Here is a 72,089-nt window from a genome sequence, read left to right on the forward strand (position 1 = left end):
TGGGACCCCAGTGGGACTCCCCTCAACATAGCATAAGCACCAGGGACAGACATGGCTTTTAATCTTCTTCCCATTAAGCTTTTCCATTTTAAAAAATCTTATCTTGTTGAGCCTGGCAGCCACATAATATTAACAATCAACCATTTCCAATGAGCCGAGCTAATTTCACTTCACCTGCCTCTTTCTCTACGACATTAGTTAGTCTGATAGGGTGTAAGTGAGGCCCTGTGGTCTCATGAAACACTATCACCACTTCCCACTCCAATACATTATTACTCTTGCTTCCTACCTTGGCTCTCTTCATGATTTCTTTACTAGACGCTCCACTGCTTTCTGTACCATGATCTCTCTTCTTCCTGTGTCTTGTCACTACCGACCATTCCGGTCCTTGATCAGAACTAACATCCGTATTGTTTGCATTCCAGCACAGCTGTTTCTTCAAACGCTTTCTCCATTTCCTCCACACTACACGCCGCCATTTCCTCTACAATGCCCTGCTTCCGTGCTACCGTCTTTGCCATTGAGCAATCATATCTACCCTCTCTCCCACACACACTCTCAGGACATTTGAGTGTATCCTATCCCGGAGTTTTGGCTGCCGATCCATATACAAAGCACCCATAATCCAAAACTGACCTGATCAATACGTGGTACATATACAACAGTGTTTGTCTATCTGACCCCCAATCACCTTACTACACTTAATATGCTCAACATGTCTCTTCGATGTAATCCTCTCATCAAACCACATACCTAAATAATTCAACTCAGACACCCTACCTATATCCTGACTGTATATTTTCAGCATAACATCTTTAACCGTCCTTCTAGAATGCACCATAAAGCAGGACTTGGCCACAGACATCCTAAACCCCCATGTTAGAGACCAATCTTCCACAACTCCTTCAGCTTCTTCCTCATCACATATTTCACATTCCCACTTCTCTTCTACCCCATTGACAATTCCGACCCCAACATGACTCGATCGAACAGGAAGTCCATGATCCAGTTATGCAGACGTCCCCCAATGCCTAATGCACTCAACTTGATCAACAACCCTTCCCTCCAAATGGTATCGTAAACTTTCTCAATGTCAAAATACACGACACTCATCACCTCTTTGGCTATCTCTGTACTATCTCTGTACTAACTGTCACCAGGGCCTTCATGGCAGACCTTCCTCTACTGAACCCACTCTGTGCCACGCTCATCACACCCCTAGCTTCCAAGAGATACATCCTCCTATTCACCACTGGCAACTTCCTGGTTGATCGTCATGTGCACCAGGTAGTGGTGCTTCTGCATCAGCTACAGGATTTATGCATTACATTTTCAGTAGCAAGGCCACTTGAATAAGCAGGCCTAATTAGTCAGAATATCCTAATGGGTTTGACTAAATATGCACATTTTCATGGAACATGAGGTCATGTGGAGGGGGAGAGAGTCAGAGGACACTTATGATCCTAGCGAGGTCATTTAGTAAGTTTGTTCATGACTGTAATGTAGTCCTACACTATCATTTGTAGCCTAACGTATGTATCCACACATGTTTATAGCTTCAACAAGAGAGACTCAGGGGAACAAAGATGGTATTCTCATTATGATCTTGTAAAGCAGAACCATTGGCAAATAAAACAGTTTATCCATTATCCACTAGGTGACAGTGTCCTCTAATGCATGTTATCATCACTGATATTCAATTCATTGACCATCAATAATTATACTCCTGGTCTCCTTTTTTAAACAAACACATCTTTATTAAAATTAAACATGTTACATGGTCTCAAAACTTGCAAAATAAATTATGGAAAGATCTCAATTGCATACTCATGTCCTCTCTCCGCATCTCTTCTCAAAACCTATTGGAGGAGAAAACCAGAGGGGAAGGACCTCTGGCTTTCTTATCCAATGGGTTTGGGTTTTGAGAAGGAAACAAGAAGCGAGGACGTGAGGCGTATGCAATTGAGATCTTTCCCACGGCTCAAACCCATTTATGATGGGGGGGAGCAATAAAAATATCCATTGACTGGCAGAGTTGTCTCAAGGCACATAACACAGAAATACTGTTAAAAGTCATAATGTCCCAAAACATAGATAAATCACAAAGGCATCCTTCAGCTTATCTCATGATACTTTAAATACAATAATGCAGGAATATCAATTATCTTACCATGCCATTTCTCCTGTGAGAATTTTCGTTGCCGGCTAAAAGGTTCAATGAAAATAAACAAGAGAAAGAAATCTCAAATGTATTTAAAATGTATGAATGAGTGCAATAACATAAGATTCAAGCACCCCATGTAAAAGAAAAAGTTGAGTGGTTCTGAATCTGACTGTCTTTAATGATATCACATTTAATAAACTTCAAACAAATATTCCCCTCAGTGCTAGGTCACTACAGTTTCCCATCATCGTTAAAGGTCTGATGCATCTCTCTGTGTCAGAGCCCAACTAGAAGAGCTGTATTTGGAGAAGTCCCTAAACATCTGAGAAACCTGTAATAAAACATTAAACATTTGGTCATGAGTTACTGCAGAGCCTTGATGAGCAGCAACTTGTAACACTGTACATGTTAAATCATTTATCAAACAATATTGCACTGATTCCTCTCAAGAAGATCATAGGCACTTTGGACGTGTTTAACTAGTAATATGAATATCATGGATAAGGCACTTAATTTAAAATGGACACATTATCATTAGTCAGTCATTTAGTCCTTCTACTTTGTAGAATGATACACGGTACGATCCACCAGACATTGGTTCTTTGAGCAGCAAAGATACCTTGATAATACAGCAGATACTGGTTGTTGCACTATTCCCTCATAGGACGGCCATTCAGTCAATGCCACACCCGGTGGCCAATTAAGATGGGAATACTGTATATACTTTAGAAGGGTAGCTCAATACAGAGATGACAGACGCTCCCACCAGCAGCAATCTGGAGACCTTTGTCTCGGCCAGGGCCGCAGTGAGGCAACGAGCTAGAGACCGCTCTCATCCTCATGATCATTGGACCTGACTTCCCAGACAGGTGTCTGTGGTCTCAAGGAGGTGGTGGGGTGAGGGTGGGAGGGGCAAGGGGAGAAGTCAAGTTTTGGTTTTGGATCAACACATTACAGAAGGTCACTTCATTGGAAAAACACACTTCTGTTTTCTGGGTTTACTTCTATATATAAATCATGAGGTGGCTAAATGTGAATATTGTGAAATGTGAATGTGAAAATGGTTTTGTTTCAGTCATCTGTATGAGTCAACCAGCATCAGCTCTGTATCAAAACCATACCCACATCACAAAATGTAAATGTGGAAAATTGGGTAATATATGGTTGAGATGTTGCTCAATGAGATTACAACCTAAATTCACTCTCAAAAATACAGCAGAAACGTTGTTGAATTCCCAATGTGTTATCACTATGCTTTCAACCATCTAAAAGCACAGCCAAATTCCAATGGAAAAACAATGTCTGGTTTTTGGTTGAGTGGTCACCTACAGTGCTTTCAGAAAGTATTCAAACCCCTTGACTATTTCCACATTTTGTTGTGTTACGAAGTGGGATTAAAATTGATTTAATTGTCATTTTTTTGTAAACGACCTATACGTAATACTCTGTAATGTCAAAGTGGAAGAAAATTTCCAATTTTTAATTTTTATTATTGGAAAATAAATCACTAATATATTTTCATTTACATAAATATTCAACCCAGCTGTGAGTCTTTCTGGGTAAGTCTCTTAAATTGCTGCAAATCTGGAGCGTACAATATTTGCCCATTATTCTTAAAACAATTCTTCAAGCTCTGTCAAGTTGGTTGTTGATCATTGCTGGATAGCCATTTAAGTGTTGCCATGGATTTTCAAGACGATTTAGATCAAAACTAACTAGGCCACTCAGGAACATTCAATGTTGTCTTGGTAAGTAACTCCAGTGTATATTTGGTCTTGTGTTTTAGGTCATTGTCCTGCTGAATGGTAGATTTGTCTCCCAGTGACTGGGAGCAGACTGAACCAGGTTTTCCTCTAGGACATTGCCTGCGCATAGCTCTATTTCTTTGATTTTTATCCTAAAAAACTCTGAAGTCCTTGCCGATGAAAACATACCCATAACATGATGCGGGCACCATCCTGCCTGAAAATATGAGTGGTACTCAGTGATGTACTGTGTTAGATTTTCCCAAACATAATGCTTTGTATTGAGGACAGAAAAATGTATTTCCTTGCCACATTTTTTTCAGTATTATTTTTATGCTTTATTGCTAACAGGATGCCTGTGTTTGAGTATGTGTATTCTGTACAGCAGGGATCATCGATTACATTCAGCTGCAGGCCAATTTTTCTTGAGCACACGGTCAGGGGGCCTGAACATAATTACAAATAATTTGGAGATTGCAAATTGGCCGTAAGAAGACCCAAACGGATATATTTGACTAAAACATAATCAATTCAAACCTTGCTTCCATTTGTAGACGATCACATCTCTCTGCTGTGTGTGTAAACACTTTCAAACAGATTTCCAAAATTAAAATCACTTGGAGCTGATTAGCTTATTTATTTTTTATTTACTTGGTGGGGGTGGGGGGCAAATAAAATCAGCTGCGGGCCAAAACATTCATATTAAACACCATTATTGCACACAGTGATAATCCATGCAACGTATGCGACTTGTTAAGCACATTTTTAGTCCTGAAGTTATTTAGCCTTGTCACAACAAAAGAGTTGATCACTTATTGACTCAAGACATTTCAGCTTTTCATTTTTTTTTATACATTTCTAAAAACATAATTCCACTTTGTCATTATGGGGTATTGTGTGTAGATCAGTGACACAAAATAGAAATCATTTAAAATTCAGGCTGTAACAACAAAATGTGGAAACAATCATGGGTGAATACGTTCTGAAAGGCACTGTAAATGTGTATCACTGCACCGAAGACCATTTAATAGCACAACAAATGGGAATACAATGTCAGATATTTTGTTTATTTATACAACTTAATGTGTTATCCCTGTTCTTCTTCTAATAGCACAACCAAATAACATGGATTGCAGTTGAGAATATATTACATTAATTGTACATGGTGCAAGGGATCAATGCCGTTTATTATAGACATTCATTATAAAAATTGTGAAGATCTCCACAGACCTGTGATCTTGAACATGCACTCTTTAATTGCTAAGACATTTATAGTTACATTAGCTTCAAAATGTGGCTATGGATGTGTTACCCATTTGAATAAATACTGCTACGTTAGTCTGTAAGTTAGCCTTACCTTTAGGCTACTGTATTACAAAAGTAACAGTGAATTGTGTTTGGTTGATAACACAACAAATAACCAGCATTTAAAGGAGATTAATCTACTGCTTGAATAGTTTAATATGTCCCACTGACTTAGTCGAGCTTTAATTCCATTAATAATTGTTATGCTGTCTGAGGCACTGCATCGCAGTGCTAGAGGCTTCACTACAGACCTGGGTTCGATCCCAGGCTGTATCACAACCGACCATGATTGGGAGTCCCATAGGGCGGCACATAATTGGCCCAGTGTCGTCCGGGTTAAGGGAGGGTTTGGCCGGGGGGGCTTTACTTGGCTCATCTGGCTCTAGCGACTCCTTGTGGTGGGCCGGGCGCTTGCAGGCTGACCTCGGGCGTCAGTTGAACAGTGTTTCCTCCAACACATGGATGCGGCTGGCTTCCGGGTTAAGCGGCCGGGTGTTATGAAGTGCTGTTTGGCGGGTCATGTTTCAGAGGACGCATGACTCGAACTTCGCCTCCTGAGTCTATTGGGGAGTTGCAGCGATGAGACAAGATCGAATGAGAAAGAGGTGGCAAAATACCCCCCCCAAAAAGTTTTTAAAAATCTAATAGTATGTTTGATTCACTTCTCCAACTCGACCAAAAATCGAACTTAAAGAATAGGACAAAATCAAATCAAACTGTAAATGGAATTTAAATGAAGTTGGATTCCTATTCTTTAACTTCGATTTTTGGTTAAGATGGAGACATGAATCCAACATATACAGTACATTATTAACTTATAGATTACATTTAAAATCAACCAAAGCTTTAAACCCTATGCCTATATGTATCGTCTATTTTTAGTTGAATCCTGGGTTGAATTTAAACAATAGGCCTAAATAACATCATTGATGGTATATGATTGATAAAGGATGGTTCCATTTAATTAGCTTTGTTAAACCTACCCCTTGGAATGACTTCCGATAGCAACAGTGAATCTATTTAGCTTGTACATTTTTACATTTTAGTCATTTAGTAGACGCTGTTATCCAGAGCGACTTCGTTAGTGCACTCATCTTAAGATAGCTAGTTGGAACAACCACATATCACAGGCATAGTCAGTACATTTATCCTCAATGAAGTAGCTATCAGCAAAGTCAGAGCTAGTAAGGGGGAACAAAGTAAAGTGTGAGTGTTAGTTCACAAAACACTCTTTGTTTGGGGGTTGTCAGTGACATATCAAATCTTAGCAGGGTTGGGCTGGGTTAAAACCCAGGATGGGAGACCAAAGGAATAGCTATAGATAGCTGTAGAATTGTCCAGAAGGATTTGCTGCCCAGCTATAGTTTTTTTCTTCTTGATAATGGATATAACATTGAATATCTGACATTGTTTCAAAAGGTACAAATTCAACATATTTTATACAAGCTTTGTCTATGTTGAACATTGGTTACAATGATGACAAAATCCTGTGGTTGAAATTTCACCCTCAAAACAACAGTTGATAACTTTTTGCAAATCCAATGAATTTCACACAGATTCCACGTCACAATACGTTGACAAATTACATTGAAACAATGTTGATTCAACCAGTTTATGCCCAGTGGTTAACCTCTGAGTCGACAGAATTTCATTCAAGAGGCTTGATGGTCTCAGGCCAGTAACATCTCCAGACATCAGAAGCCTTTGAAAATCTTGATCTTGTGTTTGTCAGCCAGAAGCAGGGTAACGTTGTACTCATAGTCAGCATCATGCACCCCGGTGTGGCGGAATGCTCCTCCCTGGTGATTCTCTTCCCAGTAGTGGTGCCAGTTCCCGTACTGATCCGCTCCGAACCCGTACACACTCACCTAAATGATACAACACACCATTATACAGAGGTACTCGTCCGCCCCGGAATTGGCCATCATGGTGCCAGACTCTTCTATGTGACTTATATGCTTTGGCCTAATGCCATGTGCCACAGAACTGATGAGGTGGAATGTTGCTTTACTGATTGATGCGTTGATTTGATGTTCTGGTACTCTGACACATACAGTTGACTTTGTAGAGCTAATTTCTCCAGTGGCAGGTTTTTTTCGAGAAACTTAAAAAACATGCCTATTGATGATGCTTTAACTCTAGATGACAGTATGCAGTTACTAGAAAAACGTCCTTATCCAGTTACTAGGATTTATTTTTCTTCTCTTCTAAATGACTCAGTTGACCTCTATGTAACAACTATAGGACACTGGGATGCCGTCTGCATCACTTGGGGCAACTGTGGAGTTTTTCTAGAGTCAACCTCTTTCAGGTTCTAGAGAACACCTTTTTTTCCTAAGAGTGTAGCACATGGTAATTGCCTGCATTTCACACCTCCCGTGTAGATGCAGATAATAAGCAGAACACTCGGCGCTCTGCCCCTCTTTCCCACCCAAAATGTGTTTTTTTGTAGAGCAGTGGGGGGGTAGATAACATAGTGCTGCACAGCGTGTGGCCATCATTTCGCAGACGCAAGGGGTTACTTCATTTCCATCAGCGGTTACATTTTTGGGGCACTTGGGACACTTTCTCCGGCTTTAAACTCTGTAAAACCTCAGTGTGAACCCAACGCATGCTTCACAGTCACAGAACACTCTCATAATGTACAGAACTTTGTCAGACAGACACAAAAGGAAGTGGGTGGGCTCACCTTATCACAGATATGAATGGAAAACAATAGGCTGAGGAAGCCAGTGGAGGGATACCGGCCATGACTCTCCAGCCATGCGTCATAGACATATTTAAAGAATGTCGGGCTGTATATCAACACCTGCAAAACATAACAACAGCTTTGACCTTGTGACAAGTGAAAAGAATTTAAATCTTGAACGTTATCAATCAATGAACCAACCAACCAATCACTAGCTCTTCAAAATCTGCATTATATTGTCTCCAGGTAAGGTAAACTAAAGCAGATTAACCCATAGGGCTTTGGTCAAAAGTAATACTCTACTTTAGGGCGCCATTTTGGAAGCAGCCAAGGGTTCACTCACCCTGTTCTTGTTTGCCTTAATCCTGGACTGGACAGGAATGTACGTGCTGCAAGAAACAAAAGACGACATAATATAAGAAATATCAAAGTATTATCACAGATAAAAGGGGAAACCAAAGAACCTTTGGTACTGTCAGTTTAAACCACCATCGTTGATCAAATTCACCTTATTTCTGATAGAGGCGCCGCCATCTTTGTTTACTTTGTGGTGGCCATCCGGTTGGCTATCAGCATTGGCTAACATTAGCCATACTGACTATGAGCTCCTCACGACAAACTAGTAGCCTATACCGGTAATACGTTCAGTAAAAGGCTGTCACGTCTGGAAAAGAAACCCGATTTCAGGTTAGAAAATATATGTTACAGTTCACAGTGTATTTGTGATACTGATACTGTTTTTGTTACTGTTTTGATACTTGTTTTTTTTATGTTTGTGTTGGTATAGTAACAGTTTGCAAACAAAGTAATTCTCACATTATTTATGTTTTTACAGATGATCACAGTGACAGATACAGATGCAAACAGCAGAGGCTTGTTTCCCATCAAGGTCAAGGGTCATACGCTATTGTGATGTGTGAGGTCATATAACCAATATTGATTTGGGAATGATTTGATTTGTACTACAGGTATGCTATTCATACAGTTTACCCACCGGTAGGGTAGACTGTATGAAAAGAAAAGCTGCACAGTCTAGGTCAGATTAAATAAGTGCAATAGATATCAAAGTTTCGATAGCTATGCTGCCTTCATAAGGATTCAAGCTGTGCTGTGATATAACTATAGCGCTAAGAATTATTGACCATCTGACCCATAACATTATTAGGCTACAGTTCAACCCTGATCCTCAGGGCTGGACTGGGACCAGAAATCGGCCCTGGCATTTCTAACACACTGGCCCATTTTATTCTTTGAGGCTCCCAAACCAGTCAATTTTTCCCTCTCGATGGCCCACACTGGCCCAGTTCTTACTTGAGGCCCCCATTATTGCAGAGATAAGGATCATTTTGTGCAGAAAACACAAGTTAGACAGGCCCACTGGGCAAAGAATGGGCCAGGCCACCCCTGCTGATACTCAAGGTGCCAGTAAAGATTCCTACAGGCAGCGAAGCACTTCCACAACCTCCTCACTCTCCTCCTCCTCTTCCTCCTAACATCCCACTCATCCTCAGCAGTCATTAGATCATTAACACAAGAACGTCACCATAAGGATGTAACTGTCAAAAGCGTTCCAGCTGAAGCCATATGTATGACCCAGTTGAAGGAATCCACATTCTTAGAATCTTAACTTGTGGTAATAATGAGGTGATTAATTGAGATGATTCATGTAATGTGTAATAATTGTCTAACACAGAGCTTGAGAACATCGACCTTGTGGCGCTGGAAGAGGTCTATATCAGTACGTGCCAACATGTGGATACTTGTGGTTATGACAAACAGCCCTGAAGGAGGCATCGGGTGCACTTCTACAAAGACTGTTTACACAGCATAAAGGATACCAGACCTCACGGGGATGAGAACGTTGTTTGCGGTTTCATCTTTCCATTCATTACAAACAATTCCACAGGCATCCACTACAGTTCGCATTGAAGGTTTCGCTAAGGTGCACTTACTACACTTTCTCAGGTGAACTTGATGAACGTGTAGTGACTGTGTGGCGCGTGGTCATTGATCACTCACTGTTTGATGGAGCCTGTAGTCAAGGCACTGGTGATCCACTGAAGGTCCAGAGTCTTGAAGGGGATGAGCAGAAGACTGGTGGTGTTGTCCAGATCTATGGCGCTCTCTGGGTACATGACGTGATGGGTGGTCCGGCTCCCAACATCCTCCTCATAGCCAGAGGTAGGAGCCATGTTCATTCTGCAGGAGCAGGGTTACGGTTAGAGTCAAAGTGGGTTGTCCTGCATTATAAAAACTGGGTGGTTTTGAGCCCTGAATGCTGATTGGCTGACAGCCGTGGTTTATCGTATCGCATACCACGGGTATGACAAAACATGTATTTTTTATTGCTCTAATTACATTGGTAACCAGATTATAATAGCAATAAGGCAATATACCATGGCTAAGGGCTGTAAGCCCTCAGCCATGTACCCCACACCCCTCTGTGCCTTATAACTTAAATATAACAAATGGATGACAATGCTTTCACATACTAATCAACATATCTGCTTTGTTGAAGGTGGGATGCCTGGAGGTACAAAACTGGAATTTGTATTTAAATGACATTTCTGTCATTTGGAACTTGAATGTGGTGATGAACCAGAGGCTTACTGTATATCCTCAACATCAGGCTCTGGGATTAACCGTCTTCATGACATTCCTGTAAATATCTACTGAATACCCACATCCTAGTAGTGCCATGGCATGTGACAGTTTGTGGAATTCCTGCTTCTCCACATCATACAGTTAATATTTGTGTCCCATTTACAGTGAGTGCATTGAGGGGAAAGCTATAGCTGTGATTCTGCCTGTTTAATTAATATAGTTAGTTCGTTCTTCCAAGGGGAGATCTTTGTGTGTGTGTGTGTGTGTGAGTTAAGTGAGTGTTGGGTGAGCAGTATAATCAATTTCAGCCAAGGACTTCCCTCCTAATTTACACACTGATAGTTGGTCTGGCTCCTCATTGAAAAACATAGCGCAGAAATCCAATCTAAAACTGGGCTTTTCACTCACAGATGTGAGGTGCATAGCTATCACTACATCTGTTGGGCTCTAGGATCCAACCTAATGAAGTTACTTGCTGAGGCTTTACCCCATCATACACGGATCAGAAGTCGATTGATGTTTAATCCACCGCTGATCCAACGCTGTAAATTGTCTTATACTCCAGACAAGCTAATTATGTTTAAATAAAAGAACCCGGTGCATCTTTGACACCTGTGATATAGCAGCTCTCGTAGAACCAGAATAAATAGGCTCTTTTTTTTAAGTGTGAGGGGTTTTGCCAGTAAATATTTATCATTACATGAAAGGGGATGGGTTCTATAAATTTACATTACCTTGGGCTATGCGCTTGGTAGTGGGTCAATGCTGTCAGTGTCTTATTATCCAGACAAGCTAATCATGTTTTAATAAAATATCCCGGTGCTTCCTTGACACCTGTGATATACCAGCTCTCATAGAACCAGAATAAATAGATTTTTAACAAAAAAAAACAAAAAAAAAGAGTTATGGATTTTTCTGGTAAATATTTATTTTCATTACATGGAACAGGATGGGTACTATAATTTTGAAGCAGAGCACATACAACATGTTTTTCATTTGCATAGTCGGGTCTGGCAATCGAGCGTTCATCTAAGTCACTGGAGTAGCAGCACACGGGCTCCGTCCTAAATGGCACGGTATTACCTTTATAGGGCACTACTTTTAACCAGGGCCCACAGGGGATGCAGGATGATATGAACTGTACATAATTCCTGTGCTTGTAAGCCTGTACTGCAGAGAAGGATTGTATTAAAAGAAAAGCAATAAGTCTCGCGTCTCTTGTCCCAGTCTCTGCGTAATTAAATCAGCAAGCATGCTGCTCCACAGCATGGGATGTTGTAGAAGATAAGTGCAGTCATACAGCTTTACATTGAGGAACATTTGTACAGAACTGCTGTTGAGTGGAGAAAAACCATACATTTACATTTGAGTTCATATCCAGTGTGACTTACAGGAGCAATTAGGGTTAAGTGCATTGCTCATCAACATATTTTTCACCTAGTCAGCACAGAGATTCGTACCAGCAACCTTTTGGTTACTGGCCCAACTTTCTTAACCGCTAGGCTACCTGCCGCCCGGAGATGTACCAGAGAGCTCATCTCCTGTTTTTCCATGCTTCTGTGACAGCATGGCCAGCACCATTGAGGGCTATCTCCATTTTAAAGTAGTCAATGGGTACCTTCGAGCAGATACAGTGTGTTGCATTATGGGGATAAAAACTGCGCCTACACATCAACTGCATGAACTTTACAAATACCTTGTAAGCAAAGGTAATGCAGTTTTTTATTTAGTCGCCTTCAAGTCGCTGTAGTTGCTTCTCACAAACTGTACCATGCAGCCATTACCTGCATTGTGGGATGCACTATTTGTCAACCAATCATTAGGCTGCTTTTGGTTGACCCAAGCGAAAATGGCCAAAGAAGTGACAAACAGGAACCAACATTGCCGTGATTCTAAAGCTACAGGGGACACAAATGAAAGTGATATTTGCGTCCTCTGTCTAACCAAATTAATTGTAGCCTACACATGTTATGTTTTCAGTTCGTGAGTGTGTGTGATATAGTATTGAGGGCTTGCAGTTGATGTATGACACCGCCGGGCGGCCATGTTGGAAGACCACTTCATTACTTCTTCTGACAACAACAGCCGAGTTTCTGCCTCAAACTGCATGATAGCAGTGCCTAAAACTAGTTGATTCATCACCAAGGTCATTTTCTGTGGATATATTTACAGATTCCCCGCAATCATGAAACAACATTGATGACACCAATGAGAGAAGACTCGAGAACTGTCAGAAAAGCAAGTAAACCTTTTTGCCTGTCAAGACCTGAACCCAGACAGCTGTCAGTACAGGGTCTGCTATGATCATTTCATAACTGGTAAGTGAAGTCTGATTGATTTTGAGTTTAGTTTATCTGTTATGCGAAACAGGTGTTAACACTAAATTAGCTAGCTAGATTGTAGTCTAGCTATTAGCATATGTCAAGCTATTTTTTTCACCATAAAATGGAACCTTTATAACAAATGACTGCATGCCCTCGATCATCGCATCTGCAGACTAATGTAAGCCTACTGTTCCTAATGTGATGAGCAGATTGGAAAGTGATAATTTTGGCTATTAATAAGCGCGTAGTGACAGAGGTTTATAGGCTATATCAACGAGATTTCTTTCCTTTACACAGGAAAAATGTGGCCTTCGATAAACATTTGATGTAATTCTACTACACTTTATATGAATGGAGACATTAGCAGAATATTGTTTTAATACGATGGTAGCCTGGTCCTACTCTACTGACACTGATAACAGATCAATAAAACACGACCTTGTCTTGAATGCAACCATGTAATCTAGAATATGACATTAATTTGACAAAAACTGGATCCCTTCTAGCCATGACCATGAAAAAAGTTGAGGCGCAAATTATACAATATAACATCCATATAGTCTGGGGGACAAAACTCATATGATAACTCATTGATCATTTGTTGAGAGCTTTATTCATAAAGAGGGAAAATGTATGGACATGACAGCATAGGACAAAGGCCTCCATAGGATAGGTCAACCTGCTGTGTTGACTATTGGTTGTTCCAGCCCAACAATAGATTTAATCTCTATATGACACTAAAACACCTGAATGAATTAAACAACCAAACGATGAAGAGCCCTGATGGTATAAGTGACCTAAAGAAGTGCTATTCTAACATCAGGGGTGCTTTTCAGTGGTTTATGTAAGGTTCAACCAGCTGACCTCTGTCAAGACTCCGACTGGATTCCCAACGTGAAGATGAGCAATGCTGCAACAGCATCAGTTTCTACAATCTAGCTATTCTTTGTCCCTTTTCAGGTATGAAAGGAGACATTCCTTAGTCATACGAGATGGTTGTCATATGCTGTGCTTTGGTCAATCAATGATTCTGTTGTGCAATTTGAGCAGAGAGCACCTTGCCGTCCTGACAAAAGTCCCCTTAAACCATATGAATATATTAAACGTAATTTGGAACATGTAAAATACTACTGTTTATGATATTGTAAACATACTGTAGATGATATGCTATATTGTTGTCTGGGTGAAATTAAAAGTATTGTCATCTCTGCTTTGCCTAGCCCCATTGAATAAAAACTGTTTCTTATAGGCCAACTATTATTCTTTCTTTTACAATTTAAACACATTTGGCATAGACAAACGTAATTGTTGTGGTAGTCTTAGGCAAACCATCTTCATTGTCACAGTAGCCTGACTAAGTGACACTCAGACCTTCTGGGATAAAAGTATCTGGCATTGAACTTGGTGGTAGTAGTTGTTTGTATGTTTGAAGAGAAGGACCCCATCATCTCCTGTTTCCAGACATTTCATCACCTAGATTACAAGGGTTCGATTTGCACTAAACAATTTCATGTCAGCACAAGGCATGTACAAAAGTCTGGTATTTAAAAAATATACAGTGCCTTGCGAAAGTATTCGGCCCCCTTGAACTTTGCGACCTTTTGCCACATTTCAGGCTTCAAACATAAAGATATAAAACTGTATTTTTTTGTGAAGAATCAACAACAAGTGGGACACAATAATGAAGTGGAACGACATTTATTGGATATTTCAAACTTTTTTAACAAATCAAAACTGAACAATTGGGCGTGCAAAATTATTCAGCCCCCTTAAGTTAATACTTTGTAGCGCCACCTTTTTGCTGTAATTACAGCTGTAAGTCGCTTGGGGTATGTCTCTATCAGTTTTGTACATCGAGAGACTGAAATGTTTTCCCATTCCTCCTTGCAAAACAGCTCGAGCTCAGTGAGGTTGGATGGAGAGCATTTGTGAACAGCAGTTTTCAGTACTTTCCACAGATTCTCGATTGGATTCAGGTCTGGACTTTGACTTGGCCATTCTAACACCTGGATATATTTATTTTTGAACCATTCCATTGTAGATTTTGCTTTATGTTTTGGATCATTGTCTTGTTGGAAGACAAATCTCCGTCCCAGTCTCAGGTCTTTTGCAGACTCCATCAGGTTTTCTTCCAGAATGGTCCTGTATTTGGCTCCATCCATCTTCCCATCAATTTTAACCATCTTCCCTGTCACTGCTGAAGAAAAGCAGGCCCAAACCATGATACTGCCACCACCATGTTTGACAGTGGGGATGGTGTGTTCAGGGTGATGAGCTGTGTTGCTTTTACGCCAAACATAACGTTTTGCATTGTTGCCAAAAAGTTCAATTTTGGTTTCATCTGACCAGAGCACCTTCTTCTTGCCACTCTTCCATAAAGGCCAGATTTGTGCAATATACAACTGATTGTTGTCCTATGGACAGAGTCTCCCACCTCAGTTGTAGATCTCTGCAGTTCATCCAGAGTGATCATGGGCCTCTTGGCTGCATCTCTGATCAGTCTTCTCCTTGTATGAGCTGAAAGTTTAGAGGGACGGCCAGGTCTTGGTAGATTTGCAGTGGTCTGATACTCCTTCCATTTCAATATTATCGCTTGCACAGTGCTACTTGGGATGTTTAAGTTGGGGATAGGGCTGTTTACTGCCCCCTCTGGAGTAATTGCGTGCCCATAGTAAACATAATTTTTTTGTCAAAAGTTGCTAATATATGCAAATAAAACATATTATTGAATAGAAAACACTCTAAAGCTTCTAAAACCGTTTAAATTATGTCTGTATGTAAAGCAGAACTCTCAAGGCCATTCTCCCAAACTCTCTCTTTTCATCAGAAAAGTTGGAACGGCACGTCATCGCCCCCACCCTTCCCAAGCACTTACAGGTCTGGGAACAGTCTCTTTGTCTTCAGTGCGATGTCTGCTTCCAATGGGGCTTCTCATTGTGAGAATCGCTCGCTCACGAGAGTTTTGGCGGGCCGAAAGGTCACGCGAAAAACAGGTTACTCTCATGCGCACTCTGCTCCGGTCCTGTCTTTTTCCAGGATCGATTAAACAATGCGTGTGTTTCTGTTCGTCCTCACGATTGCTGTACACCTTTATAACATGTTAAAGCTTGATTATGAACTTAGTTTGACAAGTTTAGTCGACATATAATATGTAATTTCGAGACACGTTTTGATGCGCATCCACTTGACTTTTGGCTGCATTTCAACCAAAATGTGTCGTGTTTGAGAAGAAAGACACAGACTGCAAAACTAAACGCTGTTTTTGGTAAGTATAATTCCTTCCAGGTCTTCTGATGGAAGAACAGCAAAGGTAAGGGAATATTTATGTGGTAAATTTGGGTTTCTGTGGACTCCAAGATAGAGGAGCCATAATGCTACTTTTTGAGCGCCGACTCATAGTATAGCCTAGTGAACGAAACCTGTAACGTTAAAAATAAATGTAACACAGCGATTGCATTCAGAAGAAGTGTATCTTCCTATATATATGTAGAACATGCATATTTAGTCAAAGTTTATGATGTGTATTCCTTGTTAGCTGACGTTATCTGCCGGAGCTATCGTCATTTCTCAGGACATTTGAGTAGCATTTTTTGAATGATGCATCATTGTAAACAGAGATTTATGGATATATATAGCATATTATTGAAAAAAACATAAATGTACTGTGTAACATGTTATATTACTGTCATCTGATGAAGATTTCAAAAGGTTAGTGAAATTATTTTTCTTTTAATCCTGCGTTTGTTGATTGCATATTTTTTTCAACTTGGCTATGCAAATTAGCTGTGTCTTCGGTGGTGGTTTGACATAAATATGTGCTATGTTTTCGCCGTAAAACATTTTAGAAATCTGACTTGCTGGGTAGATAAACAAGGAGTTTAACTTTCATTTGAGCCATTGGACTTGTTAAGGTGTGGAGGTTAAATATTTTTAGGAATGTTTTTGCGTTCCATGCGCCGCCTTCCAGCTGAACGTGGGGGGGGGAACCATAACCCCTTCTGGTTAAAGCTTGGGAAATCTTTTTGTATCCAAATCCGGCTTTAAACTTCTTCACAACAGTATCTCGGACTTGCCTGGTGTGTTCCTTGTTCTTCATGATGCTCTCTGCGCTTTTAACGGACCTCTGAGACTATCACAGTGCAGGTGCATTTATACGGAGACTTGATTACACACAGGTGGATTGTATTTATCATCATTAGTCATTTAGGTCAACATTGGATCATTCCGAGATCCTCACTGAACTTCTGGAGAGAGTTTGCTGCACTGAAAGTAAAGGGGCTGAATAATTTTGCACGCCCAATTTTTCAGTTTTTGATTTGTTAAAAAGTTTGAAATATCCAATAAATGTCGTTCCACTTCATGATTGTGTCCCACTTGTTGTTGATTCTTCACAAACAAATACAGTTTTATATCTTTATGTTTGAAGCCTGAAATGTGGCAAAAGGTCGCAAAGTTCAAGGGGAACGAATACTTTCGCAAGGCACTGTGTATATATATATATATATATATATATATATATATATATATATATATATATATATATATATATCACCTTTATTTAACCAGGTAGGCTAGTTGAGAACAAGTTCTCATTTGCAACTACGACCTGGCCAAGATAAAGCATAGCAGTGTGAACAGACAACAACACAGAGTCACACATGGAGTAAACAATAAACAAGTCAATAACATAGTAGGGGGAAAAAATAATCTATATACATTGTGTGCAAAGGGCATGAGGAGGTAGGCAATAAATAGGCCATATGAGTGAATAATTAGAATTGATCAGATTAACACTGGAGTGATAAATGATCAGATGAACATGTGCAGGTAGAGATACTGGTGTGCAAAAGAGCAGAAAAGTAAATAAAATAAAAACAGTATGGGGATGAGATAGGTAAATTGGGTGGGCAATATACCGATGGACTATGTACAGCTGCAGCGATCGGTTAGCTGCTCAGATAGCAGATGTTTAAAGTTTGAGAGGGAGATACCAACTTCAGAGATTTTTGTCATTCGTTCCAGTCGCAGGCAGCAGAGAACTGGAAGGAAAGGCGGCCAAATGAGGTTTTGGCTTTAGGGATGATCAGTGAGATACACCTGCTGGAGCGCGTGCTACAGGTGGGTGTTGCCATGGTGACCAGTGAACTGAGATAAGGCGGAGCTTTTACCTAGCATAGACTTGTAGATGACCTGGATAATGATTAGCCTCATACATTGTCTACTGTTATTGTTTTTAAATTGAGAACCTAGAGCTTAACAATGTGTAAACAATGTGTGAGTTAATATTCTCTGCTTCAGATGCACATTGTCAAGGAGTCATTTGCAAATGCCCATAAGGCTAATGCGATCATACTGTAGGCCAGTTTACCATTAAAACAAGTTTAAACACTAAACTTCAACACTATCTCATATTATTTCAAAGTGTACAAGTAAGCTAACTCATATGTAAAGGTTAGACATTTTTGCAATAAGTAGGCTATTATTACTAAAGCATAATTTCAGGTGAACAAAAGAAAGTCCATATCAGATCTGGCCAATCTCGCTCCACTGATCCGTGATCTACTGGGGAGCAGACTTCTGTTCCAGCCAAGCAATAGCACACTTGATTATTAACTCATTCATTTTGATACATTAAAATCAGGTGTGTTAGTGCTGGTGATGAATCACCCTTTGACGGATGCCAGGCGAACCCCAATGCATAGTGCCAACCTTAAAGTTTGGTGGAGGAGGAATAATGGTCTGGGGCTGTTTTTCATGGTTCGGGCTAGGCCCCTTAGTTCCAGTGAAGGAAAATCCTAACGCTACAGCATACAATGACATTCTAGACAAACTTTGTGATAACAGTTTGGGGAAGGCCCTTTCCTGTTTCAGCATGACAATGCCCCCATGCACAAAGTGAGGTCCATATAGAAAAGATTTGTTGTGATCAGTGTGGAAGAATTTGACTGGCCTCAACCCCATCAAACAACTTTGGGATGAATTGGAATGCCGACCGCGAGCCACACCTAAATCGCCTAACATCAGTGCCCAACCTCACTAATGCTCTTGTGGCTGAATGGAAGCAAGTCCCCGCAGCATCGTTCCAACATCTAGTGCAAAGCCTTCCCAGAAGAGTGAAGGCTGTTATGGCAGCCAAGGAGGGGACCAACTCCATATTAATACCCATGATTTTGGAATAAGGAGGAGCAGGTGTACACATACCTTTGGTCATGTAGTGTATGTTGACACTGCCAAGTTGATCTGAGCTTTGCTGTTGGAAAATCACCAGTGTTCAACTTTCGGCTGTCGCAGATGCACCTCCCCCGGTTTCACTCTCCGACCTTCGTCTACAGTCGGCTTCATTACCCTTCCTGCTCTAACCCTAACCCTATTTCTTCTTCTCAGAGTGTATTGGCAGGTCCCAATCACTGCACTATTGTCAGCATAAAACAGTCAAATCATCTCAGGTATCGCATTAAACTGACCCGTCAACGTCGTACAAAAAGAGGGCTTGCAATTTAAACCAATCGCTGCACATTTTCCACATAATATGGTTCAATCAAGCCACACAAACAAACGTTTTCCCTCATCAGCGCATTTCCGCAACAAATTGGCCAAAATCATTGCATATTGCCATGGAAAAATCAAGCATTTTTGCCCTCAAATAGAAAAAAAAATCCTGGAGGGACGAATTGGCACTAACCCTACCCCCATCTATGTGCCGGAGTGTGTATCGTCTGAACACATAAAACCAAGGGGGATTAACTGCCACCTGCAGTTAAGGAAAGTTTTCTCAGGAGTCAATTTCATTAGCTGACCAGGATGGAATTCTGTGTTTCTTCCTTAACCTATATCAAGTCCCACCCAGTTGACTACTACAAAATAGCGAAAGCCCTAAATCGCATGGCACATCATGCTAAAACAGGTTTTGGGGCCAAGTGGCTTTGACTTCTATGAGACAAACTGACATGGGAACAACAGCTAGGACAGCTGAAAGGTGTGACATGTTTGGAGGAACGGTCTATGTTAGGGTGAAATCATATTGACATCAAACCAAATGGGGCGTCTACACCTACATGTCACAATGATCACAGACTTGTGTTTGTTCCAATATAACCTTTCATGAGCTATTGTGATGATAATTGTAGGCTATACACACCTTGATAGAACAAAACCGTTTGTATCCCTGCTCAGGTGTAATCTTATCAACGGTGGGGGTGGGAATCAAGAAACTGGACTACAATGATTACACCTGTAATTAACACCAAAGCCTAGATATTGGTCAGGCATGAATGCTATACAGAACAAAATCACTCTTATGTGGCTTTGCAGTTCAATTCCTGACATAATGCTTTATGTAACTCATAAACAAAAAACAAGCTTGATGAGTCACCTGATGACGACATCACTGGAGTCGATGAGGGCTCCGTAGCGGGAGCCCTTAAGGTTCCCAGAGTTCCCCACCACAGCACAGGTCCTACAGCGCTCAGGGCCCGCATCCATGTAAAGGTCAGCATCAGGGATGACCTGGAACAACTTCTCCACCACCTCGCTGAAGTTGGCCGGCTCTTGCTCTGCCTGCAACCACTGGAGAGAGAGGGAGACCTTCAAGCCTTTGAGCTCAGCCTTTAACCATTCGGGCCAGAACAGAGACAGTTGAGGTAGGGACACAGAGACAGGCCAGCCAGCACATAATTATCTGAGGACCATATGTTTCTTAGAGCTTGGTGAGAGAATGATTGTCATATGGTTATTTTGCATACAACCTTCCCATAACGTTTCGTACAGGTTACCTCATGGTTCTATTTAAAGGTTTTCAAAACATTAGTAACGTTTAAAGAACATTCTAAGGATGTTATTTAAAAACATACTTTCAGTTCTCAGCATAAAAAAAACTCTTGTTAAAAGGACAAATTTGGATTTCGGCAATGAGGCCCTTTATCTACTTCCCCAGAGTCAGATGAACTTAAAGATACCATTTTTATGTCTGAGTGCAGTTTGAAGTAAGTTGCTAAGTAGCATTAGCGCAATTGATATCTAGCGTTAACACAATGACTGGAAGTCGGCTAACATGCTAGCGATACCCATAGACTTCCAGTCATTGCGCTAATGCGAGTTAGTATTGGCTTTCAAAACAGTTATTTATCCCGGAAAAAGGGAGTGGTTTTGGGAGTAAATCCCAGTAAATCTCAGTAACCGGGTTACCACCATTCAACTCTAGCACACACCAAGACACTTTTTTTTTTAACAGAGCCAGTAGATGGACCAAGACAGTACTCATCAATCCTCACGTCTTATGAAACAAGTTATGAGTAACAGGATGTTGCCTTCTAGTTAATATTCCATCTACTCTTACATCTAATTGGTCAAGGTGAATGTGACCTCATCTCCATAGAACCCCCTCAGGGCATGTGATCCTTCCACCTCCAACGTGTATCTCCGTATTTCATTTAATGGAGTCACGATGGTGGCAGCCACTGGTAATAGCCCCAGGATCAATTCTAATTTACAAGAAAGTGTTCCTAACTGACTTCTAAGAAGGGTGAATGGACTTTTGATATTTGAATTAAACCGAACAACGGCGTACCATTTGACTGTTGTAACCGGGCTGTTCCTAAGTGATCGGCAGCTCATTCTTCATTGTACGTGACCTTGCTATAGAAAAACCAAGAATAAACTGACAAATTGTGATGCAGGGTTGAGGCCAGAATAATTTAGAGCTCAACATACCATCGGCCTACGCTTTGAACTCAATATGGCCACGGATAAGGTTCAAAAGTAGAATATCTCTCGTCTCTGAAATACTGACGTGTAACGTTTTTTCCCCTCAGTTTATTGGATCTAGACTTCTCTAGTAGTGTTGAATGGTATTCATTAAGTAGTCATTCAGTTATATCTGGTGGAATCTTAGAAATTAACCACCTCAAAGTATAGCTGACTAGGAGATGGTATCGTTCATGGGCATTGGTACGTACAGTATCATTAATAACGTCGTCATGGAAACAATGTTTTCTTCCTTGTCCTGATTATCATTAGGACGGTTAACCTGATGTGACTGAACCAAACTCACCTGTGTGGTTATTAACCTGTAAGTCTCAGAACCTGACATCACCTGTACGTGTCATCATCCAGCAGACTGTTCCTCCAGGTCATCAGAGGGTGGACTAATCCAAACTCTCTAACCCTAGCTTCATGTCCACATCCCGGTTTAACCCTAACCTCATGCCTAGCTTCATGTCCACATCCCGGTTTAACCCTAACCTCATGCCTAACTTCATGTCCACATCCCGGTTTAACCCTAACCTCATGCCGAGCTTCATGTCCACATCCCGGTTTAACCCTAACCTCATGCCTAGCTTCATGTCCACATCCCGGTTTAACCCTAACCTCATGCCTAACTTCATGTCCACATCCCGGTTTAACCCTAACCTCATGCCTAGCTTCATGTCCACATCCCGGTTTAACCCTAACCTCATGCCTAGCTTCATGTCCACATCCCGGTTTAACCCTAACCTCATGCCTAGCTTCATGTCCACATCCCGGTTTAACCCTAACCTCATGCCTAGCTTCATGTCCACATCCCGGTTTAACCCTAACCTCATGCCTAGCTTCATGTCCACATCCCGGTTTAACCCTAACCTCATGCCTAGCTTCATGTCCACATCCCGGTTTAACCCTAACCTCATGCCTAGCTTCATGTCCACATCCCGGTTTAACCCTAACCTCATGCCTAGCTTCATGTCCACATCCCGGTTTAACCCTAACCTCATGCCTAACTTCATGTCCACATCCCGGTTTAACCTCCCTAACCTCATGCCTAGCTTCATGTCCACATCCCGGTTTAACCCTAAACTCATGCCTAGCTTCATGTCCACATCCCGATTTAACCCTAACCTCATGCCTAGCTTCATGTCCACATCCCGGTTTAACCCTAAACTCATGCCTAGCTTCATGTCCACATCCCGGTTTAACCCTAACCTCATGCCTAGCTTCATGTCCACATCCCGGTTTAACCCTAAACTCATGCCTAGCTTCATGTCCACATCCCGGTTTAACCCTAACCTCAACCCTAGCTTCATGTTCACATCCCGGTTTAACCCTAACCTCAACCCTAGCTTCATGTCCACATGCTAGTTCGGCCCTAACCCTAACCCTAGCTTCATGTCCACATCCTGCTTCAACCCTAACCCTAACGTCATGTCCATATCCTGGTTCAGCACTAACCCTAAGTTCATGTCCACATCCTGGTTCAAACTAAACCTAACTTCATGTCCACACTCTGGTTCAGCCCTAACCCTAACCCTAACTTCATGTCCACATCCTGGTTCAACCCTAACCCTAGCTTCATGTCCACATCCTGGTTCAAACTAACCCTAGCTTCATGTCCACATCCTGGTTCAACCCTAACCCTAGCTTCATGCCCACATCCTGGTTCAAACCTAACCCTAGCTTCATGTCCACATCCTGGGTCAGCCCTAACCCTAGCTTCAAGTCCACATCCTGGTTCAACCCTAACCCTAGCTTCATGTCCACATCCTGGTTCAAACTAACCCTAGCTTCATGTCCACATCCTGGTTCAACCCTAACACTAGCTTCATGTCTACATCCTGGTTCAGCCCTAACCCTAACCCTAGCTTCATGTCTACATCTTGGTTCAACCCTAACCCTAGCTTCATGTCCACATCCTGGTTCAAACTAACCCTAGCTTTATGTCCACATCCTGATTCAGCCCTAACCCTAGCTTCATGTCTACATCCTGTTTCAGCCCTAACCCTAACCCTAGCTTCATGTCTACATCTTGGTTCAACCCTAACCCTAGCTTCATGTCCACATCCTGGTTCAACCCTAACCCTAGCTTCATGTCCACATCCTGCTTCAACCCTAAACCTAGCTTCATGTCCACATCCTGGTTCAAACTAACCCTAGCTTTATGTCCACATCCTGATTCAGCCCTAACCCTAGCTTCATGTCTACATCCTGTTTCAGCCCTAACCCTAACCCTAGCTTCATGTCTACATCTTGGTTCAACCCTAACCCTAGCTTCATGTCCACATCCTGGTTCAACCCTAACCCTAGCTTCATGTCCACATCCTGCTTCAACCCTAACCCTAGCTTCATGTCCACATCCTGGTTCAAACTAACCCTAGCTTTATGCCCACATCCTGGTTCAAACTAACCCTAGCTTATGGGTCCACATCCCAATTCAACCCTAACCCTAGCACAACCCCAACCCTAGCTTCATGTCCACATCCTGGTTCAAACTAATCCTAGCTTCATGTCCACATCCCAGTTCAGTCCTAACCCTAGCTTCATGTCCACATCCTGGTTCAAAATAACCCTAGCTTCATGTCCACATCCTGGTTCAAACTAACCCTAGCTTCAAGTCCACATCCCAATTCAACCCTAACCCTAGCACAACCCCAACCCAAGCTTCATGTCCACATCCTGGTTCAAACTAACCCTAGCTTCATGTCCACATCCTGGTTTAACCCTAACCCTAGCTTCATGTCCACATCCCAGTTCAATCCTAACCCTAGCTTCATGTCCACATCCCAGTTCAATCCTAACCCTAGCTTCATGTCCACATCCCAGTTCAAACTAACCCTAGCTTCATGTCCACATCCTGGTTCAAACTAACCCTAGCTTCATGTCCACATCCCAGTTCAATCCTAACCCTAGCTTCATGTCCACATCCCAGTTCAATCCTAACCCTAGCTTCATGTCCACATCCCAGTTCAATCCTAACCCTAGCTTCATGTCCACATCCCAGTTCAATCCTAACCCTAGCTTCATGTCCACATCCCAGTTCAATCCTAACCCTAGCTTCATGTCCACATCCTGGTTCAAACTAACCCTAGCTTCATGTCCACATCCCAGTTCAATCCTAACCCTAGCTTCATGTCCACATCCCAGTTCAATCCTAACCCTAGCTTCATGTCCACATCCCAGTTCAATCCTAACCCTAGCTTCATGTCCACATCCTGGTTCAAACTAACCCTAGCTTCATGTCCACATCCCAGTTCAATCCTAACCCTAGCTTCATGTCCACATCCCAGTTCAATCCTAACCCTAGCTTCATGTCCACATCCCAGTTCAATCCTAACCCTAGCTTCATGTCCACATCCCAGTTCAAACTAACCCTAGCTTCATGTCCACATCCTGGTTCAAACTAACCCTAGCTTCATGTCCACATCCCAGTTCAATCCTAACCCTAGCTTCATGTCCACATCCCAGTTCAATCCTAACCCTAGCTTCATGTCCACATCCCAGTTCAATCCTAACCCTAGCTTCATGTCCACATCCCAGTTCAATCCTAACCCTAGCTTCATGTCCACATCCCAGTTCAATCCTAACCCTAGCTTCATGTCCACATCCCAGTTCAATCCTAACCCTAGCTTCATGTCCACATCCCAGTTCAAACTAACCCTAGCTTCATGTCCACATCCCAGTTCAATCCTAACCCTAGCTTCATGTCCACATCCTGGTTCAAACTAACCCTAGCTTCATGTCCACATCCCAGTTCAATCCTAACCCTAGCTTCATGTCCACATCCTGGTTCAAACTAACCCTAGCTTCATGTCCACATCCCAGTTCAATCCTAACCCTAGCTTCATGTCCACATCCCAGTTCAATCCTAACCCTAGCTTCATGTCCACATCCTGGTTCAAACTAACCCTAGCTTCATGTCCACATCCCAGTTCAATCCTAACCCTAGCTTCATGTCCACATCCCAGTTCAATCCTAACCCTAGCTTCATGTCCACATCCCAGTTCAAACTAACCCTAGCTTCATGTCCACATCCCAGTTCAAACTAACCCTAGCTTCATGTCCACATCCCAGTTCAATCCTAACCCTAGCTTCATGTCCACATCCCAGTTCAAACTAACCCTAGCTTCATGTCCACATCCCAGTTCAAACTAACCCTAGCTTCATGTCCACATCCCAGTTCAATCCTAACCCTAGCTTCATGTCCACATCCCAGTTCAATCCTAACCCTAGCTTCATGTCCACATCCTGGTTCAAACTAACCCTAGCTTCATGTCCACATCCCAGTTCAATCCTAACCCTAGCTTCATGTCCACATCCCAGTTCAATCCTAACCCTAGCAGTGGTAACATCTCACCTGCCACCAGCGGTATGTGTCGTCAGTCAGCAGGCTGTTCCTCCTAGACATCAGAGGTTGGACAGACAGGTTGAACCTCTCAGTGAACCAGGGGTCGTCCTCCAGCTCGGTCATACACTGTCGACAGCCACACTGGCCCTTAGAGAAGAAGCTGTCCGATTTGCGGATGGCGTATTTGAAGAAGTACAGAGAGGGATCTCTCAACGTGTAACTGAAGAGGAACGTGGTGAAAGTTACAATGCATGAAAACACAGTAAATGCCCTGATCTTCCTCCACTTCGATAGAGACATGGTGTAGTGGTAGATTATACACTTAGTTGTCTGGGAGGTGGAAGGAAGGGAAGGGAAAAACAGAGAAAAACTTATTGAAAATTCCAATTTCCAAGTGATGTCTGAGAATATTTCCTCCTCTGGAGATTTCGTTGCTCTAACAGGCTGAATGCCGGGTTCCTCTGATGAACAGAAACAGTCCCTGTCTTCCTCATCACAATTACAGGCTCCTCTTCACTCTGTTGGAAAACAACAACATCTCAGAGGAAAACGCTGACCAGAATACTAGTTCCTTATATTTTAAAGGGAAAGCCTTGGCATTCTGTAGAAAAAATGTTCAGTCAGACAAAGATCACATAGATGAGGAATCCTTGTGTATGTCCATGACACGTCTGCTGAACAATAACACCGTAGTTAAACGGTGGTCCACAATCCAGGATGGTCCTGTCAACTTAACGATGGCCGAGTAACTGCATCCAGCTGCTCTTCTGCGGTTGACAGTGTGAGGTCAGTGACTTGTGCGTCTAGCATTCACTGCCTGTCCAGTCAATCATTTCCCTAGACAGCAAACAAACAAGAGACATGAATGCAAATACAAACACCGCCGAGTAAATGACTGATCATATGTGATAAAAACATTTCCCTTCAACAGCTTTCAACTTTCAGTATTCCCAGAACCAACTCTAGCTTTATACTAAAAACAGAAAAGCAGGAAGACCCCCTGGGATCTATTTCTACATGAAAGGACATCAGAGCTCCACCATCCAGCAGAAAGGTCTGGGTTTACTGTTAAATGCACAGAAACACAGAACATTTCACAGTATTGTTCACATTCAGCCAAGGCAAGTCTATGGCCATTCTCCACACCGAAAATGCTCTTGTCAAATTATAGGCCAAGGTGATAAAATTAGGATTTAGCACACAAACATACTAACTTCACCTTTTTTCTCTTTACAATCTGTGGCATGTCAATCTAGCATAGATCTCAAAAAGGACACAAGACACCAGAGGTTGGGGGTGTTTTTTTGATGGTGTCAAGAATGAACAAAAATGCAAGAGAAAGGAACAGACTTGAATGTAACACTTAACTAGTTGTCTTGAATGCAGCTTCCTAGCAATTTAACAAGCAGTAGCTGCTAACTATTGCCAATCAGCCTCAAAGACCGTTTGCAACACTAAACTAGTTGTCTTGAACGTAACTCCTCAAACAAGTTCCAGCTGCTACTAACTGCTAATCTGCCTCAATACCTATTCTCACTTTCCTTAAGCCCCTAGAGTCGATTGTCGCACTGGTGCAATCTTCTACTCCCAAACTATAAGACTGCAGAACAATTTATCAAATGGCCACCCGGACTATATCATTGACCCCCCCCCCATTGGTTAAGAGCTTGAAAGTAAGCATTTCACGGTAAGGTGAAACACCTGTTGTATTCGGCGCATGTGACAAATACATTTTGATTTGAATCTAAGTAACATAATAACAAAATCCGTCAATTTAAGATAGAGATGTCTAGCAGAGCTAGACTGGTGTTTGTCAGACTATGAGACGTCCCCAAAATCAGTCTTCTCACAAAAAAAGTCTGTGACGTCCGTACAGGTTGACCTACAAACTATTACTCTATGGACACGGAGATGCTCTACAACCCCCACAAGTGTCACGGGACTCTGAAAGGAACTGGTACAGAAGTATGAAGGTAGTTTTGTGCCAACCCCAAAAAGGGGTTAAATATGTGTATATAAAAAAAGGAAACTATTTTCCTGAGATTTCTTATATCTCCTAGATAGTAGTAAAGTAGTAGTAGTAAAGCCCCCCCAACGGCTTAGACCTTTAAGAATGAATCACCACTACCATCCTACTTTAATCTGACGAGTTATTCCTCCTGTTTTGTGTCACATCCCTCCTCCCCCCTTTCCCCACCTCCTTTCTCATTTTACTTATGTTGCGTTTACCACACCAGCCTAACTACCACGGCCTGACAGTGATGTCAACCTGAGACTCCAAGCAGCCCCTCTGGATCCTTCATCTGCAGCCCTCGACTTCATCCAGTTCATTTTCATTTCCCCACTGAATCCTCATTCTCACATCCATTCCATTTCCTTAATAAATATTCTAAACCCATTTCAAATCTGGTCCTTAAACTCGTGAAATGAGGAATCGACCAGGAAACCCTGGGTCTGCCCTGCAGGGAGAGACGGGGGGCCAGTGGTGGTGAAGGGTGTCTGGGTGTCAGGCTGTGTGCGCAACTGGTCAACTGGAGTCAGGTGCAGGAGAGCAGAGATGAGTGAACAGGCACACTGTAATTGGCAGAAGCAAAACAGTCGGACGCAACAGCGTGCCACAACACTCCAGCCAAAGGCAAAAGCGAATAGCGCACTTAGTCACACAAAAGAATGTACAACAATACAATACCACGTGTTCAAAACAATACCCGGATAAAAACAGTCTGACACATCACACAAATAAACGTAACGAACAATTACACACACAGACATGGGGGGAACAGAGGATAATATACACGTAGAGTGATGAGGGGATGCAAACCAGGTGTGCGGGAAAACAAATGGAAAATGAAAGGTGGAGCGGCGATGGCTAGAAGACCGGTGACGTCGACCACCGAGCGCCGCCCGAACAAGGAGAGGAGCCGACTTCGGCGGGAGTCGTGACAGTACCCCCTCCCTGCGATCCAGCCGGAGACGGTGGAACTCCCGCAGCATTGAAAGGTCCAACATGTCCTCCACCGGAACCCAGCACCTCTCCTCCGGACCGTACCCCTCCCACTCCACAAGGTACTGAAGGCCCCTCGCCCGACGCCTCGAATCCAGTATGGAGCGAACGGAGTACGCTGGGGTCCCCTCGTTGTCCAGAGGAGGCGGAGGAACCTCCCGCACCTCAGACTCCTGGAACGGGCCAGCCACCACCGGCCCGAGGAGAGACACATGGAACGAGGGGTTAATATAGTAATTGGGGGGAAGCTGTAACCTGTAACCAACCTCGTTCACTCACTTCCGGCCTTTAAATGGCCCCACAAACCGTGGGCTCAGCATCCGGCAGGGCAGGCGGAGGGGCAGGTTTCGGGTCTAGAGCCAGACCTGGTCCGCACAGGGGCCTCACTACGGTGTGAGTCTACGCTGATTTTCTGGGTGGCATCCCATGTCTCCTCCACGCGCCTGAACCAGTCGTCCACTGCAGGAGCCTCGGTCTGACTCTGATGCCAAGGCGCCAGAACCGGCTGGTACCCCAGTACGCACTGGAGTGGGGAGAGGTTAGTGGAGGAGTGGCGGAGTGAATTCTGAGCCATCTCGGCCCAGGGCACAAACTCTGCCCACTCCCCGGCCGGTCCTGGCAATAAGACCGCAGAAACCTGCCCACATCCTGGTTCACTCTCTCCACCTGCCCATTACTCTTGGGATTAAACTCCAAGGTAAGGCTGATCGAGACCTCCAGACGTTTCATGAACGCCCTCCAGATCCTCGAAGTGAACTAGGGACCTTGATCAGGCACTATATCCTCAGGTATCCTTGGGGCTGTGTGGGAGGGATCGTGATTGCTCTGTGGATGGGTTAGTCTGAGAAAAACATCACACTCTCATAAAGTAACTGAACTAAATGACTATCGCGACTTAGCACTCACTTCTGTCATCATGAAGTGCTTTGAGAGGCTAGTCACCTCCACCTTACCCGACACCCTAGACCCACTGCAATTTGCATACAGCCCCAATAGATCCACGGATTATGCATATGCCATCGCAATGCACGCTGCCCTATCCCATCTGGACAAGAGGAATACCTATGTAAAAATGATGTTCATTGACTACAGTTCAGCCTTCAACACCATAGTACCCTCCAAGCTCATCATTAAGCTCGGGGCCATGGGTCTGAACCCATCCCTGTGCAACTGTGTCCTGGACTTCCTGATGTGCCGCCCCCCCAGGTGTTGAAGGTAGGAAACCACACCTACACTACGCTGATCCTCAACACAGGGGCTCCACAAGAGTGCATGCTCAGCCCCCTCCTGTACTCCCTGTTCACCCATAACTGTGTGGCCACGCATGCCTCCATCGCAATCATCAAGTTTGCAGACGATACAACAGTAGTAGGCCTTATTACCAACAACGACGAGACAGCATACATGGAAGAGGTGATAGCCCTGGTGGAGTGGTGCCAGGAAAATAACCTCTTCCTCAACATCAACAAAACAGGAGCTGACTTCAGGAGACAGCAGGGGAAGAACGCCCCCATCCACATTGACAGGGCTGCAGTGGAGAAGGTGAAAAGCTTCAAGTCCCTCGGCGTACAAATCACTGACAATCTGAAATTGTCCACCCACACAGACAGTGTGGTGAAGAAGACGCAACAGTGCCTCTTCAACCTCAGGAGGCTGAAGAAATTTGGCTTGGGCCCTAAGACCCTCACACATTTTTACACCATTGAGAGCATCCTGTCAGGCTGTATCACCACCTGGTACGGCTACAACGCATCACCGGGAGCACCCTGCCTGCCCTGAAGGACATCTACAGTATCCGGTGTCACAGGAAGATCATCACCTCAACCACCCGAGCCATGGCCTGTTCACCTCGCTATCATGAGGTCAGTACAGGTGCATCAAAGTTGGGAGCGAGAAACTGAAAAACAGCTTCTATCTCAAGGCCATCAGAATATTAAATAGCCATTACCAGGCGGCCTCCACCCAGTACCCTGCCCTGAACTTAGTCACTGTCACTAGCCAGCTTCCACCCGGTCACTCAACCCTGAACTTTAGAGGCTGCTGTCCTATGTACTGTCCTATGCTGTCCTATAGATATGGAACACTGGTCACTTGAATAATGTTTACATACTGTTTTACTAATTTCGTAGGTTTATACTGTATTCTAGTCAATGCCATCCTATTCAACTGTTGCTGTTCATATACTATTCCAAACTATGTATTCTTCAGGTATAGTATATATTCTATCTACATTTGGTCCATAATGTCTATACATCCCATCACATATATACTGTTAACTGTGTGTATATACTATATATTTATAATTCGGACTCTGAAATTGCTCGCCCTTAATATTTCTGTATTTCTTAATTCCATTATTTTACTTTTAGATTTGTTGTGAATTGTTAGATAGTACTGCACTGTTGGAGATAGGACACAACCATTTCGCTACACCCGCAATAACATCTGCTAAACATGTGTATGCGACCAATAACATTTGATTTGACAATCACAGCTGAACTGCAGGCCTCAGCGCATATCCACCTAAGGATTAAACGAGACTTTGTAGGAAATATGTGTGTGTGTGTGTGTGTGTGTGTGTGTGTGTGTGTGTGTGTGTGTGTGTGTGTGTGTGTGTGTGTGTGTGTGTGTGTGTGTGTGTGTGTGTGTGTGTGTGTGTGGTGGGGTTAATGGACACATTAATGTGAGAGGTGGTGTATTAAACTCAGGGAGTCCTTGGAGGCATAAGGCCAGGTACCGTAGATGACAGACTGAACAGACTGTATGCTATAACAGATGGTGGCTGGCTGTGTTTGACAATGGTGTGTGTCGTCTAGTTTCCTGACCTTGTCCTGCTGGAGGTCGGCAGTTTTGGATTGATCAAAGTTCCCAAAGCTGAAACAACAGAGCATCTGTGGCCTAAACTTCAGAGCATGAAGGAGGAAGGAACGGAGGGGAGAGGGAGGAAGAAAGGGAGAGCGGGGGGAGATGGAGGGAGGGAGGGAGAGAGAGGGAGAGCTGGAGGGAGAGAGAGGGGGAGGGAGAGCTGGAAGAGAGACAGAGGGGGGAGGGGGAGGGAGGGAGGGGGAGGGGAGGGAGGGAGGGAGGGAGGGAGGGAGGGAGGGAGGGAGGGAGGGAGGGAGGGAGAGGGAGGGAGGGAGGAAGGGAGAGGGAGGGGGAGGGGGAGGAGGGAGAGAGCGGGAGGGAGCAAGCGAGAGGGAGCGAGCGAGAGAGCGAGAGAGCGAGAGAGCGAGAGAGAGAGAGCGCGGGAGGGAGCGAGCGAGGGAGGGAGGGAGCGAGAGAGAGGGAAAGCTGTGAAGGCTGAGGAGTTCTAGAGGTTCTTTCTCTAATCTCAGGCTTATACAAGTCATCAACTTTACAGGATGGAGCAACAGAAAAGTGCTCTGGATTGTGTTTTGAGAGATAGTTTTTTCTCTCATGCTTCCTGTGAGCAATTTCATGTCTCAAACTTTTGCAGAGATGAGCCCTTGAATCTCTTTTTTATTACTTGTCTGACAGCACATCGGTAGTGTACAAAAAATAACCCCCACCAAAACATAAAGCTATTAAACACATTACATACTATGTAGTGAGTTTCCTCACTCATGGAAATTACATTCAGATTTATGAGTTTCTCTTACAGTCATTTACAAGACTTTGATCAGGTTGTTTTTACATCCCATCAAAATGTTACTTTGATAGAAAATTCAAATTTGGTCAGTTTGAGGAATGATAAGCATTTCCCAAAGTTAAAGCTTTTAGACCAAGCAAGATGGCTGCCTCCCAAACATGTTATCTAGGCTTGCATTCCAAATGGCACCCTATTCCTTATTGTACACCACTATGGGCCCTGGTCAAAAGTAGAGCACTATATCGGGAATATGGTGCCATTTGAGACGCAGCTTAGACACAGGATAAGATGGATGTTTCCGATTAATCTTTGGGAGGGAGGGGAATAGAGAACACCTCTCATTTTCGAGAGTGGTAGTCAACAGTCTTTTCCGACAGGGAAAAAAATAAATGTTATTTTCATCAGACTGACGATAACCTCGAATATACACAGTTTATTTGTCACTTTAACCAGATTAAAACCCCAGGTCAACATCATTTAAAAGGTTAGTTTAAATCATGTTGAAATTACATTTGCTGACATCAACATCAAAATTCGATGTGGATTTGCCCGGAAAGTATGCTTGGTGTTGGCAGAACTTGGCATAGCTGGGATGTTGAACCACATCACACACACACACCACCGTGTGTGTGCGTGTGCGTGTGCGTGTGCGTGTGTGTGTGTGTGTGTGTGTGTGTGTGTTTGTGTGTGTGTGTGTGTGAGAGAGAGAGACCAGTACGACCATACATAATCTGGGCCGACAGTCAAAGGCACTTGCTTGTCCATCCTTGGGGGAACTGTTGATCTACTGTTAGGGGAAGTATGTCTTGAGTGACTTCCGGTTATTCTGGCCCCTATTGTCCTCACTCAGTTGTAACAGACTGAGGCCATCTTTTCACCTTTTCAAACATACAGATACATAGTGTCACATGTTTTGCATATGCTTGCATTGTGTAGCTTGACTATATAAATTATCCTGTTCTCTCTGTACAGGACGCTCTCACTCCATCTCACCTGCGTGGGTGGGGTGACCAGCCTCCTTATTACGATACGTTTTTAATAAAAGTAATACATTGATTGATTATTGATTTTAACTCTCCTCGTTATTAGTTAAAGGTAGAATTTGTTCACAAATGTATAGGTGTATTTTACTCCAATAATGGTTGAATTGAAGAAGCGTAGGCTAAATTGCCAATCAATCATTGTTTTTACGACCCGTGGACACCCAGTGAAAAATGAGCTCTTGCAAAAGCTGCATAGTGCAGATCCCAGCCTATGGAGTAAAAGTTTGAGGAAGTTCCTCTCAGGTAATAAATAAATAAATAAAGATTGCTTTTTTGTTAACCTTAACCAACACTAGCACTTGTAATGTAATGTAAATGTTGTAAACTCCTCTTTGGTACTGTGCTCCATACATACGCACTTTTGATAGACTTCCACATCTGCATATTATTGAGATATCAAAGTATCAACCATAGAGATCCTATTATATTAGGCATTCTAATTCCTAATTCTATGGTGTCACCAACAAAAACATAAATAATAGGCCTAAATGCAGCATATGCATTCATTTTTCAGGTCATGCAAATAGCACTTTTCAGTAGTGCTCAGAAAATGCCAATCCAAGAGAGCAGCATTTCTTTTTCAACCATGTTTTGAAGCAATGAGCCCAATCATTCTTCCATGACAAAAACATAAGCTAATAAATCCTTAGATTTGGGGTTATTTTCAGGTATTAACAATTAGAATAATCTACATTTCCATATTTCAAAGTCATATTCTTGATGATGAAGGGGCATTTAATTAATTGGAATGACTGGAAATCGGACAGACTGGTTTTAAATGTAAATATACAGCCTACTTGTTTTATTATCTGTATTGAAGTAGAAAGTAATGGGTGAGAAGCCTACATGACCTATTAATGCAATCAATATGCAACTTTGCAGGGTAGTCAGGAATCAATATACACAGTCAGTTAGGAAAGCTAAGGCTAGCTTTTTGAAACAGAAATTTGCATCCTGTGGCACTAATTCCAAAATGTTTTGGGACACTGTAAAGTCCATGGAGAACAAGAGCACCTCTTCCCAGCTGCCAACTGCACTGAGGCTAGGAAACACTGTCACCACTGATAAATCTATGATAATCGAGAATTTCAAGAAGCATTTATCTACGGCTGGCCATGCTTTCCACCTGGCTACCCCAACCTCGGCCAACAGCTCTGCACCACCCGCAGCAACTTGCCCCCCGCTTCTCCTTCACCCAAATCCAGACAGCTGATGTTCTGAAAGAGCTGCAAAATCTGGATCCCTACAAATCAGCTGGGCTAGACAATCTGGACCCTCTCTTTCCAAAAGTATCCACCGAAATTGTTGCAACCCTCATTACTAGCCTGTTCAACCTCTCTTTCGTATCATCTGAGATCCCTAAAGATTGGAAAGCTGCGTGGTCATCCCCAAACTGTTACAGACCACGCTCAAGGTCCTAAACAATATCATAACCGCCATAGATAAAAGACAGTACTGTGCAGCCGTTTTCATCGACTTGGCCAAGGCTTTCGACTCTGTCAACCACCACATTCATATCGGCAGACTCAATAGCCTTGATTTCTCAAATGACTTCCTCGCCTGGTTCACCAACGACTTCTCAGATAGAGTTCAATGTGTCAAATCGGAGGGTCTGTTGTCTGGACGTTTTGCAGTCTCTATGGGGATTAAATTCTCTGGCCGACTCTTTTCTCTGTATATATCAATGATGGCGCTCTTGCTGCTGGTGATTCTCTGATCCACCTCTACGCAGACGACACCATTCTGTATACATCTGGCCCTTTCTTGGACACTGTTAACAAACCTCCAAACGATATTCAATGCCATACAACACTCCTTCTGTGGCTTCAAACGGCTCTTAAATGAAATAAAAACTAAGTACACGCTCTTCAACCGATTGCTGCCCACACCTGCCCAACCGCCTAGCATCACTACTCTGGACGGTTCTGACTTAGAATATGTGTACAACTACAAATACATAGGTGTCTGGTTAGACTGTAAACTCTCCTTCCAGACTCACATTAAGCATCTCCAATCCAAAATTAAATCTAGTATCGGCTTCCTATTTCGCAACAAAGCCTCCTTCACTCATGCTGCCAAACATACCCTCGTTAAAACTGACTATCCTACCGATCCTTGACTTCGGCGATGTCATTTACAAAATAGCCTCCAACACTCCACTCAGCAAATTGGATGTAGTCTATCACATTACCATCCGTTTTATCATCAAAGCCCCATATACTACCCACCACTGCGACCTGTATGCTCTCGTTGGCTGGCCCTCGCTTCATATTCATCGCCAAACCCACTGGCTACAGGTAATCTATAAAACTTTGCTAGGTAAAGCCCTGCCTTATCTCAGCTCACTGTTAACCATAGCAACACCCACCCGTAGCACGTGCTCCAGCAGGTATATTTCACTGGTCACCCCCAAAGCCAACAATTCCTTTGGCCGCCTTTCCTTCCAGTTCTCTGCTGCCAATAGCTGGAACAAATTGCAAAAATTACTGAAGCCGGAGACTCGTATCACCCTCACTAACTTTAAGCACCAGCTGACAGAGCAGCTTACTGATCACTGTACCTGTACACAGCCCATCTGTAAATAGCACACCTAACTACCTCATCCTCATACTGTTCTTTTTTTGTTGTTGCTCTTTTGCACCCAAGTATCTCTACTTGCACATCATCATCTGCACATCTATCACTCCAGTGTTAATGCTAAATTGTAATTAGTTCACCACTATGGTCTACTATGGCAGACTCCCTCTGCCTACCCAATGACGTCAGAGGACAAAAATCAGTTAACCACCTAACTGAGGAACTCAATTTAACCTTGCGCAATACCCTAGATGCAGTTGAACCCCTAAAAACAAAAAACATTTGTCATAAGAAACTAGCTCCCTGGTATACAGAAAATATCCAAGCTCTGAAGCAAGCTTCCAGAAAATTGGAACGGAAATGGCCAAACTGGAAGTCCTCCGACTAGCTTGGAAATACAGTATCGTGCAGTATCGAAGAGCCCTCACTGCTGCTCGATCATCCTATTTTTCCAACTTATTGCGGGAAATAAGAACAATCCAACATTTCTTTGGTGCTCTTTCATGCTGTCCCTAGGAGGGGTGCGTCACTTGAGTGGGTTGAGTCACTGATGTGATCTTCCTGTCTGGGTTGGCGCCCCCCATTGGTTTGTCTCAGGATGGTAAGTTGGTGGTTGAAGATATCCCTCTAGCTGTGTGGGGGCTGTGCTTTGGCAAAGTGGATCGGGTTATATCCTTCCTATTTGGCCCTGTACGGGGATATCATCGGATGGGGCCACAGTGTCTCCTGACCCTTCCTGTCTCAGCCTCCAGTTTTTATGCCGCAGTAGTTTATGTGTCAGGGGGCTAGGGTCAGTCTGGTATATCTGGAGTACTTCTCCTGTCTTATCCGGTGTCCTGTGAATTTAAGTACGCTCTCTCTAATTATCTCTTTCTTTCTCTCTCTCGGAGGACCTGAGCCCTAGGACCATGCCTCAGGACTACCTGGCATGATGACTCCTTGCTGTCCCCAGTCAACCTGGCCGTGCTGCTGCTCCAATTTCAACTGTTCGGCCTGCGGCTATGGAACCCTGACCTGTTTACCGGAGGTGCTACCTGTCCCAGACCTGCTGTTTTCAACTGTCTTGAGACAGCAGGAGCTCTAGAGATACTCTTAATGATCGGCAATGAAAAGCCAACTGACATTTACTCCTGAGCTGCTGACTTGCTGCACCGTCGACAACTACTGTGATTATTATTATTTGACCATGCTGGTCATTTATGAACATTTGAACATCTTGGTAATGTTCTGTTATAATCTACACCCGGCGCAGCCAGAAGAGGACTGGCCACCCCTCATAGCCTGGTTCCTCTCTAGGTTTCATCCTAGGTTTTGGCCTTTCTAGGGAGTTTTTCCTAGCCACCGTGCTTCTACACCTGCATCGCTTGCTGTTTGGGGTTTTAGGCTGGGTTTCTGTACAGCACTTTGAGATTTCAGCTGATGTAAGAAGGGCTATATAAATCAATTTGATATGATATTTATTGCCTTACCTCCCTAACCTTACTACATTTGCACACACTGTACATATATTTTTCTATTGTGTTATTGACTGTACGTTTGTTTACTCCATGTGTAAATCTGTGTTGTTGTTTTTGTCACACTGCTTTGCTTTATCTTGGCCAGGTCGCAGTTGTAAATGAGAACTTGTTCTCAACTGGCCTACCTGGTTAAATAAAAGGTAAAATAAAACATTTAAAATTTAAATGCAACATCCATTTAAGGCCAGCTATGTAAACTCTGACATACAGTGCCTTGCGAAAGTATTCGGCCCCCTTGAACTTTGCGACCTTTTGCCACATTTCAGGCTTCAAACATAAAGATATAAAACTGTATTTTTTTGTGAAGAATCAACAACAAGTTTGAAATATCCAATAAATGTCGTTCCACTTCATGATTGTGTCCCACTTGTTGTTGATTCTTCACAAAAAAATACAGTTTTATATCTTTATGTTTGAAGCCTGAAATGTGGCAAAAGGTCGCAAAGTTCAAGGGGGCCGAATACTTTCGCAAGGCACTGTAGATTTATCTTGCAATGGATGTTGACAATTGGTAATATTGTATTTTCTAATCCCTCTTAAGGGGAAAGTAAAAAGTAACAAAGTAATCTGATTACGCTACTGAGTTTGGGTAATCCAAAAGATATGCTACTGGTTACAATTTAGGACAGGTAACTAGTAACTGCCCAAAGCATCACTGGGTGCACACTGCCTGCCTTCCAGGACACATACATCACCCGATGTCACAGGAAGGCCAAAAAGATCATCAAGGACATAAACCACCCGAGCCGCGGCCTGTTCACCCCGCTACCATCCAGAAGGCAAGGTCAGAACAGGTGCATCAAAGCTGGGACCGAGAGACTGAAAAATAGCAGCTTCTATCTCAAGGCCATAAGAATTTTAAATAGCCATCACTAGCTGGCTACCACCCAGTTACTCAACCCTGCACCTTAGAGGCTGCTGCCCTGTATACATAGAATCACTTGTCACTTTAATAATGGAACACTAGTCACTTTAATAATGTTTACATACTTTACTCATCTCATGTGTATATACTCTATTCTATTCTACTGTATTTTAGTCAATGCCACTCCGACATTGCTCATCCTAATATTTATATATTTCTTAATTCCATTTCTTTACTTTTAGATGTGTGTATTGTTGTGAATTGTTACATACTACTGCACTGTTGGAGCTAGGAACACATGCATCTGCTACACCCGCAGTAACATCTGCTAAATATGTGTATGCGACCAATCAAATTTGATATGATTTGATTATAACAGATTACATTTACTCACTCACTCACTCACTCACTCACTCACTCACTCACTCACTCACTCACTCACTCACTCACTCACTCACTCACTCACTCACTCACTCACCCCTCATAGCTAATACAGCTATGACAGATACTCAAATTACTCACCCAGGTTCAGGTGCAGCTTGTTTGAGTCCAACAGCACACAGCAGGAGGTGTTTAGAGCAAGTTCACATAGAACAAGTAATCGATGTGAAAGAGCAGAATTACAGAGTTTAGGAGTGACATCTACTCAGGCACCTATTGGCCGCCTAGCTAGTTTTTCCAGTGACCATTTTAAAAACAGTAATGTGATGACTAACGCCGTAGAGTGTGCAAAGCTGTCAAAGGCAAAAGGGTGGCTACTTTGAAGAATCTCAAATATAAAATATTTTGATTTGTTTAACACTTTTCTGGTCACTACATGATTCCACACGTGTCATTTCATAGTTTTGAAGTCTTCCCTATTATTCTACAATGTAGGGAGTGAGGCAGTGACAGGACTATGATACAGCTCACTTCACCACCAGAGATTAACCGAATGAACAAGTACCACCAATAGAGACTGCTCTTTCTGAACTTTTAGAGAGTTGTTGGCCAATTCAAAATGTAGATGAGGCTTTTGACCCGATGCCAAATTAACTGTTAGAGTTGTCCAGTGTTTTCTGTTTTTCTATATTTTGTATACATTGAAGAATAAAAACATGAGCTCTTGAGTTGGGAAAATCTTGTGCAATACACCGACACATGTCTTGTATTCAAGATCCTTAATGGCCTGGCTCCCCCTCCACTCAATATTTTTGTTAAACAGAAAACCCAGACATATGGCAGCAGATCCACAAGGTCTGCCATGAGAGGTGACTGTATAGTTCCCCTAAGGAAAAGCACCTTTAGTAAATCTGCATTCTCTGTGAGAGCTTCCCATGTCTGGAATACACTGCCATCAGACACACATAACTGCACCACATATCACACTTTCACAAAATGCTTGAAGACATGGCTAAAGGTCAATCAGATTTGTGAACATGGTCCCTAGCTGTGTGTTGCCGCTTTCCATGTTGTCTGTTGTCTGTAGCTTGTGAGGTGTGGAAACACTTTGTTGCTTTTATGAATTTTGTCTTGCTGCTTTTTGTTCTATGTTGCTCTGTCTGTATGCTACGTCTTGCTTGTCCTATGTTGCTCTGTCTGTATGCTATGTCTTGCTTGTCCTATGTTGCTATGTTGCTATGTCTATGGTGCTATTGTCTATATTGTAATTTTTTTTAATAACCTGCCCAGGGACTGCGGTTGAAAATTAGCCGGCTGGCTAAAACCGGCACTTTTACTGAAACGTTGATTAATGTGCACTGTCCCTGTAAAAATAAAATAAACTAAACTAGAAAATAGTAAAAGAAAGAAAAACCTTTGAATGAGTAGGTGTGTCCAAACGTTTGACGGGTAATGTACATGTCAGTACATACACACAACAAGGAGGTCACATGGGGGAGAGGTGTTCGTTGAGCCGCGTGGTGTTGCTTTATTTCATTTTTTTCCAACCAAGTTTGCGGTTCACAATGGATCGGCTACCATACAAAAAGGAACGAAGAAGAGCAGCAAGTTAAGACTTATCATACATTAACTGCTTAATAACAGGCAATTCGGTAACAACAGAAATGTCTAACTGAATTGTCCCCAGAGGCAAAAACAAAAGGTATGTAGTGTAATGTCTGTGGGAGTTTAGCATGCTAGTATTACATTACGTTAGTATAAAGTCATGTAGTTTGTCCACTGATAAACTACAAATATGAGTCTTAATCAGGATGTGAAACCATGAGACTGTACATAATGAGTAACTGATAGTATCTATGCGTGTCCCAAATATCCCCCTATTCTCCATAGGCCTCTGGTCAAAAGTAGTTTACTATATAGGAAATTCCACCATATGTGGCAGCCTTTCTTCAATTATGTACAGACGCTACAATTCCCCTCTACTCCGCAGTAAAGTGCCTGTGTTCGTTTGGAATTGATTTACCGTTGTAATTGTTTTGTTTGAGTCTGACTTACTACAGTGGTCCTCTGTGGTGTGACTGCAAGTCGCTTTGGATAAAAGCGTCTGCTAAACGGCTTACATTATTATTCTCCATTTTGAAGACCAACTGTGTTTTGTTTTGTTGGTGGGTTGTTGCGTGTACAGTATGTTATGCTGTTGCTGACATTGTTATTTTTACTTGGTTTCACATAGGTTCCTACCTCCCTAAAAAAAACATGTTCCCATATTATCTGGGACGTATAATTTAACATGCACCAACTCAGTGGTCTTGTGATTAGAGTGTCTGCCCTGAGATTGGAATGTTAGGTGTTTGATCCCCGGGTGAATCATACCAAAGAGTACAGTGAAATGCCTTTCTTGTGAACTCTTTTTTTTTATTTCGGCATTTGTTGTTCGTGTAATTGGTTTGTAATGTTGCAAAGTACATCTTGTAAATGTTGTAAAGCAAGTCATGTTAACATCAACCTCCACTCCATGGCAGCGCAGTAAAAGTACTGTGCTGAGTTGGCATTCTCTTCTCCTTCTATGAAAAGGAGTGAACCCTCTGTTCTCCTAGATTGCTTCACTTTATGTCCTATATAGTGCACTGCTTTTGTTAGGGCTATAATCAAAGTAGTGCACTATATAGAGAATGTAGTGCCATTTGGGACAAAAACCTCATGGGTAAGAATGTTTGTTCTCTGTATGTGGTCTGAGATGGAGAAAACACATGGTAGTACAGCCCAGGGGCCAAACCATGGGGCCCAACACAGCTGTAGCCCAGCTTAACAGGGGAAATCTACGACAACACTAAGGCCCTTGGCAACAGCAATGGACCAATCCGTTCAGGTTGCCGCCTTTATTTCACCCATAGGGATTCCACCATCAGCTTCCTTGGTCTGACTTCTGAAATCCTTTATCCCCAATAGTCAGAGTTTTAGAAATGGGGCTCTGCCAAACACATTTAATCAATTATAATCTAGTTCTAGTGTAAAACTAAAACTAGGTGTCAGTTAAACTAGCCTACTTGAACGTCTCTACTTTTTCAAACCTAAAACTGTCCCAAATGGTACCCTATTCCTTGTGTAGTGTACACTCCTTGACCAGGACCTAGGGGCCTATACGTTGCGATGCTGCTGATCCAAGCCACTGGATTCAGACCCAGACACAAAGCACCCTATTGAATTTTTTTGGGGTGAAAATACAAAAAGTCCTTTGTCATAGAGAACAAAGACAACAATGCCGCAATATCATTATACCAAATCCTTCAACATTCGCTCTGTTTTCTTCCACACAAAACCAAACCATGGCAGATCTTCCAAACACAAACGGATGGGTTATGTTTGCAGCCTGCTGTACACAACAACACACCCAATATTCAGATCAGATGGATGTCATGCTTGTAACCTAGAGACTCATAATATAGACGTTCTTATGATCGGTGTCACCACCCCATTTAGAAAACACGTAACAGCCATGTGAGTTGAACTAGTCTCACAAAACAAAATTCACTTTGAGTGCTGACAGACTTTGCTTATTTTATTTTTTTAATTGAACCTTTAACTAAGTCAGTTAAGAACAAATTCTTATTTACAATGACGGCCTCCTGGGGAACAGTGGGCTAACTGCCTTGTTCAGGGGCAGAACTACTGCTTTTAACCTTGTCAGTTTGGGGATTCAATCCAGCAACCTTTCGGTTACTGGCCCAACACTCTAACCACTAGGCTACCTGCTGCCCCAGACTAGGGGTTTGATGATGTGTGTAACCAATAGGATTACACTGATCTCTCAAACAGCAATGGTTGTTCCATCAGCTTCACACCACTCCCGGTTTAGACAGATACACAAGCAGCAGTATGGTTTGTACACAGGCAGCATGGTTTAGAGACGCAGTGTGAAACAACCCTGTTTTGTATCACCTTTCTGAGGCAGTTGGCAGATATGGCATTTCATGTTTAATAATTTGTCCTTATATATAAAAAACCCACATCTGCTTGGAACCTTAAGGTCTGGGGAAGCACCTGGGGCTGGGATGTTAAGGGGGAACATCTGGCTGAACCATGGGTTTTAAAGGGGAGGACAGGTGGTGCTCAGCTTTGACTGTCAATTAAAGTTGTGACCATATGAAGAGCTGGGAGCTGAGAGAGATAACTCCTAATTAACAATACACCTCCGAGGCATGACAATTAGCCTCTTTCTAACAAATAGAAAGCAGGACAGAGAGGTGGAAGACAGACACATTGGGAGGACCAGGACATACAGTGCCTTTGAAAAGTATTAAATACAAATCCTCAGCAATCTACTCACAATACCCAATAATGACAAAACAAAAACAGGTTTTTAGAATTTGTTTCTAGTTTATTAAAAATAAAAAACAGAAACACTTTATTTACATAAGTATTCAGACCCTTTCCTATGAGACATGACATTTAGCTCAGGTGCATCCTGTTTCCATTGATTACCCTTGAGATGTTTCTACAACTTGATTGGAGTCCACCTGTGGTAAATTCAATTGATTGGACATGATTTGGATAAGGTCCCACAGTTGACAGTGCAAAAACCAAGGCATGAGGTCGAAGTAATTGTCCATAGAGCTCCGAGACCAGATTGTGTCAAGGCACAGACCTGGGGAAGGGTACCAAAAACATTTCTGCAGCATTGAAGGTCCCCAAGAACACAGTGGCCTCCATCATTCTTAAATGGAAGAAGTTTGGAACGACCAAGACTCTTGCTAGAGTTGGCCGTCCGGCCAAACTGAGTAATCGGGGGAGAAGGGGCTTGGTCAGAAATGTTTTGGTACCCTTCCCCACGTCTGTGCCTAGACACAATCCGGTCTCGGAGCTCTACGGACAATTCCTTCAACTTCATGGCTTGGTTTTTGATCTGACATGCACTGTCAACTTTGGGACCGTATATAGACAGGAGTGTGCCTTTCCAAATCATGTCCAATCAATCGAATTTACCACAGGTGAACTCCAATCAAGCTGTAGAAAAATCTCAAGGATGATCAATGGAAACAGGATGCACCCGAGCTCAACATTCGAGTCTCACAGCAAAGAGTCTAAATACTTCTGAAAGCTATTTGTTTTTTACATTTTTAATACATTTATTAAAATTGCTAAACCTGTTTTCACTTTGTCATTATATGTTATTGTGTATGGATTGCTGACAAACTTTTAAAACAAATGCTCTCAATAGTGCAGCTGTAAAAGTTCCTGAGGATCTGAGTGGCCATGCCAAATCATTTCAGATTCCTGAGAGAGAAAAAGCGTCGCCATGCGTTCTTCATGACTGTGTTCTGGTGTGAGAGGCCCATGTTCAGTCCTCAGTGATGTGGACACTGAGGAACTTAGCTATTGGTGATCAGGCCATAGAGGTCTTATGTTTATAAATGTATGTTCACACATGACAAAGTAAATGGAATGATTCTTGCTGACAGGAAAGGCATAATTTATTTAAGATTAGTGAAGGCCTACAGTATTTCTATGCACATCCTTTGAAATGATGTGTTTATTGACCTTACATTGTACTGTACAGTATGTCATGTGTGAATTCTATGTACAGTATTAGAAGCAAACAAAGGCCATGTAACTATTGCCCTCAGGTGAAGGTGATCAGAAAGTGTTCAGTATCAATCTGTCCTACACCCATTTTGTTTTTTTAAACGAGTGTGAAATAAAGACATTCCCACAAACTGAGGAATGCTGCTATAGTTGATTGTGCAATGTTTCCACTCAACGATCTTTGTCAGGCAGAATGTGTGCTATTAAATGGAGTCAGTCTATAATAGGAAGTATAAATGTGTTTAATTTTATCTGACAGACAAGGTCCGGGTCTGTGTGACCTTTTCAACATGACTTTAAATAAGAATAAAAAAGTTCAGGAAGAAGCTTTAGGTAAGCTTTGGCCAATTCACAAGACCACACACGATGAAATCATGACACGAGAATGGCTACGCCTGACAGTGGGTGCTTCCCAAATGGCAACCTAGTGCACCCTAGTGCCCATAGGGTTCTGGTCAAGAGTAAGGTATTATAAAGGGAATAGGGTGCCATTTGGGATGCACACATCAGCCTGATACAAGTCAAGGACAGAACATCTGTCCACCTAAACGAGAGGAAAAAAACATCTCATCTCATTCCTCGCAGCAATCTATGAAATGTGATTTGAGGGCATCAAAAGGATACAACATCTGGTGGTATCTACAGTTCTACATAATGCATCCATACAGCCTGAAACTGAGCAGCTGTATGAAGCCTTTTAAACACGTCCTCTCCTTAATCAGCTGCCCGTCTTCTAGTGTGATCAAATGGGCACCGCATTTGTTTATTTGGAGACAGAAGTTTTGTAGTATTCAGTCTTAATTGAGAGACGTGGTTCACTTTGATTGCAGTGGTAAAAACACTTCCAAGAAACAGTGGTTAGTGCCAAGGAAAACAGACATTTGGTCATTCTCTCAACACAACAGCAGTTTATAACCGCTTATTAAAATATTCAAGACAATACAATTAATTGCATGTGTCATGCCATGACGTCTGGGAAAGAGGACAATGATACGTTAATATGTATTTTTTATGACGTCAGTCTGCTGTAAAAAGCTGTGTACTGGTATGTAAAGTGTGCCACGCAGGACACTGTGCTTTAAATGTGTGTTTGGCAAAGAGCCAAGACTGTAAATGAAAACAGAGGGTGAACCAAAAGCCCGGAGAGAATTCCTCTTGAGAGAAACTGTGGAGGGAAAATAGTGTCTGTGACCGCTCTGAGTGGTTAGAATGGAGACAACTATGGCATTTCTGTCTGGAGGGAGACTCTGATGTGTCCAAAATGGCACCATATTCCCTACTAATATAGGATCTTAATTTGAGCCAGTTTGCTATAGCAGGAAAATAATCCTGCTGCAACAGGAAATGAGATTATATGGATTAGAACTATTGGACGTCTTTGTAGCGGTTGACACATTTTTCATAAAAGGAAAATCAAGACTGATTCTGAAAGTGCTTGAAAAAGCAAAACAAGCCCCCAAAAGATGGTGACAGTCAAGGGGGAAACACATGTCTTGAGCAAAGGGAGGTGGTAAACGCCGGGAGATGAGCAGGTCATCCGGAAGCCAGCAGCACAGTTCCCTTTCACCGGCGCCTTGCCCTCCCCGACGTCTGGCTACAACTTCTCTGTAGCCGTTGACTCTCTCTGGTCTTGCAGAACAAGATGAAGTTTGTTTTTTGATAATGAGGACGGTGATAGCCCGCTCAGAACTTTGGAGGAAACCTCCTTAGGGATGCAATCGCCACTGTCAGCTTGGCATGCATTGAACTACTCCTCATTGTGTCAGGAGGCCGTAGGAATAACAGAAATAGGCTGGTGCATTCAAATCAAAATACACTAGCTAGCTAGCTTGGTAGCATAGCTAGCTAGCTATCATGAGAAAACTGATTTGCCATGAATTCACGGTCAGGAAACAAATAGATGTCATCCATACACATTTGGCTATTCAAAACAAAAAATAAAGTTCAAAGATTCAGAGAACAAATACCTAAACACATTTACAAAATGTACAGGAGCTCTCTGCCGGGGCGACCTTACAGAATATATATTCCTATATAGGGAATATGGTGCCATTTGGGACGCAGGCTCTGGTTACTAGGGAAATATACCACCTCACAAGCTGTCTGTAACCACTTCAGATAACCACAGCCAGGAACCACAGCTATGAGGTCTGACTGTTCACAGGATGGGTTTCTCTCTTTTTCCGTCTCCTTTGCAGCAGGGTTGGTGCCCAGACCAGAGTACAGTACAATATAATGATGTGCTGAAACGCTCTGAAAGGCTCTGTGGTTAAAGCATGGAGTCTCCACAGTTTAGGATGCTGAGCTGCATAGACCACATGAGTTGGCTCTTATGACTACAGTGCTGACTAGATGACAATGTGACTTATGACTACAATACTTTTTTCAGCATAACAACTGTACTGAGTCGGGCTCAGCCTACTGTAGTTTCGGGAACATAGTTGTTTTATCAAAGGAATAAATTATAGTATCTTGGGAAAAGTTTTAGGCCTGTACCTAAATGTGTAATTATAGCTTTGTGTCTAACTGTATGGCAACTACTGTAAATCTAACTCTTTATGCTCATCCGACAGCTTTGTCTTTTTCTCTGGTTACATTTGACATTTCATTCATTTAGCAGACGCTCTTATCCGGTGGATACATTTTTCATACTGGTCCCCCATGGGAAACAAATTCACAACCCTGGCGTTCCGTGCTCTACCAACTGAGCCGCACGACTGATCGACAGTTGGTGAGGGTTATTGTACCGAGTTTCTCCAACATCAGCAACATTCTGAATTGTTTTTACCACCAGTTACATAGGGCCTACTGTAATTACACTGTACTCTTCCTTAATATGAAATGACACCGAGCCTCCACTTCCATCTCTCTGAGCACACACTGGTCCACCAAGGTCACTCCGTAGCCAGTCACATCACAGACGGAGAGCAATATCCCTGGGGCCAATCTTCCTGCCATCTAGGACCTCTATACCAGGCGGTGTCAGAGGGAGGCCCCAAAAAAATGTAAAAGACTGCAGCCACTCAAGTCATAGACTGTTCTCTACCGGTAGCCCCTGTGTATAGCCTTGTTATTGTTACTTTTAATTGTATTTTTTACGTTACTTTATTTCACAGTAAGGTCTACATCGGTTGTATTCGGCGCATGTTACAAATAAAATGTGATTTCATATACAATATATTGGCAATGACATTGTACTTGCTTATTACTTCTAATGGAGATTGAATGAAAAGGTAACCCTTCTAACGGACACACTATCATTAGTATACATAAAGGACCTCAGTCATTACTCCAAATAGAATGGGAAAGACAATTAATAATTCAGATGCAATTTCAAATTAATTTCTAGAACACATACCCATAACATAACCACCCTGGGTTTTAATCCCAGTTAGACAAAGAGGTCTATAATAGCAGCATTTAGAGTGAATCCGAAATATTCCCTATATAGTGCACTACTTTTGACCAGAGCATCGGCCATGGTCAAAAGTAGTGCACTATATAGGGTATAGGGTGCCATTTCGGATGACAGCATAATGTCAGACGTTCTGTACTATTGTGTGTATTGAATGCAGAGAGAGCAGCATTATACCCTACTACGCTAGAGATAATACAGTCAACAGATGTTGGTCTGTTCTCACTGTCATTACCGTGCCATTGAGCAGTTAAGAGTAAATTGTCAGAGATATTACAGAGATATTAAGCCATGCAGCATTACAGCTGGCCTCTATACTAGTAAAGATGTCTGAAAGCCTACATTTTAAAAATGTTTTGCCTCTAGCCCAAGAACACGGTTCTTGAAAAGATAGCACTGAGGCAGTAGAAATGTCCATACAGTTTGCACTGCTGATACTAACTAGATAACTCTACTGGTGACTACTCAACATAACTAAATTTGGGGTGGGAGCACTACTCGCAAAGAAATGTATAGGCTACATTGCGTTTAGGAAAAAAATACATTGTTGCAACAATTTCAATTTCACCTGAGCAGTACGGGGCGGCAGTGGTTAGAGCGTTGGGCTAGTAACTGGAAGGTTGCAAGTTCAAATCCCCAAGCTGACAAGGTACAAATCTGTCGTTCTGCCCCAAAACAGGCAGAACAAATAAGAATTTGTTCTTAACTGACTTGACTAGTTAAATAAAGGTAAACTCCAAGGTATGGTAAAGCCTGGGTACCGTTTAAAAGGTGCCAGCATTTGATCGTTTTTTTTAAATAGACTTTCTATCAGATGAAAAAAAAAGTTTCAATATTGAAGTTTGAACATTGGTTTGAAATACAACGAATAGGACAGTTGCCCAATACCCTTGCAGTACAAGGGTATAAGCTATAGATTAAAACATATTATTTGTCAATTGTCAGAGATATTATTTGTCCTGTGATAATCTGACTAATTATTTCAAATCAAAGAACCACAAAATGCATATTTGATCATGCAAAACGCTTCAATGGCTGGATACGCTACTTACTTTCATTTCCAAGACAGCTCTGATCGGAATGGTAGGGAGACCCGTTATCCAGAGCATCCACACAGCACAGCGATAAGGTTATCCAAGCAAGGAGCTGCTGAGCGAAACCACCCCGATATTCATCGAATACAGTAGCCTAGTTTAAAAGACCGAGCAGTGAACGTCGAAATGTTCACACCCTTAAGCTACTAAAAAGGTATATCTGCGAGTGGATGGCTGGAAGCGGCAAGTCCGTTATTATTCAGTGATACCTCCCCGACGCATGGAGAGCTAGTGGACCGCTATTCTCCTACTGGTTGCGATCAAGCGTTCTTGCGGCCATGTGGATTGGCGAGGCACAACAGTGCAACGCAACGCCCCTTTTCATCCTGACTAGGTATAGCGGTTTGGGCAGACGTGTAAGAATGGGGTTGACTGCATAGGATGTGTTGGAAACATTGAAATAAGCAAATGAAAGGAGTAGGCCTAGGCAACTTTTTAATTTCCAGTAATGATATACTACGTCTTTGAAAAACAACTCAAATCATATAAAAGGTTTCTCTAATTCTAGTTATGCCCCTGGGCAAAATCGGTTTAAAATCATGTTTCTAGGTCATTACAACAACAAAAATCCCTGCGATGACGTTAAATCAACGTGGAAAACTGATTGGATTTGCAGAAAGTCGTTAAAGTAAGGGCAATCGTCTCTTTTTCACGCATCTTTTTTTTCCAATGACATGGCGATTATTTAGTTGATTTCATATTATTTGAGAACTAATCCAAAAGTAAATCAAAACTAGAGGTTGAAACTACCTCTGTGCCCCGTAGAATGTGACGAATGGGTGGACTGGCAGCCATATGGTGTACCCAACTGTAACGAGTGCGCTGAGAGTCGGGAAGCAAGTTCAGGGAGTGAGTGTTTTAATAAATAAAATGAACACGAGCCACAAACAACGCACCGACATGAAAACAGGGTCAATAACACCTGAAAAAACAAGGGGAGTGACGGATATGGGGAAGATAATCAAGGAGGTGATGGAGTCCAGGTGAGTGTCATGAGTCGCAGGTGCGCGAGACGATGGTGACAAGTGTACGGAATAATCAGCAATTCAATTAAATAATTGAAACGAAGTGGATAGCAGAAAACATGTCTACCATTTACCCCCACTTCTTAGACAGACTAGATAGAGCCTTATATATGCAGTTTTAGAAACTGTTCTTTGTTTTATTATTTTGATAGCACACAGGGCTGCAGACAGAAGATTCTGGGTTCGCAGACCCCGTTATCCTTTATAGTAAAAGCATTGCATGAATCTATCATTGTATTTGCAGGTCCAAGAAAAACATACGTTCTACAAACAATTCAATCAATTTACATAATTAGCAGAATATTTAGATAATGCAAACTTCTAGTAACCCAAAGTTTTCGAGTTTGAATCTCATCACAGACAATTTGAGCTAATTAGCAACTTTTCAACTACTTACTATTTTTAACTACTTTGCAACTACTTAGCGTGTGAGCTAACCCTTTTAGCCAACACTTGCCCTAAACATAACCCCCAATCCCTAGTTATGGTTAGCCACCTAGCTAGAATTTGTAACATATAATACGTTTGGCAAATTCGTAACATACTGTACGTTTTTCAAATTCGTAACATATAATACAAATTGTAATTCGTGACATATCATATGAAATGGGTGATGGACATCCACCAATTAATACATACCATACGAAATTGAGTGTCTCGGATTTACGTTAAGAATAATACAAAATGCTCTGAAAACAGGTTGCTGATCATGATACTTTCAAAGTTAGACTACCTTTCCACCCCAGACAGAATAGGCCTACTGACACAGAAACATGTAAGTATTTACTGCTGGCTATTCTTCTTTCATGGCTTGGTCACAGGTGTTTCCCTAAAAGCTGTCTTGGTTTAAACATAATCAATTGATAGTGACAGAATTAGATTGCTTTCCAATCAAAGTACATGTTTTTTGTCTCCTCGGCTACAGAAGATTGAAGCTCAGCCTCTGAATGTCAAAGAAATAAAAGGATGATATTCCATATACATCAGAGTCACGTCATTCCAGGGTATTTATCAGGTTGTTTCTTGTAGAAAGCATCTCGGACCAAAGCACTGTTATAGATCACTTTATATAACAGGATCCGCTTTATTTTCTTCAAAATCTTAAACTAACGAAGGGTAGGCCTGTGCCTTTCCCATTTTCTTTAATAAAATGGGTGAAGGAATTGATCGACAAAAGGAGTGCATGGTGGGTGAAGGAATTGATCGACAAAGGAGTGCATGGTGGGTGAAGGAATTGATCGACAAAAGGAGTGCATGGTGGGTGAAGGAATTGATCGACAAAAGGAGTGCATGGTGGGTGAAGGAATTGATCGACAAAGGAGTGCATGGTGGGTGAAGGAATTGATCGACAAAGGAGTGCATGGTGGGTGAAGGAATTGATCGACAAAGGAGTGCATGGTGGGTGAAGGAATTGATCGACAAAAGGAGTGCATGGTGGGTGAAGGAATTGATCGACAAAGGAGTGCATGGTGGGTGAAGGAATTGATCGACAAAGGAGTGCATGGTGGGTGAAGGAATTGATCGACAAAAGGAGTGCATGGTGGGTGAAGGAATTGATCGACAAAGGAGTGCATGGTGGGTGAAGGAATTGATCGACAAAGGAGTGCATGGTGGGTGAAGGAATTGATCGACAAAGGAGTGCATGGTGGGTGAAGGAATTGATCGACAAATGAGTGCATGGTGGGTGAAGGAATTGATCGACAAAAGCCATACAGTAGCTGCCTATAGCCTAATTGTATCTGTCAAACAGGTAGGCCTAAGACTTTTGTAATTTCAACAGTAAAACACTGTAGAATGCACTGTATAATACCATACATGTGTTTTACAGCATTCATGCTGTGGATTGCACTGCATTGTGGGTAAAAAGCTGAAAAATACTGTAATTGTAATTCAGAAGCCTCCTGTAAAAATGACTAACATACTGTATTTATTTACAGTGATAGCTTATGCCTACTGTAGATTCAAATAATTTGTTTCAGGCGCCAAACTTATGCTGTCAGGTGAGACACATGAAGCTCAGTCTATTTTAGTAAATATCTTCTTGAAGCGGCTGTGAAGAGGAAGAATAATTTAAGAAGCTTGCTTTGTTTATAAGCATATTTATTGCTAGCCAAAGTTGAATTGCTGCATGTTTCCTTAGCTAACCTAGCTAGATAGTTGGCTCACGTTTGTTAGCTCAAATTGACAAAAGCCATTTCGGTCTGCTCTAAATTGCTTGTAGATATCTAGCTGTGCGACATAGACAACATCACTGAAAGAATATTGTGATTATATTCTGTATCTCAGCCTCTGAGTGCTATAAAGAATATTCTTAGGGCAGACTCGTGATAGTTATGTTTCCACCATTACTACACAGAAAATGGCTTGTTTCTAGCAGTTAAAAGGATTACTCATATTTTTTCTGATTGACGGGCCGCATTTCACACATAAACCACACTATGGGCCGTACTCATAAGCCGCTAAAGCTGATGCGAATGAACCATATTGTATCGAGGTGAATTTTCCCCTCCCAGGACACAATAAATGACTAATATTGGTATGTCCATCTAGATGTCACCGTGATATAGTCCACTCAATGGGAGAGCATAAATGGCTAAAACACCAGGACACTGTGTCCTCCGCTGTCACAATCCTATGTTTGATTCGGTTCACTTGGCTCTCATCTGCGCTACATAAATCATTGTTTTGTAGGCCAGGATTGTCCATATGGCCTCTCCCGCTAACCATTTTTTAAATTGTAAAAACATTGTTCCATAATGTTACAGTATTTGCTAAACTTGTTCACTTTACCAGTAGTTCGCAATCACTTGGTGGCACAATGAGAAAGGAAAATGTTGTGTAGTCTGGTATGATATTGTGTAGGGCAGGCTATAGTCTTTTTTGTATTTATTCAATGCCTCAATTCATTTCATAAACTATATTGTATCAGAGGGTGATACACGCAGCCGAACGCACCATTGGGTGCTCATTGCCTGCCCTCCAGGACACCTATAACACCAGGTGTCACAGGAAGGCCAAGAAGAACATTAGGTACCTCAGCCATCCGAGCCTTGGCTTGTTCTGCTCGTTTCCATTACTCAGACGCGGATAGCATTATGGCAAAAACTGGAAGACTGGCCAATAATTTCTACCCCCAGACCAATACAACAGACCAATACACCTTACCGTGAAATACTTACTTACAAGCCCTAAACCAACAATGCAGAGTTTTTAAAAAAGTAAGAAAGAAAATGTTGTTAAATAAACTAAAGGAAAAATAGTAACACAATAAAAGAACAATAACGAGGCTGTGTACAAGGGGTACCGGGTCAATGTGCGGGGGTATGGGCTAGTCAAGGTACATGAGGTAATATGTAACTGTCACACCCTGATCTGTTTCACCTGTCTTTGTGATTGTCTCCACCACCCTCCAGGTGTCGCTCAGCTCCCCCATTATCCCCTGTGTATTTATACCTGTGTTCTCTGTTTGTCTGTTGACAGTTCGTTTTGTTTCATCAAGCCTACCAGTGGTTTCCCCTCTGCTCCTGTCTCTCGATTGTTCCTGTTTCCTAGTTTTCCCACTGTTGACCATTTTGCCTGCCCTGACCCTGAGCCTGCCGTCCAGTACCTTTGCCCCACCTATCTGGATTAACGACCTCTGCCTGCCCTTGACCTGTTTTTTGCCTGTTTGATTAATAAACTGTTGTTAATTCGGCATTGTCTGCATCTGGGTCTTACCTGAAACATGATATTAACTGTAGATACAGTGCCTTGCGAAAGTATTCGGCCGCCTTGAACTTTGCGACCTTTTGCCACATTTCAGGCTTCGAACATAAAGATATAAAACTGTATTTTTTTGTGAAGAATCAACAACAAGTGGGACACAATCATGAAGCGGAATGACATTTATTGGATATTTCAAACTTTTTTAACAATTCAAAAACTGAAAAATTGGGCGTGCAAAATTATTCAGCCCCTTTACTTTCAGTGCAGCAAACTCTCTCCAGAAGTTCAGTGAGGATCTCTGAATGATCCAATGTTGACCTAAATGACTAATGATGATAAATACAATCCACCTGTGTGTAATCAAGTCTCCGTATAAATGCACCTGCACTGTGATAGTCTCAGAGGTCCGTTTAAAAGCGCAGAGAGCATCATGAAGAACAAGGAACACACCAGGCAATTAATTTTATGATGTATTCATCTTTTACAAAAAAAATCATAAACTTTGCTTAACTTCTTACGGCTGTAATCCCGTTAACGGGATTGATATGACAACAGCCAGTGAAAGTGCAGAGCGCCAAATTCAAACAACAGAAATCTCATAATTAAAATTCCTCAAACATACATGTATCTTATACCATTTTAAAGGTCATCTTGTTGTTAATAATATAATATATGCCATTTAGCAGACGCTTTTATCCAAAGCGACTTACAGTCATGTGTGCATACATTCTACGTATGGGTGGTCCCGGGAATCAAACCCACTACCCTGGCGTTACAAGCGCCATGCTCTACCAACTGAGCTACAATGGATTAATCACCAAAGTGTCCAATTTCAAATAGGCTTTACAGCGAAAGCACCACAAACGATTATGTTAGGTCACTGCCAAGACACAGAAAAACCCAGCCATTTTTCCAGCCAAAGAGTCACAAAAAGCACAAATAGAGATAAAAATTAATCACTAACCTTTATTGATCTTCATCAGATGACACTCATAGGACTTCATGTTACACAATACATATGCTTTTTTTTCGATAAAGTGCATATTTATATCAAAAATCTCAGTATACATTGGCGCGTTATGTTCACTAGTTCCAAAAACATTTGGTGATATTGCAGAGAGCCACATCATTTTACAGAATTACTCATCATAAATGTTGATGAAAATCCAAATGTTAGACATGGAAATATAGATACACTTCTCCTTAATGCAACCACTGTGTCAGATTTGAAAAACACTTTATGGAAAAAGCAAATCATGCAATAATCTGAGTACAGCTTTCAGACAACAAAGCAGCCAAAAAGATATCCGTCATATTGGGTAGTCAACAGAAGTCATAAATAGCATTGTAAATATTCACTTACCTTTGATGATCTTCATCAGAATGCACTCCCATGAATCCCAGTTCCACATTAAATGTTTGATTTAGTGCGATAATGTCCATCATTTATGTCCAAAGAGCTACTTTTGTTAGCACGTTTGGTAAACAAATACAAAGTCATGAGGCGCGTTCCCTAGTTGCAGACGAAATGTCAAAAAGTTCTGTTACTGTCCGTAGAAACTTGTCAAACGAGGATGGAATCAATCTTTAGGATGTTTTTAACATAAAAACGTCAATAATGTTCCAACCAGAGAATTCCTATGTCTGTAGAAAAAGCAATGGAACGAGAGCTAACTCTATCTTGACCGCACCTCAGAGCCTGTGGCACTCTGCCAGACACCTGGCTCAAACAGCCCTTATGAGCCCCCACTTCACGGTAGAATCCTCAAACAAGTTTCTAAAGACTGTTGACATCTAGTGGAAGCCTTCGGAAGTGCAACCTAACCAATATCCCACTGTGTATTCAATAGGGGCTGGGTTGAAAATCAACCAACCTCAGATTTCCCACTTCCTGTTTTGATTTCTTCTCAGGTTTTTGTCTGCCATATGAGTTCTGTTATACTCACAGACATCAAACAGTTTTAGAAACTTCAGAGTGTTTTCTATCCAGTACTAATAATAATATGCATATTAGCAACTGGGACTGAGGAGCAGGCCGTTTACTCTGGGCACCTCTGGGCACATTTCATCCAAGCTACTCAGTACTTCCCCTGCAGCCATTAGAAGTTTTAACATAGTCAACATTTAACATTGGCATATTTGTCCATGGCTCTTTGTACGGAAAGGCTGTATGAGAAAATGAAGGAGATTGACACAGTTATAGCAGCAGTGTCTGTGTGTTTTTGGTTTTACTGTCCTTGTGAGGATCAGTAGTCCTCACAAGAACAGTAAAACAAGGAACATTTGGACAAGTGGAGGCATTTCGCTGGTCCCCACAAGGAAAAAGGCTGTTTTAGGCTTAGGGGTTAGGGTTAGGTTAAGAGTAAAACTCGCTGCATGGTCATTCCGTCTGCATTGGCCGTGCAGCATTTATGATGACACCGCCTCTGCAGAAGTCTTGCGCTCCGCAGAGCAGCGCAGAGCTGTTGTGAAGGAAGTTTTTTATGTTAAACAGGACATACCACACCTACCTACCTTCACATTAAATCAAATGCAGGGTGGCCATTTGATTAATTGTTCAGCAGTCTTATGGCTTGGGGTAGTCTTATGGCTCCGGTACCACTTGCCGTGCGGTAGCAGAGGGAACAGTCTATGACTTGAGTAACTGGAGTCTTTGACAAGTCTTTGGGCCTTCCTCTTCAACCAATCATGTCAATGTGGAGCTATATGGAGCCCTACGCATTGTCAAAACATTTGAGAGGCGCAGTACTGAGTATTGAGCATGACTCCGGAGAATCAGTTATGTCACACCATCCATAAGGCGACTCTGACCACATTTTCGGATCAATAATTTTTTTTGGTCCCCACAATGAGAGAGAGAGAGAGAGAGAGAGAGAGAGAGAGAGAGAGAGAGAGAGAGAGAGAGAGAGAGAGAGAGAGAGAGAGAGAGAGAGAGAGAGAGAGAGAGAGAGAGAGAGAGAGAGAGAGAGAGAGAGAGAGAGAGAGAGAGAGAGAGAGAGAGAGAGAGAGAGAGAGAGAGAGAGAGAGAGAGAGAGAGAGAGAGAGAGAGATGGAGAGAGTCAAAAGAGAGAGAGAGAGAGAGAGAGAGAGAGAGAGAGAGAGAGAGAGAGAGAGAGAGAGAGAGAGAGAGAATACAGGCCTCTGGTTTAACTACTGAGCAGCATGTAGCCTACAGCCCTTTGGCAATACCCTTTTCACTGAGCACCAAGGTCATCTGGCGAACTGGCATCTCTCTTCTCATCTCATCACAATGCTGAAGGATTAACAGTATTGTGCCAAGCCTCTCTTCATGAGTGCCTCCTATTCCTCCCCTTCATCCTTATCACTGTGCTTTAAATTAACAGTCCCTTCAGATGGATGAATATCATTGGTTGGTTTCTCCTCTCTTCTCCACTTTGGTCCTGTACTGTTGCCTCTGTGCTGTCTCTCAATCCAGGTGCTGGTTCTACTTCTAATATTCTAAAACTGCTTCATCCCTTGGATGAGATGATACTGTATATCAGAGAGCATTGAAATGGCAATGTTCACCAGCGACTAGTGAGATTGTTGAGGTGAAGTTTGTCTTGTTTTTATGAGTCTGTCTGTAGGCTACTTCCAGACAGAGAACTCAAGGATTACTGCCTCGTCTAGTCAGTCACACTTGAACTGTATCTCCTACATTCTGTAACAACCCGCTGTAAGGAAATCCCAGAGGACTCCATTCCGTTACGGAGGACAAAGATACAGAATTCAGAGTGTAAAGTCTCTAATCATGTGTTTACACGCTGTTGTTTTGTGGCCATGTTTTCTGGCGACTTTGTCATTAGGATTAGACAGCTTGAGATCCAGGCGGCTGTGGCCCTGAAAACGTCTCAGCCAGCCTGGCGCTGAGCCCCATGATGAGAGAGGAGAGGCGGATGAGCGAAAAGAGGAGACCACAGAAGCCTTTAAAAGAGCAGATCATCTATTCACCGCTGACTGCCAGGAGAAAAGCTAGCAATCCACTGGGATGTGCCGTTATTTGAAATCTTTGTCCAATTATATTCCAATTGCAGGAAAGAAAGAGAGAGGGGGAGAGAAGGGAAGAGGGAGAGAGAAAATATGAATTTTAAAGTAGCATTTAATGTACAACACAAATCCTTCTTGAAAACCAGTGAAGAAAGCTCCCTCTTGTCTCTGAGGAGACATGATGAGAGAAGGACGAGCCTCCAGGGAGGGACAGACACCAAACACTGCGATTTGTTCCTCTGCTGAGGACCAGGTGTTACTACAGCATCCTAAACAACAGCATTCAGACCAAGGGGGAATGTGTCTACACCCCAGATAAAACCTTGGGTTCAGACACACGTCTGGTGTGTGTGTGTATCTTCCTCCTTTGATGTTTGGGCCAGGAACAGAATCTCTGTGGAGGGGAGAGCCTCAGCCGGGATTAGGATTGAGGCAATTACATTTTTTTTTTCATTATTAAATGAGATTCATTCGTATGCTCTGTCTGATCTGACACAGTGGAACAGAGTGCAGGTGGTTCTGTCAAGAGACCTGCTGTGGAACAACACGGTGTTCGGCCGCTGAGCGAAAGTCTATAGGCATTGGCTTGGGGAGCTAACGCAAGTCTTCATTGAACCACCTTCGTTACAACAGCATTGTGAATATTGTGTACTGTTTTTAATGGACATTTATGAGACCTCCAGTTTAAGTGTATTATGCTATTTGTTACTGGGAGAATGGTCACGGTCACACCCTGGTCTGTTTCACCTGTCCCTGTGATTGTCTCCACCCCCTCCAAGTGTTGCTTTTCCCCCCAGTGCATTTATCCCTGTGTTTCCTGTCTCTCTGTGCCTGTTGATCTTGTATGTTTAGTCAAGTCAACCAGCGTGTTTTTCTCCGTACTCCTTTTCTATTCTCTTTTTGATAGTCCGCCCGGTTCTGACCCCTGCCTGACTCTGGACTACTTTCCCGCCTGCCTGATCGTCCTGCCTGCCCTGACCTTGATTCTGCCTGCCCTTCTATACCTGTTGGACTGTACGTTGCTTGTGCACCACCATTCTCTTGCCTAACCCTAATACACATTTTACTGAAACCTTTTCATTGTTTATTGAAGAATAATGTCAAGGAAGTAGAAAGGGACAACAAGTCATTGTGATTCTCCTTATTGTGGTAGTTATTGACAGCACCACAGGTTGCCTGCGCTTGCCACATGACTGTTATTGCAAGGTTTCCATTCAAGAGAGAGAAACGGAAATAACATAATTGCCTTCCTTTTGCGTGAAAGTGAAAATAATATTATTTATTTGTCCCCATCTTTTTGTTCTCTTTCTTATTTAGGATTCAAATGCGTTCTTTTCTCCCATGCACATAAACAAGGTATGGCCTAATGGCACCGTTGGATACATGTGGAGATATGAGATAATTACTCTCATGGAGACAAATCAGTAATAATCCTAACAAATCTCATCGTCCGCTCGGCTCCATCTGTTCAGTAGTTCTTTACTATTCTATATAATCACTGCCACAACGTGCTCCTCGTCTGTTTTACCCTTCTATATAATGAATGAGGAATTAAAAATGCAGTAACTGAACAATACGAGTAAGGGGTATTATTATTGTAACGAGGTGTTTTATGACGGGTTTGAAACCAGGATTTAGTTTTGGAGGATAGCACAGTACAATAGATAGTGCAAGTTCAGCATGTGTTATTACAATGGTAAGCTGCACTAAAGCTCATCATCTATTATTAAAATGGAGAGTTGCAGTGGAGCTGTCAAGATTGTCATGATTGTGAGGAGACCAGAATTGTCTTGACAGGACTGAGGATATAAACGCTTCTTAACAGATCTATTCCCTCGACAGCAGCATCTTTCACATAACATCAGAGAACATAAGCACCAACCCCTCCTCCTTCTCCCCCACTCCCCCCCCCCCCTCCCATCCTCCTCTCCCTCTCCTCCTCCCCCTCTAAGAACTGTTCTACTCTCAAAGGAGCACCAGCCAGGAGTCTCTTTCTTTTTCAAGACCATCTCTCTCAACTTTCAAAAAAAAAAGAAAGAGACTACTGGAAGTGCAGCAGCAGTAATTCCTAAAATGTTCTTTCACCAGATGGGTGAGAACATCAAAGTGTGTTTGACGTGTACACCTGGGAAGGAGGGAGTCCCTGGTAAGAAGGGAAGGAGGCAGCAGCAGTACGCTAGGCTAGGCGCTAGTAGCTTCACACAGAGACCTGAGGACTGGCCCGTTAGTAGCTTCACACAGAGACCTGAGGACGAGCCCGCTAGTAGCTTCACACAGAGACCTGAGGACGAGCCCACTAGTAGCTTCACACAGAGACCTGAGGACTAGCCCACTAGTAGCTTCACACAGAGACCTGAGGACTGGCCCGTTAGTAGCTTCACACAGAGACCCGAGGACTGGCACGTTAGTAGCTTCACACAGAGACCTGAGGACTGGCCTGCAATAATAACAGTGCTGGGTGTTCATTGAACCAGTATCTGTGCGTTAGAGAACTAGCTAACTCCCAGGAAACTCTGATTCAAACTCCCATTCACCGGCTCTGCAAGCATTATAATGTCAAAACATGTTCGTTGATCACCAAATATGGAGTTTCGCTGAGCAACTATCTTCATTTACTCCTGTTATGGCCGGCATGTAATGCCAAAAAGGTCTAAATAAAAATGTATAAGGAATTGTAAAAATGACTCTTTAGCACCTCCAATGTATTGTGTGCCTTCAGAAAGTATCCACACCTCTTGACTTTTTCCACATTTTGTTGTCTTACAAGGTGGGATTAAAATGGATTTCATTGTCATTTTTTGGTCGTCAAAGTGGAAAAACAATTCTAACGTTATGAAAAATAAAACACTAATATATGTTGATTACCATAGATCTTGACATAGACTTCCAAGTCTATTTAAGTTTGAACTGTAACTAGGCCACTCAGGAGGATTCAATGTCATCGGACGTGGCCACAGTATCTCCTGACCCCTCCAGGCTCAGCCTCCAGTATTTATGCTGCAGTAGTTTATGTGTCGGGGGGCTAGGGTCAGTCTGTTATATCTGGAGTATTTCTCCTGTCTTATCCGGTGTCCTGTGTGAATTTAAGTATGCTCTCTCTCATTTTCTCTTTCTCTCTCTCGGAGGACTTGAGCCCTAGGACCATGCCCCAGGACTACCTGGCATGATGATTCCTTGTTGTCCCCAGTCCACCTGGCCGTGCTGCTGTTCCTGTTTCAACTGTTCTGCCCTCGGCTATGGAACCCTGACCTGTTCACTGTGATTACTATTACTTGACCATGCTGGTCATTTATGAACATTTGAACATCTTGGCCATATTTTGTTATAATCTCCACCCGGCACAGCCAGAAGAGGACTGACCACCCCTCATAGCCTGGTTCCTCTCTAGGTTTCTTCCTAGTTTTTGGCCATTCTAGGGAGTTTTTCCTAGCTACTGTGCTTCTACACCTGCATTTCTTGCTGTTTGGAGTTTTAAGCTGGGTTTCTCTACAGCACTTTGATATATCAGCTGATGTAAGAAGGGCTATATAAATACATTTGATTTGATCTTAGTAAGCAACACTGAATATTTGGCCTTGTGTTTTAGGTTATTGACCTACTGAAAGGTACATTGTCTCCCAATGTCTGTTGGAAATCAAATCAAACTGTATTGGTCACATACACATGGTTAGCAGATGTTATTGGTCACATACACATGGTTAGCAGATGTTATTGCGAGTGTAGCTAAATGCTTCTGCTTCTAGATCTGACAGTGCAGCAGTAGCTAACAGGTAATATCTAACAATTCCACAACAAAACCTAACACACACAATCTAGTAAAGGAATGGGATGAGAATATATAAGTACAAAATATATGGATGAGCAGTGACAGAGCGGCTAAGATGCAACAGATAGTGTAGGATACAGTATGTAAATATGAGATGAGAAATGTGAGATGTGTAAACATTCTTTAAAGTGGTGTTATTAAAGTGACTAGTGTTCCATTTATTAACGTGGCCAGTGATTTCAAGTCTGTAGGTAGGCAGCTGCCTCTCTATGTTAGTGATGACTGTTTAACAGTCTGATGGCCTTGAGATAGATTGAAAAACAGCACCTATCTGTCCCAGCTTTGATGCACCTGTACTGACCTCGCCTTCTGGATGGAAGCAGGGTGAACAGGCAGTGGCTCGGGTGGTTATTGTCCTTGTTGATCTTTTTTGCCTTCCTGTGACATCGGGTGTTGTAGGTGTCCTGGAGGGCAGGTAGTTTGCCCCCGGTGATGCGTTATGAAGACCGCACCACCCTCTGGAGAGCCTTGCCGTACCAGGCGGTGATACAGCCCGACAGAATGCTCTCGATTGTGCAACTGTAAAGATTAGTGAGGGTTTTTGGTGACAAGCCACATTTTTTTCAGCCTCCTGAGGTTGAAGAGGTGCTGTTGCGCCGCCTTCACCATGCTGTATATGAACACACAGGAACTTAAAACGTTCCACCTTCTCCACTGCTGTCCCGTTGATGTGGAAAGGGGGGTGCTCCCTTTGCTGTTTCTTGAAGTCCATGATCATCTCTTTTGTTTTGCTGACATTGAGTTATTTTCCTAAAGTCACCATAATTGTATGTGTGGGATACAGAGATGTGGAAGTTATTTAAAAATAACTTTAAACACTATTATTGTACACAGAGTCCATGCAACTTATTATGCTACTTGTTAAGGACATTTGTACTACTGAACTTATTTAGGCTTGCCATAACAAAGGGTTTGAATGCTTATTGACTCAAGACATTTCAGCTTTTCATTTTTAATTCATTTGTAAACTTTTCTAAAACCATAATTCCACTTTGACATTATGGGGTATTGTGTGTAGGCCAGTGACACAACATCTCTATTTAATACATTTTAAGTTCAGGTTGTAACACAACAAAATGTGGAAAAAGTCAAGAGGTGTGAATACTTTCTGAAAGCACTGTAGACTTCCGACCTACGCATGGCAGTAATTAGTCATTTAAATTGGTGCCAAAGAGATATTTCTTACAGTGGGTTGTAAAACTTTTATTTATACCTTTTTTGGAAGTACATACCGGCCGTAATGGGAGTAAATGAAGATGCTCAGTCAACCACAATATTTGGTAATCTACAAACATATTTTTAAAATTATAACACTTGCAGAACTGATGAATGGGAGTTTGAAGCTGAGCTTCCTGGGCGTTTGAGGTCCCTTAGGGATCTCAAGTTTAATTATATTGAGAGAAAATCAGACCTCTGAAATGAAAAAGGACGGCCCTTCCTTCAGTAAAATCTATTTTTACCCGACCCTCCCAGAATGCTAGAAAAATAAAAAGTAAAGTAAAACATAATGTGGACAGCAGAGAACATGCCTACCGTTTACCTTCACTCCTATGACAGACCAGAGCCTCAGATATGCAGTTTCAGAACCTGTTTTTTGTTTTTTTGTAGGCATTACATGGCAAAGTAGCCAGAAGATTGTGGATTCGCAGACTACCGTAGACTAGGGTAGGCATGAAAATATCTCCATTATAATATCATCTTCTTTGCGGTTCAGAGGAAAAAAATGCATTTTTATAAATGCATTTCTTGCAATTCTCTGTAATTTGACATGATTGGAGACAACAGAGCATGACAACGAACGAGCGCATGCTGCAGCACCGGAGACGTTTTGATTTCTATACAGGCTATTGTTAAATAGGAGGATACTGTAAAATTTCAATTAATAACCCTGGAATTTATTTGCTTAAATCCATGAACACAACAGGCTCTTATTAAAAACAGGTTTCTATTTGAGCCAGGCGTCTATTTCTTTAATGCACATGGCTTTTGATCATTTGCACAGTTAATTGTTTTAATTCCAGCATTCGGCTCCAGCATTTTAATTAATTTCTTATTAATAATTTACACACTGTGTCATGTTTCTTTTGTCTTAGTATGCCTCAATTTATTTTTTAAATATTTGACTGCATTTTTTACCCCTTTTCTCCTCAATTTCATGATATCCAATTGGTAGTTACAGTCCCGCCACAGGAGTCGCTAGAGCACAATGGGAAAAGGACAACCCGGCCGGTCAAACCGGCTGGGCCAATCGTGCACCGCCTCATGGGTCTCCCGGTCGCGGCCAGCTGCGACATAGCCTGGGATCAAACCAGGATCTGTAGTGATGCAGCTAGCACTGCAATGCAGTACCTTAGACCGCGTCACCACTCAGGAGGTCCCCGGCAATTCTTACTTTTGCCACTAGAGGGCGATCGGTCGATTTCTAGGGGTCTGTACTCCCTACATTGTTGACTGATTTTATGCTTGCCAGTTAGCTAGCAGTTCTCCGCTGTTAGCAGACAATGGCTAGCAGTCTCGTATTGGATATAAAAACGGATGACAAATCGAACATTAAACTTTCTAAACAATTCATGGTGATTCATTGTAACCTCCCAAAAAGTTTTCTCGACCTGGCATTTATTTGAAACAGGTGTTTATTTGCTGAAATGTGTGCTGTTAAAAGGGACAGGCGGCTATTTGAGACTGAGCTTAATTCAAGTTTTACGGTACTCTAAGTTTGAAATGGTGCTAAAGTTGTCTATCACCTGTCAAAATGGATTACAACAGAATCAGCTACAACGGAAGTATCTGATCATCAATGAATTAGAGAAAAGGCCATTTGTTTTTTTTAACACAGCCGTCACATATAATAGGCCTACAGTGCATTCGGAAAGTATTCAGACAAATTGACTTTTTCCACACTTTGTTAGGTTACAGCCTTATTCTAAAATGGATTAAATACATAATTGTCCTTATCAATCTACTGCACACACAATACCCCATATGACAAAGTGAAAACAGGTTTTTAGAAATTGTTGCACATAAAATATATTTTTTTAAAACAGAAATACCTTATTATCTTATTAACTATTCAGACCCTTTGCTATGAGACTTGGAAGTTGAGCTCAGGTGCATCCTGTTTCATTGATCATCCTTAAGATGTTTATATAAACATATAAAGGTCCCACAGTTGACAGTGCATGTCAATGCAAAACCCACGAGGTCGAAGGAATTTTCCGTAGAGCTCCGAAACAGGATTGTGTCAAAGATCTGGGGAAGGGTACCAAAACATTTCTACAGCATTAAAGGTCCCCTAAAAACATTCTCCTCCATCATTCTTAAATGGAAGAAGTTTGGAACAGCCAAGACTCTTCCTATAGTGGGCCGGCCACACCAGGGAGGTGACCAAAAACCCAATGGTCACTATGACAGAGCTCCAGAGTTCCTCTGTGGAGATGGGAGAACCTTCAAGGAGGACAACCATCTCTACAGCACTCCACCAATCAGGTCTTTATGGTAGAGCGGCCAGATGGAAGTTGCTCCTCAGTAAAAGGCACATGACAACCCATTTGGAGTTCGCCAAAAGGCACCTAAAGGACTCTCAGACCATGAGAAACAAGATTCTCTGGTCTGATGACCAGATGGATTTTCTTGGGCTGAATGCCAACTGTCATGTCTGGATGAAACATGGCACCATCCCTATGGTGAAGAATGGGTGGCAGCATCATGCTGTGGGGATATTTTTCAGTGGCAAGGACTGGGAGACTAGTAAGGATCGAGGGAAAGATGAACGGAACAAAGTACAGAGAGATCCTTGATGAAAACCTGCTCCATAGTGCTCAGGACCTCCCTTCCAACAGGACAATAACCCTAAGCACACAGCCAAGACAACGCAGGAGTGGCTTGGGACAAGTCTCTGAATGTCCTTGAGTGGCCCAGCCAGAGCTCGGACTTGAACCCGTTCGAACATCTCTGGAGAGACCAGAAAATAGCTGTGCAGTGATGCTCCCCATCCAACCTGACAGAGCTTGAGAGGATCTGCAGAGAAGAATGGGAGACATTCCCAAAATACAGGTATGCCAAACTTTTAGCGTCAAACCCAAGAAGAATCAAAGCTGTAATCGCTGACAAAGGTGCTTCAGAAAAGTACTGAGTAAAGCGTCTGAATACTTATGTAAATGTGATGTTTTTATTTATTTTAATAACTTTAAAAAAAAGAAACCTTGTTTTTGCTTTGTCGTTATGGGGTATTGTGTGTAGTTGTTTGAGGAAAAATTACTATATAATCCATTTTAAAGTAAGGCTGTAAAAAGTCAAGGGGTCTGAATACTTTCCGAATGCACTTGCAACTTTTTTTCATTTGGGAAACTATAATTTTCTAATTTATTCTATTTAATTAAATTGTTTTGTTACAAAATAGATGTTTATTGGATTTTATACAGCCTAAATGCGTAATGTATAGATAGGCATGTTGATGAAGTGCTGTTGTTGACTGTAGCGTGTCACACATGCTTCACAATGTATTTATTAAATGGCAGGCTATAGTCTTATTATTATTATTATTATAATACTTAATTTTTGTTCCTTCTTAGGCTACCTGGCTTTCTCTTCACTGAGAGTTAGAATGTTGTTTGATAACATGTTTATCTGTTTTCTTTAACAAAAGCCACAATACCCTCACATACTCATCCAATCCAAGCCCTGGTTTTAATTGAACACACCAAGCCCTTCACTGACACTGAGATATTTAAGGAGTGCACGGTGACAGAAGGGCCTGGCTGACAAAATCTATTGATAATAAACTATAATTTTGTCTTTCAAACAGGTAGATCTACCTTTTAGTTCTTGAATAGGAAGAAATAGGCTCCAACAGGAAACCCTCTTGTAGTTAGTTGCCTAAATTCAAGTTAAAATGAAGACTGTTTTAAATTAAGTAGGCCTTCTCAAATGTGCATACTTTTAGAACCCATGTGCTGTCCATCTCCGCGGCTGCCGTCGCTTCCTAGTGATGTAAGTTACTCAAATATGGCTTATTGTGAGCTCAGTAACTATGATAAATATATTTATAACGGGCAACAAAACATATAGTTTTTTATTAAAATCAATTATAGCATTAGCAAGCTTACTTTCGGTCTTCCTTCTCATCTTCACACACTCTCCCTCTCAAACTAAACAGGACATCATTAGGCCTAGTCTGTGTGCACTAATATTGCTCTTTAAGAAAACATTTTTTTTTTTTATAAATAAAACATTCTGGTAGAAGCCTTTGACTCGCCTACTGATTGGGATAGCCTATCAATTTCAGCCTAGTTTTATATGCACACCATCCGAGCAACACAAAAAGGAAGGAAGTATATATATATTTTTAATATAACTTTGCTCTGTGCTTCTGCGAGCATGCGCTTCGTATAGGCTAAAGGATCATTTTACCGAGACCGCTACAGGTGTACTTGACATTGCACGCCCAGCAGAGAATCGGGAATGAGGGGCAGCATCGGGCACATATTGAGATATAATAGGCAGCTAATTATCAAACACTAAGCAGTATAGACATTTCATGAATTACTAATTACATTACCCTCCCTGAACTAAATAAAAATATACTAAACCCTCCCCCTGACTGAAATTGAAAAAGTATGACCCTCCCCCATTTTCCTGCGGGTAACAATTGACTAAATGTCGACCGCTCCCTAATGCACAAATACTGGTTAAGGTGTTTCTACACCATTAACATTCAAAGGAGCAAGCACTCCACTTCGCTCTTACACGGCCTGTTTGAATTAAATATGTGTCATCGCTGTCTGTCACAACTGCTCTGTATAATGTAGGATGAGACAGGGTTGAATGTAGGTTACTCTGTTAGGATGACTGCTGCGGTACAGACACACTTCCTGCTAGTTATAGGGTTTGTAGGCTTCACATATTGAGTCATGGTTTTTTGCATAAGAAATTGGATTATTGTATGTTTTAATGAGCAGTTCTATAGTATTTTCAGTAGAAATAAAAATGTATTGTAGCCTACAGTATTTGCACTGTTTGGTTTTATGTGTGATGTGTGGAATATATTTGACTCTGATTACTTGGTTGTCGTGGCGTTCTGAGCTGTGATGAATGGTGAAAAGGTAACCTTCCATGACCACCTCCACTTCACCTCCACTACTTTCACAATACATGGGTAGCCAGCAGACCATAGGGCTTTCAAATCTGTTAGTGTATGTCCCAAAATGAAACCCTACTTTAGACCAGAGCCTATAAGGGACAAGGCTGTAACTATAGGAGTTTTGTCAAAACTAGTGCTCTATAAATGATATAGGGGCCATTTGAGACGGATTGTCAGTCTACCAGCGAGCAGCGTTCTCTAAATCTTGTCTTTTCTTCATCCTTGTCTATTCAAGCATTTTCTTCTCAATCCCCTCTTTCTACATTTCATGGTGCTTTCACAATGGGCATCCACTGTGTGGAATTCACTGTGAATTCAATATGGTTTTTTTTGTTGAGAGATATGAGTGGAGGTAGGATGTATGAAGTATACTTGAATATAAGATTACACAAATTAATAGGTAATTCATTCACAGGCAGTAGGAGCTTATTTTACAATAAAATTATAAAATTGTTACAATAAACTCAAGAAAAAATAAACACATTACAATATGAATACATTATAAGTGTAGCCACCCCTAAAAGCTAACCAAGATTCTCTGCTGGATTTCAAATGAAATGTTTAAGGTATTTTCAGATATTTATTGAAAAGAGATAGGATGACATCCTATGACATTGTCAACAAATTGGATCCATACTTGCTTTTCAGGTTTAGTCTAATATTCCTCACCCTTAGGGAGAACCATGTAGGATCCTCTGGGGGAGAAACTGCAGCCCATAGAGATGATGTCACGTGATACTCCAGTATGATGGGCTGGTTTCATGAAGGTGTCATGCATGTATAACCCCCTTCAAATAAAGTATTGCCCTTGGAGTCGCAAGTAGTCTACTGTGATTCCCTAAAGACAACGTCATATAAAATGTATTCGGTTATTTCCATGAGCCATAGAATTACATAGAATCTTATGTACCTATGTGTGAATTACATAATCATATGTACAGTACCGATATGTACTGTCATGACTGGCCTGTTCGGGTCAGGTTACCGTGGATCACAGTCCTACAGAATAGCGGGATTGGTGGGGGGTATGAGACCTTTATGAGAGATACCCAAGGGAGACCTTCAACAAGTAATTGCATCATTAGAATTCTGACCCATAAGAGCGGCAGTTCGGGGCAAGGTGTTAGGGCTAAAACTAAGCATCGTTTACAAATGTATCCAAGTGTGCTTTTCTCTCGTGCACTCTCTCTCCCTTTCTAAATCCCCATCTTGTGTAATACGTGTCATATTCTGTTGGTCCGCTAGGGACCTGTTTCATTGTACTAAGTTCTAATCAATAACCTAGACTGTGTGTTTGTGTATGTGTATCTTTTATTATCATTTAGCTTGTTAGTAAATAAATAATCAACTCAGTTGGTGTGGTATAGAATGAATTAGTGAGACCCGGGTTTGTGCAGATTTATGAATTATGCGATGTTCAGGATGAGACTGTAGAGGAAATTAATGAATTAGCGACTGCTGTAAAATAGATATTCTGATATTCTTTGTGTTAATTTGGGAAACGGAAACTCATTAAACTAACTTTTCCCATGTTCCCATGTTGCCCCAGGTTACTGAGTTAATTATAAACATATTTAATTATTCGATAAACAGCAGTTGTTACATTAATGATACAACATTACGACAGTATGTATTCTGTACCTGTATGTGAAGTAAATAATCCTATGTACAGTACCGATATGTACATATCCTGTATGTGAGGTAAATAATCATATGTACAGTACCGATATGCACGGATCCTGTACCTGTATGTGATGTAAATAATCATATGTACTGTACCGATGTGTGTATCCTGAACCTGAATGTGAAGTAAATAATCATATGTACAGTACCAATATATATGTATCCTGTATGTGAGGTAAATAATCATATGTACAGTACCGATATGTGTGTATCCTGAACCTGTATGTGAAGTAAATAATCATATGTACAGTACCAATATATATGTATCCTGTATGTGAGGTAAATAATCATTATGTACTGTACCGATATGTGTGTATCCTGAACCTGTATGTGAAGTAAATAATCATATGTACAGTACCAATATATATGTATCCTGTATGTGAGGTAAATAATCATTATGTACTGTACCGATATGTAAGTATCCTGTATGTGAGGTAAATAATCATATGTAGACTGAACACAGATCATTACATAATCCTATATCTCTATGCCGTGAGCAGTAAATGAACTGGAAGTAGATGTTCTGTTCTCTCATTTGAGTGAGTGAGTGAGTGAGAGTGAGAGAGAGAGAGAGAAACGAAATAGAGAGAGAGAAACGAGAGAGAGAGAGAAACGGAGAGAGAGAGAGAGAGAAAGGGAGAGAGAGAGAGAAACGAATGAGTGAGTGAGTGAGTGAGTGAGTGAGTGAGTGAGTGAGTGAGAGAGAGAGAGAGAGAGAGAGAGAGAGAGAGAGAGAGAGAGAGAGAGAGAGAAAGACAGGAGGAGTTACATTTTCTATATTTACAATTCAGAATTTTCCAAACAAGTTCAACCATTTGTATTCCTGAATGTGAAAAGCACTTTGACAACACTGCGACAAACATGATCTGCATCGTAGTTAGTGAGGTCAGTAGCAGCAATGAAATGGAAGGGTTTGGAAGAGAGTGGCCTATATATATAGAAGTGTCTCCCAGTCATAATTATTACTCTACCTCCAAGGCTAAATAAAATAGCTCTCTCTCTCCCAGCACTACTGAGTAAATAAACACAATCATTAATCCTCATGCTTTCACAGGGGACAGACATGTAATTGATGAAAAAGCAAACACAGATCAATATTTACTCCATTACACTTGATCCATATTATCTCCCCCAAAATCGTTTTGACAAACATTTAAACAGATGTTCCTATCCAGAGCAACCAGGGTTAAGTGCATTGCTCAAAAGACACATCAACTAATTTTTCACCAAGTCGGCTCAGGGATTCAAACCAGCGGCCTTTCGGTCAAACCAATTTTTCGGCCTGAATGTTACCTTAGAGGTATATCTATAAATCCATGTGTAACACTTGTATTTTCGTCAACATTTATGATGAGTATTTCTGTAAAATTGATGTGGCTATGCCAAATCACTGGATGTTTTTGGAACTAATGAAAATAATGTGCCAATGTAAACTCAGATTTTTTTATATAAATATGAACTTTATCAAACAAAACATACATGTATTGTGTCATATGAAGTCCTATGAGTGTCATCTGATGAAGATCATCAAAGGTTAGTGATTCATTTTATCACTATTTGTACTTTTTGTGACTCCTCTCTTTGGCCGGAAAAATGGCTGTGTTTTTCTGTGGCTTGGTGGTGACCTAACAATCGTTTGTGGTGCTTTCGCTGTAAAGCCTATTTGAAATCAGACACCGTGGTGGGATTAACAACAAGATTACCTTTAAAACGGTATACGATACATGTATGTTTGAGCAATTTTAATTATGAGATTTCTGTTGTTTTGAATTTGGCTCCCTGTACGTTCACTGGCTGTTGTCATATCGATCCCGTTAACGGGATTGCAGCCCTAAGAAGTTTTAACAGAGCTGAAATTTACTTTGAAGTGCAAAGTCTAGGAATACAGGTGAAATCAGTCATTGACACTGACATGGTGGCGTAGCAGGAAGTTAAGAATGTCATGAACCAAGAGGTTGTGAGTTCAAATCCCAGGTGAGGACATGTTGAATAATAATTACTGTAGAACTAAACATGCACAATGTAATCATGTATGTCAAACATGTACATAGACCTTTTTATAAGCACTATTTTAATGTGACGGGTGTCACTAGCCTATGTTTTTTGAAGTTGGAGCTACGTTTAGGCAAACAAAAATGTTTAAGTTATGGTAACACTGACAGAATAGTTGAGTAAACTAAAAAAGGCTGTGGAACCAGTTAACAGTTTACTGTATATGTGCTTTATGAAAAGGTACATTATTTAATTGAGGATAAATGTCTTGTTTTTACTCTGCATAATTAGTTTACATTAACTTTGTTCAACCATTCCTTGATCACCACAGATATAATATTTGATCATTTGAATATTCACTTCAGAACAGATATCTGGAAGGTTGGGTATATTTACGTTAAGAGAAGAGGACCCAACAATGATCCTTGAAGAAGCCCCCGTTCTGGCCTGTACGTTTGGTTTTATTGATTACCACACAGGGATTGACAGTTCACCTGGGGTATGTGAACTGAGTGGTCCCACAAGTTGAGCTGTGAGGATGCCCCATTGGACAACCAAACTGCAAAGAATTCCCATTCGCCTAAAACTTTCTGGTTCTTCTCCATTGTTTAAGTGAAGGACAGGCAAGTTATGGCTGTCAGGGAAATTGAGCCTGCACTGAGAATTGTGTTACTGATAACAACCAGTAGTGATCTTTCTGATTCCTCCCCCACAGTATG

General features: G+C 41.9%; 1 protein-coding gene across 3 annotated transcripts; it reads right to left on the reverse strand.

The window, feature by feature from the left end:
* Positions 1-6,458: 6,458 nt before the first annotated feature.
* On the reverse strand, positions 6,459-49,229 carry LOC118399462 (CMP-N-acetylneuraminate-beta-galactosamide-alpha-2,3-sialyltransferase 1-like). 3 transcript variants are annotated; one of them, XM_035795561.2, is made up of 7 exons: positions 48,972-49,229; positions 25,934-26,761; positions 20,204-20,397; positions 9,923-10,102; positions 8,247-8,292; positions 7,904-8,023; positions 6,459-7,082 (listed from the first exon to the last, which is right to left on the reverse strand). In XM_035795561.2, exons 2-7 carry the CDS (start codon positions 26,222-26,224, stop codon positions 6,909-6,911), a joined length of 1,005 nt encoding a protein of 334 aa, XP_035651454.1. In that variant the 5' UTR covers positions 26,225-26,761; positions 48,972-49,229; the 3' UTR covers positions 6,459-6,908. The 3 variants fall into 3 exon arrangements, with proteins under 3 accessions (XP_035651454.1, XP_035651456.1, XP_035651455.1); XM_035795563.2 differs by lacking the exon at positions 48,972-49,229 and adding an exon at positions 27,293-27,475; XM_035795562.2 differs by lacking the exon at positions 48,972-49,229 and adding an exon at positions 27,144-27,280.
* Positions 49,230-72,089: the final 22,860 nt, after the last annotated feature.

The sequence above is a fragment of the Oncorhynchus keta genome, chromosome 20 (genome assembly GCF_023373465.1).
Source record: "Oncorhynchus keta strain PuntledgeMale-10-30-2019 chromosome 20, Oket_V2, whole genome shotgun sequence".
NCBI classification, from domain to species: domain Eukaryota; kingdom Metazoa; phylum Chordata; class Actinopteri; order Salmoniformes; family Salmonidae; genus Oncorhynchus; species Oncorhynchus keta.

What these genes read in the sequence shown, in the direction of transcription:
- LOC118399462 (XM_035795561.2), bottom strand. Translation starts at nt 26,224, where the DNA reads ATGTCTCTATCGAAGTGGAGGAAGATCAGGGCATTTACTGTGTTTTCA. An exon ending in ACTACAGGCTCCATCAAACA is followed by an intron (nt 8,293 to 9,922) that starts GTGAGTGATCAA and finishes TGTTTCTTGCAG; the next exon opens with CACGTACATTCCTGTCCAGT. An exon ending in TTAAGGCAAACAAGAACAGG is followed by an intron (nt 8,024 to 8,246) that starts GTGAGTGAACCC and finishes TATGTTTTGCAG; the next exon opens with GTGTTGATATACAGCCCGAC.